Raw genomic sequence first — 71,474 nt, 5'->3', positions numbered from 1 at the left:
GAATGATCAGGATCAGACCATTTGTGGCAAGTCACAACACTTGTGACCATTCCACAAAGCGGGCCACATCCATAGTGTTACCAGGATAAGGTTTCCCTCCTTTATCCATTTACTACAGAGCATTTTGGTTATCACTCAAGACATGATCCACTTGTATGTCACCATATACATGCTTGAGTCACATACAGATAACCAGAGATTTTATGTTTATTGGTTTGTGGTAAAGCAAATAAAACAAATAACTGAGCAAAACAACAAGATGTGAAGTAAATATCATATATTAACAATCACAAGTGTTCGTATATACTGTTTAAAAACTATAGGACATGAGACTTTAGGGCATCAACCCCAACAGAACACTCCCTCTGTCCACCTTGATATTGACCTACGCAAACACCATCCGTTAGGGGGAAACACCAAAGGTGCCTCAAGGCCGAGGGTAGATCTCACGGTATGGACTATTTAGGAAAAACGTGAAAGGTTTAAGTGAAGCATCTTATGCCCCAAGTACCTCCCACTGAATGTTCTACCTAGTCATCTTTTTAAAACTCTGCTCATAAACAACGTTTGTCTATGAAAAAATGAACAAGTTCAAGTAGTCACATTTAAACACTTTAATGGATTGTCCTTAACTTGCATGCATGCATCAAATCTATTTAATTCACCTTTCCAGGTAAGTTTCCAGGTAGGGGTGTTACGGTACCGTCAAATTAAATACCCCAACCTAGATAGAACCCGCCTTAGACAAAAGGTCCTTTATAGATAGATTTGCTACACTTTAACCTTTTATTAGTCAATTTAATCCTATTAAACTGAGGAAAAAGATTAAAGCCTTAGGGTTTCTAATCATATTAGAACCGTGATCTTAGTTTTATGTGATCCAAGTTTTAAACATTTTAAAACTATGAATTAAACATAAATGAGCATGCATGTCTTTCTTATTTCTTTTAGTTCTAATTTCTCTTTAACTTCTAAAAAGAAACAACTAAAAAACCATTATGCACAACAAGGTGTTTATAACATTTATAAAGTAACTTATGTGTCATGCTTCATGCAATGTCCGATCATTACTATATATAACTTTTATATAACGCGTAATAACCAAGCAAACATGCTATCATTCACCCTTATACTATAACAATTATAATATAAAGATGATGCATGTTAATGCTTTTTATTCATGCATAAATATAACTCTTATATTATATGATGCATGAGCATGCTCTAACATAATTAAATCATGCTTCTCTAAATTATAACATTTACAATAAAGAGATGATGCATGACCAATGCATAACCTAAGGTGGGATTTGTTGTATGTGCATACCATATGAAATATAAAAACCATACATTGCATGTAATAAATTAAGGATTAATGTTACTAAGCGATCGTTTAGTCAGTTACTAAGCGATGAAGCTTGATTACCTAAATGATCGTCTAGTGCGCACTCGTGTTAAAGATACGTGAGCATCCCATTGTCTACACGACCTGATACTCAACGATCGTTTACCCATCATCTACACGACGTGATCAACCCTTGATCGTCTCCTTCCTCGAAGAACTGCAACCCTTACTCCGATCTTCTTCACGAACGACTCAAGACTCAAACAGACTTTGAATTACAGAATCGATAACAATTATTAATGCCCAAAAACACAGGGATCTTTACAAAAAACCGAAAATGTAAAGGAATTAAATCAAACCAAGGCTAACATCCACGAAAACATCCATTAATCCGCACATCCATAACAATTTAACGATGAAACAGAGCAGACATGCATCCACCAAGAATGTATATGTAATTCGTTGCAATAATGAAAATGGAATATCAGAACTTGGTTCTGATACCAATTGAAGGAACTCTTAACGAAGAGCATCCATGAGCGCGTTCGGATCTTTCCAATTTCATTGTGACCGAAAGACAACACATACATTCTAACAAATAGTTATACAAATTCACACTAATTAAAGGCATGCTTCGAACAATAAAATACAAAGGAAAGAGTTCTCATATCAATTGAAGACCTTCTTCAAACGTTGAACTCAGAAGTAGTGGAAGAACCTCTACTCGCACTCTATCGCCCAGCATACCACTCGGATGCAGCAGCACGATCATCGATACGAACGGCAGCAACACGAACAGTTACAAACAAGTGAGTAGCAGCGGGACGACACCACCAAATGAAGCCCTTGGTATTCTCAGAGTGAGAATCCAAAGTGTGGTCTTTGGTAAATTTGGTAGAGGTCGGAGAGAAGATAAATCGTGTAAACGATAAGCAAGTGGGAGAGAAAGAGCTATCGTATAGCTGTGTGCTTATCGTTTAGAAGAAGCGACACGATTGTGTAGGTTTTACTAAGCGATCGTTTAATAAATGGTAGACAATCTTTAGAAAACGTGACACACTATGCGATCGTTTAGGAAAGAAAAGCGATCGTTTAGACACTGGTGTTCGATCGTTAGGCGATGAGCAACTATCGTATAGGCTCTCAAGCTAGGCGATCGTTACGTTTTCACACCGGTTGCGAATTTTCAAGCTTTGTCCAAATTGAAACAAATTTTCATTTTATTCTTTGCTTACAATAACCGACTTCGGATTCTCCCACTAACGCACCGTCAAGGAGAGGTTTTCGGCCAATTATATAATATTAACTAATTTAATAATTAATGAATAAATCATATTATATTCTTACCCTATAGTTTGATATCACATATCTACTATAGTAATTTCTCTCCACTTGATATAAATCATATTTATATCTAATTTCCTCCAAAATAATGTGTCTCATAAATTTTAACCAATTATATCATATATAATTAACCAGTCCAATTATATCATATATATAATCAAACTCCCTCTTGTCAATTTGAACATTTCAAACTGACCCAAAACACTAATTCTCGAATTTATCCAAACTACTCAGGGGACCTAATAGACCTGTGGCTCGAAGCTCAAAATGGTACATGAATAGCTGACTAAACTCTTTAGCCACGAGGTCCACCATCCGTTACACTGTCAGACATTCCACTAAAGACCAACAGCTGAACCTCTTCTTACCACAGATATATTTTTATGTCCATCGGATATAACCAATCATGAGTACGTTGACCTTCACAGATGCTCGTAATTATAGTTGAGCCAATTTACCATTTTTCCCCTGTAGTTACATCTCACTCCTTAAGTACCACTGATTCCTCTAATGAATAATACAACATAGTCCAACTATGTGTGAACACTCTCGGGCCAAGAGAAGGTGTGTGGCGCCACATCGTTCAAGCCCTGGAATCAGCTTTTAAGGGAGCCATCTATCTACTTACTCCTGCATCGGGGAAGGAGTGAATTCTATCTTGTGTAGCTGAGTTCCCACTCCCAAATCAGAAGAATCTCCAAAATGGTAGGTTTGAATCGACGACTTGGCCACTCGCACCCATATAAATCAAAGGACCGCTCTCAATGGTAGGATTTCTCAACTCACTCAGGATTAAGGTCATGTTACTTACGGTCATCCTAGTAAAGTGAAGTCTCTGTCATGAACGGTATTATATAACGAGACGTTAACACTTCGTGGTCAGGTCTTATACAAACTCTTTATATAGGATGCCCCTGCTCACATGTCTCCTATAGGATAATATCATCTATAACAAATCACAATACTTGTGACCATTCCACAAAGCGAGCCGCATCCGTAGCGTTACCAGGATAAGGTTTCCTTCCTATATCCGTATACTATAGACCATTTTGGTTATCACTCAAGATATGATCCACTCTTATGTCACCACATACACGCTTAAGTTACATACAGATAATCAGGGATTTTATGTTTATTCGTTTGTGGTAAAGCAAATAAAACATACGACTGAGCAAAAAACAAGATGTGAAGTAAATATCATATATTATACAACACAAATGTTCGTACAAACTGTTTATAAACTATAGGACACGAGAGTTTAGGGCATCAATCCCAACAGAAGTACGTATCCCCGCATCCTTTTTAGAGAGGTTAGTAGCTCAAGTAGCCGAAAAATCAAAGAAGATGAAAGAAAGCTTCCAGGAACTAAAAAGGGAAGCATAAAGTGTCATCGCAACAGCAAAACTTGAAAGAGAAGTACGCGATGAACAATCAGAAGAAGCTGCTGATGCGGAAAAAGAAAGAGGAGAGGGAAGTAGGGTATATACTGGCCTTGACGAGAAAAGAAAGGATAAGGGCAAAAGCGCTCATTGAGGCGGTAGAGAGGAAGACACTGAAGAAACAATCCCTTCTATCATTGGATATGGGATTCTTCCCCGAGGATGCTCCACTGCTCGCCTTCATAATGAACGTAATAAGAAACATGAGGTGGCAGGAATTTTGTGAAGGACCATATAAGCTAAAAACACAAGTGGTCCACACATTCTTGAAGGGACCCTTATGACAATAAATATGTCTCCAAGACTTGAGATGCAAAGAATGCATTCAACGTCAGACGAATCAACACACTCTTCAACCTAACCACAGACCCCACAGTCGTAGGCAATTGAATCATTGAGGAACACACGGATTTTGATGAGTTGTACACACGGATGTCTAAAGCCGAACACAAACCACAGCTCAGAAAAGCGTTCCTTAAATGTCTGAAAGCGACTTTAAATGTCTGAAACCAAACATGCAGATTTTGATGAGTTGTACAAATTCATGAACGATGATGTCCAAGAATTCTTTCGGCAGAAAACTCAACCAGTTCACCGCCAACAAATTCTGATGAGGAACTTCATTCGACATCAGATGCAACGACGACATGAGCAATTCTACTTCACTTGCAAAAAATTCTAGAAGTGTTTGCTTAGCTAATCACTGGCCCCGTTATCGCGCTACATCTTCAACAACTGAAACACTTCTTCAAAGAAGAAGTCTTTCCTCCCCTGCATAGTGATAACAATAATGCGAGAGGAAGCTAAATTTGGGGGTCTTTTTATAGGCTTTGTCAATTTTCATTCAATGTTTTGTGTTCTTAAATCGCCTTATATATTAATCGAATTGAATGAATTGACAAGTTACTCATTGTCCGTGTGCCTTTTATCTGCGTTTATCCCTTGCTTATAATTACTATCTTGATATTTTCCCTTGCTTTGGTTCGCTTTACCAATAACCTCAATGATGATACTTGTGTTAGCCAATACTTGATTTAATATGATAAGTATTTAGTACTTAGCCATAGGATGTTACCTTAGGAAACACTTCTCGCAATTAGTATGCGTGCAAGCTTTATCTAAAACCTCTTTTGCAAAAAATTTCAAAGCAATCGCATAATTCGATTTTTAGCAATGAGGACCTTGCTGCCTTCTAAATTTGAGAGTTAGAGAAGTTTGATCTAAATATGTTTCATAAAAAATAAAAATAAAAATGGCATTGAGATTGGAACCTACTCGTAGTTGGATGTCCGCATGACACCTATGAGAGCAAACGAAAATGAAGGTGGGAATCATTTTTAATGCAACTCCACTGCCAAAATGATTCTGAGAAGGGTGTCTTGCTCGTAGTTAGATATCCCCATAACACCCGTGGGGGTAAACCAAAATGAAGGTGAGATGCTTGAACTAAACCGGAGGAAAGAAAAATCAAGGAAAAACTTTTTTGTTAACTTTGAACCACAAAACTCATTTTTGAAAAACAAAATATTAGATAGTCTTAGAAATGAGTAAGGGGTTTTTAAAGAATAAGCTTGTCGCATCTAAGATCTAGAAATATTTCCATATATAGGAAAATAAAGCTAAGAAGAAACACGAGTCTAATAAATCTTGAATTAGGAAACGCTTTGAGAGGTCTGGCCGATGCGTCAAAGTAGGTTAAGATATATTGAGACTTTAAGTATATGCTTGAGGACAAACATTGTTTTAAATTTGGGGTGTGAAAACTTGTAGAAATACAAGTTATACTACTCTTTTATTGAGAACAATTAAGACAAATCAAAGGACAATGTGTCAATTTGATAAAGAATCAATACGAAGAATTATAATTAACGACCATGAGATTACAAAACTAACAATCCTTGAAAAAGTATGAACTATGCACTTTTAAACGCAAGATGAATGAAAAAGAGCAAAACAAACGGCTATTGAAAATGAAAAAGAGCAAAACAACCAACTCTGCAACGCATAGCGCCACGCAATGACACAAAACATGACAAAAAGAAAACAATAAATGTGTGTGTGGTGGAAGTCAAGTCAAGAAAGCAAGTTGATTGTCGATGTGATAGGTTCATTACACCGCCAGTGGATCTTTGACACGTAACAACCGACGCAGCAGAGATGGAATTTAATGCGAGGCGTAAGATCATCATTAGAAAGTGGCCATGATCTTTACCTTTTGATGGCTATAAATAGCCCACCAATGAAGTTGAAGCAACATTCATTAAGAGAAGGGAAGTTCTGTAAACAAATCCGCCTTAAACTTCCCCAACCACCATTCCTCCAAGCTTCTCCGATGAGAGTTTTGAGTGAGAGCTCAATAATTGTCCAGGGAGGAAGAGAGAGTTCCTCCAGATCATTGTATTCAACATAAAGTAGTCATCACTAAGATCCTTAGGGAGCAAGAGATTGTCACCTACAACTTGATTTCTTCACTTCTCTTTTATTTCTTGCATCATTTGTTCCTTTATATTTGTATTAAGTGTAGTAATTGAAGAATACTATTCTCAATATGAATGCAATTCCTTCCATGTTTCATATGTTTGTCTTCGTCCACAAGCATTAGTAGCTAAATTATCCATGGGTTGAGGGAGAGTAGTTATCATTTTTCATTAGGTCATGCATAAGTAGATGTTCATCTTGTTCTAACATATGCTTATTGCGAGAGATTGATCTAAGTACAAAACAATTAACACTTTGAGAAAGGAAGCGAGTGTGGAACCTATTGGACAAGGAAAGAAGTAGCTTTAGAGATAAAGATAATCTTTCACAATCAAAATTCATTGCATGCATTTAGAATTAGAGTAGTGTGGCACCAAAACCGAGAGGCGAAGTTCATTAATTATGAGTTTCTAGCATGAATGCTTAATTTATACACTGCTTAGAAGGATGTTGATGAATCTTTCTCAACCCTATTCATTTATTTGTGTTTCATTCGTTTTCGTTGCACACTGCTTTATATTGAATTACAATTTTCATCGCATCTATTTCATCCATCCCATCGCTTAGATTAAATAGAATAGTTAGATAAACACACTTCCACCACTTACTTTATAATCAAAATACTGCATCAAGATCGAGTAAAACTTCACCACACATTTTAACACATGTCCCCAAGTTCGACACTCGGATCACACTAAGGCATCTCTAGCTAGATTCATACTTGGATTTACCTAGAGAAAACATTGCATCTAGATTGAGAGATTCATATGGAAGGAGTACGATATAAGGCATTTCATCGCAACAATCTATAATGGTAAATACTACTTTGGTACATATGTATTTTGAGGTTACATCAACTAACTCCATATCATATCAAATTTTCAACCTAAATCTAGTCATGATCATATCAAAATTTCACTTTAATTCGATATACATCTCAATATAAAAAACTATAATAACATTTTGATTCTTCTCATTTCATTTTTAGTTATTTACTTTCAAATAAATCTTAAGATTGGCTCCTACTATTAATTTATTGTTAACTTTTCTCCCAACAAAATGCATATGAAAATAAGATATAAACAATAAACAAGTTTACATAATTAAATGAGGTATTTCCCTTTAAAACGATCATAAGTTTGAATCCCTACTCCAAATCGAGATATAATTTCTTTAAGAATATACAAACGAAGAAAACGATAAACAATAAACAAAGCTATAAAGCTAGGAAGAGGCTAAATTACATTAATGTCTTCGGAATAAAATGGAAAAAAATCTAATATTATCTTTATCGTACAAGCAGAAACATGGACAAAGAAAAAAAAAATCAATTTTTTCTATAAAATAATTGATATAAAAAAGAAAAACAAAGAAAAATTTCCTTTTTTATATCAATTATAGAAATGAAGGTTTTAGAAAAAAGTTTAAAAGCTGCAAAGTAGCTCAAAACCAAAATAGTGAAGAAGGCAATAGGAAAGTGGGAGTAGAGACATGCATTGAAAGATGACTGCACTCACTGCTACCTCTTGGGAAAGAGAGACTGAAAAAGGGAAAAGAATGAAGCTTTACAGCTAGCTAATGGATATATATATAGCTTTGCATTCATAGACATCACAAGAAATCCCACAATATCAAAAGTCACTTCCTTTTTCCCATTCCAAATATCAAATTAAAACAGACACACACCCACAATATCACACAATGAAATTATCAAAAAAGGAAACAGAAAAATATAAATGGCAACTGGCAAGCAGAGGCATGTGAATAGAAGGTAAAAATAATGGCCCACACCCCACATCATATATTTTATTTGGACTAAATTACCAAAAAAATAAATAAAAAAAAAACCTAAGATATATGATTATCTCATATACTAATTTCATCGTTGTTTATACATTTTCAACTTTAGCTTATTTTCGTCGTTACACTTTTAAAATATTCATTTTAGTTCTTATACTTCCAAAAAGTAGTCATTTTGATTCCTTTATTTTTATTTTTAGTTCAATTTTAAGAGAGCAAATTGGTCACTTTTTGAAAGTTTAATGACCAAATAAACCAAGGTTGAAGGTAAAAGGACTAAAATGAACATTTAAAAATACACGGATCAAAATAAACTAAAAACTAAAAATATAAAGACCAAAATGAACCAAAGCCAAAAATATACGGACCGAAATAATATTTAAACCCTAAAAGTAACATTTTACCTTTGGCCTTTCATAAACATTAACTTAAACCTCAAATACACGATTTCGCCTAGGTTAGAGGTATCAGGATAACTTTTGAAAGAATAGGAGTAATTCTACCAAGTTTAAGGGTATTTTTTTTTTTTCTTTTTTGGTAATTTATTTATCTCTCAAAATACTTTGTGACAGGACAGTATTCGGCCTGTGCAAAGTTGAACACTTTCCTTTGGGACCCTCACCCTTTCCTGTTTTTTTCCCCTACATCTCCGCCGTGCTTACCTCTCCTTTGTTTTCTTCTTTTTCCAACTCTTAATCATAATTTCTCCCTTCGGAATCAGATTCACATGGATTTGCATTTCTCAATTCTCAAGCCTCAGCTTCTTCCCAACCCTAAAAACTTACATCTACATCTACCCCAATAATTGCCAACCACTCTCACATGGGATTGCCATCTCCTCAGTGAACCCCAAGCTTCCATATCACACTACAAGATTTCCTTGTAAGTGTTAAATAGAAACGAAAAAAAAAAAAAAAAAGATCCCTAGCTATAACTAACTAGTGGGGTAGATATTGTTTTCTGAAATTATCATTGTATCAATAAACAAGCAAGAGAAGAAACCACAAGGCCCCACTCATCCATACCTGATGGAAAATGCCCTTCCTTCCTCACTTCTCAATGCTTCATCCCTCCCTCCATTATTATTACCCACTACAAATCGGAAAAAATTTATAATCCGACAGTACATACTCCTTCCATTTAATCATTATGAGTTGGCCTAGTAGTATATAAAGGAACATCACTTGATAAAAGGCTAAAAGATCATAGGTTCAATCTATGGTAACTACCTATCTAGAATTTAATATTCGGTGAGTTGTCCTATCAGATTAGTCCAAATATACATCGACTGGCTCAAGACATTCACGAATATTAAAAAAAAAAAAATACACGCTCCTTACCTTAAATATTTGACATAAAATTTTAACTGATTACGCTCTGCATAGCCAGCCAACCAGAGGATAACCATAGGATAATTTGATGATGAAACAGAAACATACAGAATCAGACAGAAAAGAAGCCATTGAGGCAAACACAACCAAACAAAAGGATAGGGATTCACAGAGCATCATCATCATCACCATAATCCGACACATTTGTTGGTCAAAAAAGGTATACACAAAAAAACCACCTCCACTCTTTCAATAAACTTCTTCATTACATAATTTTCTTCCTTCTCTTTTTGAATAAATAATAAAAAAGAAGAAACTCACTTGAAATGTACACAATCAAACAAAATGACAATCATGGGCATAAGACACCACACTTACATCCTCATCAGTGAAATTAAATTAATATTATAAGGAAAAAGCATACCAGGATACTCCCTAAAACCCGCATCCATGCTTCTTTCTTCCATTTTTTTCCTTACTTTTTTCCCCCTAAACCTTACCAAAGAAAAAAGGTTTAAATATATTATATATATTAAAAAAAGATAATATACTACTAGGTGAAAATGGTTGTTGAGTATACGATTGGGTTGGTCATATGTTGTTGTTGTAACCTTTTTCTCTCTGTCTTCAGCAGTTAGAAAAATCCAAACGAACTGATCCCCTGAAAAATACAGTTTATAAATTAAATAAATACGATAATTAATTACTTTATTATTTATCCCCAAAAAATAAAAATAAAAATAGGACGGTCGATTTAAGTACTGTCATAATTCCTACGACTAAATTATGTGTCAGTGTAGAGGTCCAGTGGTCCCCACAGGTGTGATGGGAGATACTGATACGACGTCGTGTTTGTTTCCCTAACAGGTGACTGGCACTGGCCGGTCACATGAGGAGGGGTATCATTGACTTTCTACCGAATGGTACTCTCTGGTCAATCTCAGAGAAAGGTTTAAAGTGTAGGGTCAACACCTGATACTATAGCGAGTTTCCGTATTTACCCTTGGATGAATCTTACCTTTGACGGCGGGGGTTAGTTTCTTTTCCGTTTATTCCTTCCATGTCCTGTTGAAGATGCTTCTCAGCCGATTGCCGTTCAGCCGCTGTAGGGCCTTTTTAGCTCCGTCGACGTTCATATCGGCGAGATTCTGCAGGTGCTGGTAAGCTCCGGCGTCAATCAGTCTCTTCCGGCAACCGTTGCTTCCGCCGGCGAGAACAGCTGTGACGATGGCTAATGGGAAAGACTTGCCGACGACCTCGTTTTTTGGATCAAGCATTTGCATCAATCTCATTACGCTCTTCTCGTCCTTCATCAATTCTTTCCGATTTGATCGGACGGTCAATAGAGATGCTAGGGCACGCACTGCCACCTCCTGAACTCCGGCCGGCTTCGGCATTTCCATTAGCTTCACCAGGGAACTCATACAACTCCCAATGGCTCTCTTGTTCCCATCGCTAATTGATAAATTGGAAACCAGAGAGGCGGCAATTTGCTGCAGTACTAAGTTTCCGTGCTTCACTAATTCGCCGAGTTTCATTACAAATAATGTAGAAGATGATAGAATCCGAGCGACAGAATCGGAAACCGCGAGGGAACTTAGGGCTCGCAACGCGTTTTCGATCGTATCTGAACTCGGTGAATCGTGGATGAGGTGTAATAATCTTTGTAAACCTCGTTCTTGGATTATCAGTGATCGGTAATACTCACCGGAGGAGGCTAATACTGCTATTGACATTGCTGCCTTCTCCTGCGCGGCCGTTGTGCTCGAAACTAACAATTGTAACAAGACTGGAATCGCCCCTTCCTCGACGAGAGAGGATTTGATATCTTCCACCGCCGTGACGTTTCTAATCGCACCGACCGCCGAAGCTTGCAGCGAAGGGGTACCTGATCGGCAGGCATCGATTAAGACCGATACGCCTCCATAAGCGGAAACAGCCCAAGCGTTTTCGGAGTCGATGGTGATGGCTTCGACTGCGGCGGCGGCTTTTTCCTTCAGATGCATCCATCCTGTTTCAAGAATCCTCAACAATGGGCCTAATCCTCCTTCTTCGAACACTCTTTTCCTCGATTCATCGCCGGCCGTAGAGAGAACTGATACCGCAGAAGCAGCAAGCTCTCGCACAGACGGCTGAGCGTTGAAATCAAGCAAATGTACCAAATACCCAATGTTTCCCTCTTTAGCAACCAACCCAGCAGACTTCTCATCCTGGTTCAGAAGCTGAACCAGAGACTCCAGAGCCTTCTTCTTGAACTCCATCCCTCCGATTTGCAACCGCGTGAAGAGATCCCTAATGAAAAACTCAGTATCATCCTTATTCGAACCCGGAACTGGCTGAGAGAGCACTAACGCGTTGGATTGATAAAGAACCCCAGATCTAAGCAACAAATCGAGGTCGTTGAGTTGACTAGAGAGAGAAGCAGACGCCATATCTAAATCACTCTGCATATGAAGCTTCCCGCCAGAGAAGGCAGGGTCGGAGCATTGGTCTGACAAAGACTTAAGCCGCTGAAGGGTTGAAAGTAGTGACGGAAGAATGGTATGAACAAGGGGGTTTTCCGACCAGTGAGGGGAATCCAAGATTTCGATAAGAGCAGAGTGAAGAATGGAGAGCTTCGAATGGAGAACCTGCCACCGCCCAACGAAGGACCGGACATTGAGGGAGGAAAGTAGTAGAAACGAAACAATCTGAATGATGAGGTCGAGAAGGGCTTGGGAGGAAGAGGTGGACGAAGGCGGCGGAATGGGTGGTCCAGCGGTGGTCGGAGGCATTTACGGGTAAGATTCTGATCGGAATAGAACCCTTAGAAAGCTCTGAAACAGGTGTGAGAAACAGAGAACATGACAGAGAGAAGGATTGCTTGGTGGGAAAGGAAAAAAAAGGAAAAAAAAAAGATGAAAGGGAGGGAAAATGGAAGTGCTTCTGACACAAAAACGATACAGAAAAGTGATTGTTGGCGGAATCAAGAACACAATCAACGACGATGAGAGAGAGAGAAGGAGAAGAAAGCTTCGAAGTGGAGAAAGAAAAACCGTGGCGGTTGAAAAGAGAGAAGCTGCGGGTCACGCGGAGAAGATCGTGGGGCTCCAATTGGGCCTTTCTTATTTGGGCCTAATGGGCCGGATTATCCATTTCACATTTTCCTCTGCTTTGACTTCTCACTTTGCCATCGTCAAAATTATTTTTTTCTTCATTTTTAACAAATGCTGAAATTAATTTTAGAAAAATATAAAATTATTTAGAATAAGACTTTTCAATAATTAGTCAAAATGCGTTTTGGGCTGATTGCCTGAACAAATCACTCCACAAATTTTGTCCCAAATTACTTTTAAGACCCTACATCAATTTAAAATCAAAAGTTTGAAACCAAACGTTGATTTGATTATATAAAATTAAATGTACCTAAAAATTTATATTTTTTTGTGGCTTCTTCAACTTGTTGAAGAGGATTTTCTTGTGTTTGATTGCAAAATAGTGTTGCCCATGTTCCGTTTTGCAGGACAGTCAGTGCATCAGAGAGTATGTTATGGCCTTATTAGAATGTTTTTCCTTTATGGCTCACTCGACTTGTTGAAAGGAATTTTGATGTGTTGATTTTGTTTAAGACTATGTTGTTGTCTTAAAAGACATTATAACTTCCTTGATTACTGAATTTAGGTGTAACATCTTAGAGTATTTTTTTTGTTAGTACATACAATTGTGAGAATATGGGACTAAACTTTCAGCTTATGAAGAGGAATGTTTTGCCAATTACGAACGAGTAAGCTCATTTTGCAGATTTGACAGTAATTACAAAAATGAAAATTGAAAATTGCATTTTATTCTTATCGTTATTAGAAGTTGGGAACTTAATTGACAATATTTACTTTACCGTCTTCAAGTTGGATTTTTCATATTTATTTGAGATTTGATTATATAATTCAGATTTTTTTAGTATGATATTCAGATTAATGTTCTTGGGGGGTTTATTTTTTCAGTGAGTTGGTTGGCATTGGAACACACATATATTGATTCCTAGTGTGACGTTGGACTGGACCACCCTCTGCCTTACCTTACCCCATCTATAGAGACACCTTTTTACAAATATAATTGAAAACAAATATATCTGTAAGAAAGTGAGTGTTTAATTCCTACAAAATTTATGTTAAGTAGTCAATAAACAACAGTTTTTTTTTTAAACAAATAATTGGGATAGGGAAATCGAGCCCCTAATATTAAAGTCAATATTACAAATTTTTATATCAATTGGGCTATACTCATTATGGTGAATAAAATGCTACAATCATTTCTTCAAGAATATCATCATAGAAAAAATGATATACAAAGATTGCACGTTACAAGAGTGTTGATAGTAAACATTTCAGTTGGATATCCTTAGATCATGTTGGTTACTTTCTTCATCTATCTTGTTTGTGCTCCTCCCTCATATTCTCGTGCTCATGTCTCTCGAAGTTTTTCCTAAAGCACGAGCGTGAGTGATTGTTGAAGCGAACAATGGATGGTTAGACCATGGATTACAAATGAGCTTATATTATTCGACATCTATTGAAAAAATTCTTCAATTTGTTTATATTTTACCATCTAATATCTAAGTTGTCTCTTAAAAAAAATCAAATATCTAAATCGAGGGACTATTTAGAGACTCGTAATAGTATAAGTTTGTAAAGTAATATAATCCAAAAAATCATATTTGAATGGAGGGTTTTGGGTTCAAAAGGGGAAAAAGAAATAGAAAAAAACGTTTATCCTTTATCCTCTAAACCCTTGTTGTACCTCCATCAGTTTTTACTCAGCACACAGAAAATAGATTATCAAGAAGCCAACGATCTGAAGAAGGCTTCACCCACCAAAAATGGTGCAAAAACCATGGAGGATAATACCAAAGCCATTGCTCGAAACCGTCCTCAACAATCATTCACAGCACCACCGTGTCCCTCAGCCTTTGATCCTTCATGGCCCCAGAGGCGTCGGCAAAACCACTCTCATTCTCGAACGTAAACTCTTCTAATGTCTTTTCTTTTTCAGCTAATTTCCTATCGAATTCTTTATCTCATGATTACTGATGTTTCTCAGGCCTCCTCGCCGATTGGAACAAAGGCCCTCACTTATCTGGATATGTAGACTTTGCTGAAACTATCGAAGATCATCACCCAATTTACGGCCAGTCCTTTCCCTGGGCATCGTGGTCGAATTGTCCGCCACCATCTCTGTCTAATTGCAGAATTAAACTGGAAACTTGTCTCGAATCCATGGCTGAAAAGGGCGTCAAACTAGGCAGTATAACATCCCATCAAATATTCACCACCATGAACAAGTGGCACGGCCTGAATACGGCCCTTCGTCGCGTACTTCAGGGGGATAATGCTTCGAAAAGTGTGGCCTCGCGCAGATCGTCAAGCGCGGCTCTGTGGGATCAAGCCGTTTTTGCACTATCTGCTCGATGTAATGCCGCTGAGGTTGATGGGGTCTTAGGATTGGGTGAGGAAGGGAGGAGTTTATCAATCGAAGAAGCTTCTTATTTTAGAGACGCTATTGTGGCGCTGAGACTGGCTAAGGAGTTGATCAAAATTCAGCAAGGGTGGCGAGCTAATGCCATTGCTGATTTGAGTCGGACGCGTGGTTTCTCGCCGTCATTGGCACATTCCTGTACTGATTGGCCTTGTTTGTTGATAGAATTGCTGTCACAAGCTGCTGAAATCGATCATTTTCAGGTAAACATATTTAAAACAGTTCGAGTGTGATGTAGTTTAATCGATATTATTGACTTGATGAAGAGAAAGGATCCTTCCCCCCCTCCCCCATTTTAGGGAGGGGGGTGAATTATAGGCTATAATCCCAAGACGTTTTGTTGATTAAATAAAGAGGCATTTCTTTTTAAAACCCGAATCTTCAAGAGGAAATGAACCCCGACGGAACTTTGTCTTCAAGACTTAGAAACGGGGATTACTTGTACAATTTCATAATGGTGATTTTGTTAAGCACGATGAGATATGTATGGGAATTGGACTGTAACCCTTTTCTTTTGGTATGTTCTTGGCAGCCAAAATTAATTATTAACAATATAGACGTGTTACGAAATGCAAGTTTATCAGATGATGATACATCAGTATGTGGATCGATGTATCATGACAGCCTAGTCTGGAGAATAATTGCTCTTGGGGCAAATGAAAGGTGCCTTCCTGTTATACTTGTAACGTCTGATAGGTAAGGTTACTGGCATACCCTTGCATTCTCTTATATACACTGCTTCAATTGTCAGGACTTTAGAGCATGTAAATATTGGATACCCTATCATATGATAAATAATTATTTGTATCTAGGAGAAAGCTTATCAAATAACGTATATTTAAAATCTTTAATATGAGGTTGATTCTCCAGCCTAGTAATCTACATTGTGGTATTTGTTTCTGGTCAGCTGATTTGTTTTAATTGAATTCAGCTTTCATATTTAGCTATATATATATATATATTGATAAGAAAATGTTTCGTTGATGGTATGAAAATACTTGGCTATTTTTTTGGTTTATCTATGTTTGAATCACTCTTCATATTCATATGCCATATATAGAATATAATCTTTTCATTACTGCCTTCTTCTCCTTCTTGAACAGCTACTATTCATACCGCGCTTACATGGATTTTGGATTTCCAGATATATTTGTCTCACGTGAGGTACTGTGTGTATAGAGAAGGTTGAACTAATTTATCTTTGTTTCTATATCTATATCATTTTGCCCTTTTCCAAGACTCCCACTATGTTCATTATTCAATTATGGATGAAATACCATTTTGGTCCCTCTACTTTGACGAGACTTGCTCAATTTAGGCCCAAATTATAGATGCCCACTTCATCCAAGAGTTCCAGCCTTCGCCATCTTGTCCAGTATGCTATTTATTTGTTTATTTATGTTTTTAACAAATGAATAAGTTAACCCCAGCCTAATGGTTTAGGTTGCTGGTGTCAAAACAGTTCAATATGGTTGAGATAGGTAGTAATTTAATGTGATATTGAGATCCTAATATTAAAATTCGACGACTGCTTGTTCAGTTCAAGATTACCAAGGTCTTGTTTCTGAGGCTTGATAATCAAAACAAAATTTGATCACAGATGGAGATGGGAGTGTTAAGAATTTGTATAAAGAAATGGAGCAACCTCAATCTGACAACTTAAGCATTTGAGACTAAAATAGTACTTGCACGGAGCAAAGAAACTAATGAATGGATGCGGACGTACAGAAAAAGAAGGAACATCTTTGTCTTGTCTTATTACATCTTTGTCTTGTTTTATTAACTTCGTTGATTAAATAAGCATTGGAATGCTTAGAGATCTCTTGTTCTAGAATAATCATTCTAAATCTCATCCTTTCAAGTTCGTTTGAGCTGCAGACTTTTGGATGGACTCCTCAAGAGGCTAAACTGCATATGGTTCCTGATTATTTCAGCAATGCAGAGGTTAGTAACTGCTATGAATTGTAAAGAACTCTTTCCTTGAGGGAGCTGTAATTGAAATGCAAAGGTTTAAATTTAACAAACCAACGGAAGAAGATTGAATGTATGAAAAACAATGTTGTAAAGCTTATCTGCATTTTTTAAATCTGCTTTTCGTTTCTCGCAAGTTATTCACATTAAAATACATGTAATGTACTTCTGCTCTACCCTGAATTACAATCATTCCGAGACTATATTCATTCTCTCTAAATTGTAGTGGAAGCTGATTGCTGAGGTGCTTGGCCCAAACCCTCGACACTTATTTGAGCTTTATGCTCTGAAGCAAGGCAATTACTTTAACAAAACGTAAGAATGAGATGTTTTATTGTTATTCTCATTACTGCAATACCTCGAAACTGTGTCGGCTCTTGGGCTCATAGATGGTGTGGCTAGCTTTATCTGACTGGTACTGTAATATGAAATGTTTGGTGTAACTATTACTGTGCTTGTTGCATAGTTTGTTCTCCAATTAAGTTCGTTGACTACTAAATGAACAAGGTTTTCATTCGTGTGTTATGCATCCTTGTACCAGAAAGTTAACTGAAAATGTGCAGAAGGTCTTTCATTTGCTCTATGAAAGTTTAGTTTTTCATTTTTTTTTAAAATGTTACATTGTATATTCGGAAATTCCTTCTTTGAAGACATCCTAGTTACTGAACCACTGGAACTGTTTAAAAATGATTCAGTTCTCTGCTTATATGGTGTTTTTGATTCAGACAAAATGGAAAGTTGATTCTATATTGAATTTGATTGACTAAACTTTATGATTGACTATAGGGCAACGGATCATAATTTTGGCACAATCGAGGATATAGTAGATGCATACTTGGCATACTTGCAAGTAAGGACATGAAGACAGCGTGCCTATTCTTTAACTGTTTATCATACTTTCTCATTATCGTCTCCATTATTTGTATATTGTTAGATAATGAATAGATGTCTAATACTTTGTATGGCTAAAAGATATTTCGATTGAGTTAAATTTCTTCCAATAGCATGTTATTGTGCATATTTTCATCTTCTGGGAATTGGAAGTATTGGGGTTTGATGAAGTCAGACAAAGAAGGCACTAATGTCCCTGTTATAAGTATCCTGCACGAAAGTTTGGAGGTGTTTTCTGGTGTATTGGATGGACCTATTAACCAGCTTAAGTAGTCCATGCCTCTGTTTCATTTTCATATTCTTCTTCAGACAGTATTTCTATAATGATGTGTGCATGCTATTTTGTATTACCTATTTCTTTTAATTTTACAAAACTTAGTTTAGCGACCTTCTACCTAAGTTTCTTTATTTTAAGGTGACAGTGGTAAATCCTGCCATGGACAGAGCACTATCACTCCTGCAAGCGCATGTTGTCGATGTGCGGAATGGACTGGTTTCAAAAGATAAATTACGCTTTGGTGCACCTTGGAGGCATCCTCCTCAGAGTGATGATCCACGCTTGAGTTTGGACTGGGCAAAGATTCAGCTGATGGATTTTGTGCATTCTCTTGTGGATGCGGAATTTGGGGTAACTATCTGTGTTTTGGTGCAGAAATTGTTAGTTGTAAATGCTTCCTATTGTGTTGCATAGCCCTTGAATCATTTTGCATGTGTTGCATAGCCCTTGAATCATTTTGCATGTATGCATCAGGGGAGGTTTTTTGCGTCTTAGCAGGTGTAGAATTGCGTTATTCATTCTTCCTTGCCACCATCTTTTATCTAACCATTGTTAAAATGTAATATATAGTTTCTTACGTTTATATTGGAAATTTTTTAGATTAAAACAATCTCGATGTTAAAGTTGACTAAAAAAAAAGATTTAAATGTGATTTCAGATTTATTTATTCTAAAACATAAATTCTTAATTGAATGAAAAAAATGTTAAAAAAACACTTTTGGTCTTTGAATGCTCGTGAAAGTAACAATTTAGTTCCTGAACTCTAATAAGTAACAATTTAATCTCTGTACTTCAAATTTTTAACAATTTAATCCCTATACTTCAAATTTTTAACAATTTAGTCCCTTACATGAAGAATCTCATCAAATTAAGTGTCAATTTTTATTATGTAATAACTCATTATTTATAGTTTAGAAAAAAATTTGATCTTGGATTAGTTTATTGATCTACATGTATAATTTTTTTCATTAAATCTTACAAAAATTTTCACGCTAGGGATTAAATCGTTACAAATTATAAAGTATATGGACTCAATTTTTTTTTTTTTTTTAACGTCCTCAGTATATGGAATCAATTGTTACTTATTAAAGTTTAGGGACTAAATTTTTACAAATTTCAATGTAAAGGGATTACATTGTTTCGAACTAAAGCTTAGATACCAAAGGTTTCTTTTAACCTAAAAAAGAAAAGAAGGGGTGCAGAATAGGATAGAAGATAACAACGAGCTTATTTAATTAAAACTTTGATTGACTCAAGAAGTTAGTGGGATTTTAGTTAGTTAAGTTTGTTTGTTTGTTTTTTCTTTTTTTCTTTTTCCTTTTTTTTTTTTGGGGGGGGGGGGGGCCTGGGGGGGGGCCTTTTCAAATTTTAATTTGGGCCCTTTTTGGGTTTTTTTTTTTTTTTTTTTTTGGTCCTCTGTACTAAAACTATTATTTTAGTCTTTATTCCTCATTCAAATTTTTGCACTCTTGTTATTAGGTTAACTATCTTGCTGACTGTAGCCTTGAGATCTTTGATGATCCTTCTGCCGTTGCATTGGCTGAGGTTAGCCTTCTTCCATTAATGATTTTTTCTTATTCGCGAGTCGATTGATATGGTTCACATACTATTTGGTTTCATAGAAGTTCTTAACTGTCAACTTTTTCAACAAAGCAGTCAAGTCCTACTTCTCGCAATGTACAGTATTTTTTTTCTTTAGTTTGGCAAATGTTTGTTACTTTTACTTTTTAAAATTGAAAACCTAATTTAGGTTAGTTCACTCCATCTACTTCGGCTATCTTTGAAATATTAACCTTGATCTAGTAAATTTTTTCTTCTATTTGTGTGAGTTTTCCAACATCTTAATTCAATGGGGATGTTTGCACTAACAATGGTTCTTAAAAAATTAGCGAGTAAACTGACGTTGCTCCGTGAGTAGGTTTTACCATGGTGAAAACCAAACTGCATAGGATAGAATTTTGTTATTTTCCCAAGAAAAGGATAGGATTTAGTTAATTTATTCATGTTATTCTACAGTTGATATCTAGATCTAACCGCGTTGAATCAACTCACCTATTTTCTCCCATGTAATCTTTCTCACCTCCTGAAGGTCGGTTTGCTTTATGCACAACGGGATCCATCCTTCATGCGGCCTATATCTAGAGGGATTCAAAGATGTCTAGTGCGATGGTAAGGGAACCTTCTTGTCTATCATACAAGGGAGAAACAATGATATGAATTCAAATGGAAATTTTCTATTATTCTTCAGGCTTGTCCAACAGCAACTTCAACTTAGTTCCAGACGTCGTCTTCAGTATCTCTGGCAGAGAATTATACGTGGACGTAGCTATCGCCATCTCATGCTAGAAGTGGGATATAAATAGACCCTGGTATAAGGTGAGCACTCACCGCACAGTTAGCAAAATAATGATTTGAGTCAAACTCTTATCCTTGCCCCAGTATCCTCTTTCTTGAGCTTCATTTTTTTGACACCCTCAATAAGAAAATTTGTCTCAACTATAAGTAGGAAAATGGACTCGAAAGAAAGAAAGAAAAAAAAAAAGAGAATATTATTTTAAGTAGGAATTAACTCTTTTATATATATATATATAAATGGTACTCAATGAAAAGAGATTATTGCTCAAAGTATAAAGCTCAGGATACAAAGATACAAGATAATAATCATAATAATCTAGAGCTCTATAAATTAGCAGGTGCACCAGGACATCTCAACTAGGTTGACACCCCCATAGCATCTTCATCATATTCATTTACAAGATGAAACTATCAAACAAGAATCAGAGACTACTAGTTAGTTACAAAGAAGTTATAAAAGCATTTCAATTGAGGTAAATGCCAACATTCAAGAAAGTTGATGAACATGTAACTTAAATTGTCATTTAAACCTTCCCATAACCTGTCCTGGGTCCCATTGTGGGGTATCCGTAAGAGTGAGTCCTTTTGGAATCCTATGTTGGAAAATGTTTAAAAGCAGCTGTTTTTCCGGAGGCCTTTCTTCTCTGCGAGAGGAAGGTTTAGTCTTATCCAATAGTGTTAAGTGGGATCCCTTCATATTTCCTTTTCATGTTTAGAATTCTAGTAGCAGTGAACAAAAGCAATGAAAAAATTATGAAGAATTTCTTATATGAAAGGGAGGTCGAGGGGGGAGGTTTGCATATGGTTAGTTGGGAGGTGGTTGTGAAACCCATGGAAGCTTGGAGACCTCCCTTGATAAGGAGATTTTCCAGGCCTGGAGAAACTTGCAAGTGAGGTTTGCAATATTATGTGTTTTAGTACCTACTTGTGGGCGATAGTTTCTCCTCCATTCTGTAATCTAATTATCAGTCTTCTTCTTTTGGATTGGAATCTATTTCATGGTTAGCTTTTGATTTTTTTTTTTTTTTTTTTTAGGTTAGGCATGTGCACATTCTTTCATTTCTCTCCATCAAACTAGATTTCTTATTATATATATATATATATATAGATGTATATTTCTTATTTGTGAGTGACCGGGTCAAAGTGCACGCACTTCGACTAATGTCACGGGACAGCCCGTCTTACCTTACAATATTTGGATGCCAAGAAAACTTGTAGGATATAAAATTCTAGATTAGTGACCACCAGGAATTGAATAAATAATTGAACCACTGCTATCTCGCATTAGAATGGAAATAGAAAACCAAAGGAAAACCAAGAATGATATAATGTATTCCTAAATTGCAAGAATTCACCAGTTTTTGAATTTCTCAAAGAAAAAGTGCAAGAAAAAACTTGAATTTTAGGTCAGTCTTATCACATAATGTCATAACCCATCCTAAAGGCAAGCTATAAAGGAAACTATGAGCATAGCTCTATTGTTTTAAGACGTGTCCTAAACAAGAGGTTAGAGGTTCAAATCTTCCCACCCCACTTTTAATGTTGTCCTAAAAAAAGAGTTGATAAAGGAGCATGAGAAAGACAGTTGAAATAGTTTACACACAACCTCGACTTAGTATCAATAGACCAAACTGTCCTACCATCACAACACTTGTGCCCCAGACCATTAACGACTTTTCTGAGGTATTAGAATTCACTTCTCATTCCATATCATTCGTTTCTTCAAAAGTGTTGGTTCCACCTTGCCAAGGGAAGAGATATTGAAGAAGCAATAAGCATTGCATTGATTGGAAGAAGGAAAAAAAACGACGAAATAAGAATCGAGAAGAGCTCTCAATTTAAACTTTTTCCACGAACTGAATTGAGTCTGTTAACCACGGCAAACTTGCATGGAATTGTCTTCAAGTTTTTTCCCTTTCTTTCCTTTCCTCATTTCTTTCTTTCTTCCATAACTGGGAATGTTTGGACTAACTTACTAAGGTAACAACATGCTCCTAAATATCGATCATTGTGAAACTTGTAAGATAATTTAATAACTTCCTTAAATGTCCCCAAGGTTTCAACCTAACCACAAACATTTCTGTCTGGATTACAACTTGGCTCTAGATCAAGTTCAAGGGAAACAACTAGTGTACTCCTTCTTTGGTATATCTGAGTATTACAGTATATGTGTTTACTGTTATTCCATTTTATTATTTGTTGTTTCCATTTATTGTAACATTGCATGTGTGTACGTGTGACTTCAGTATGTATTTAAGAGAGATTCATTCTCATTAATTGGAATTAGACGAAATTCCTTTTTCCTCTCAATTGTTGTGAAACTGATTTGTTTGTACATTTGAAATATGTTGTGCCTTTGATCAATAATTTTATTTTCAAAATGGCGGTCATTTTCTTTCAGGTTTTCTTTGACAATGGCATATTCAGAAGAGGGCAGGATGTTACACTTGGGGTTTCAAATACAGAAATGTAAGTTGCTCATTCCATGAAGAAATTACTGTTGTGCTTCGCGTTTTTAGTGTAGTTTCTTACAACTATTTTGTTTTCTTTTTTGGGTTTGGAGATTGTCCACTGTCATATATAGCTGATATATATATATATATATATATATATGAACACATTGGTTATGGTGGAGTTTCGCCTACCTATGATCATACATTCAGTTTGAACAATTCCTCTTCCTTGATCGTTTCTTGTGCATAATGGTGGAATTTGAATTATATGTATATGGGAAAGCTCGGTTTCTTACTAAAAGAATTCTATGCATATGGAACAGAGTCTCGAGTATTTGTAGAAGTCACTTTGGTTTTCACTTGTTCTCTTGCGTGAAAATGGGGCTTCCAATAATGCGGAGCATTATTTACTACACCGTATAAGGATATTACTCAAAACTTTACTATCTGAGCACGCTGTTTTTTTGTTAATTCGGAGTTTCTTGTTGGCATACAGGTACGGGTAGATTTAGGGACTGACTCGATAATTTCAATATAAGGTTAGAGCCTCCTTCCTTGATTTCTCATATGGCACGTGATCACTCTCTAATTAGATCGTCTTCCCTCTTTTCAAAACCAAAATTAGTTCTACATTAGTAAATATTATCCACGATTAATTTGGGATATATATGGATCACGGAGCTTAGTGACCAATGTTCCTTCATTGGTGCCAATTGTATCAGTATAACCTCAGTGTCATCAGTTTCACTTGTGACGAGTCTAATTACTGTTGAAAAACTGGTTTAATTGCAGGAACTGAGCTTCCAGGCGCAGCTGTTATACTAACATGTGGAGTATTTATTCAATTTTTGAAGAAGGAAGGTTTTCATTGAAATTTCTGTGTATTCAAGAATTTCTTAGAATCGTAGATTGATATATTTGTAGACTGATTGATAATGGGGGCATAATAAGAGTGTAAAGTAACAACCTTTTCTTGGGAAGGTGGGTAAAAGATCAATATGGGATTTTTTGAATATTCATTTACATTTCCATAGAAATCAAATTACTTGAAATGAGTGTAAAGAAACAGCTTTTTTGGAGTCACTGTTCATCTTTATTTCATTATGCCCGATTTCAACTTTTTGGACAAAAGGTGGGCCGGAAACCAACCCCCTCAAATTAAGTAGGAAGGAGAAGAAACGTGCCGGATTTATTGGCTTTTTTCTTCTTTTATTTGAATTAACTCTCGCCGCAAAGGAGCAGAAAATTGCCATGATTATAGTTATAGTAACTAGCTTGCACACTGGCCCCAATTAAAAATGAAGTGGTCTAACCCTTCCAAGTTTACCTGGCCTTTATTAATCTATCCCGAGATAGGAAGAGCTCCTTAAAGTAGAAAAAGTAGCACAACCGTAGTTTTCAAGGATTTCATTTTGACCATTCCAAGTTCATATGAACTATCATGTTCGTCTGAGAACATCACTTCTTTATATGAGTACATGATTTTGATGTTCAAATAAGACCCCTTGTAATATCTAGAAGGTGTCACTTCAAGATTCTTTTTTTTTTTCCTCCCAGAAGTAGATTTGTGTTTGAAAGGGTTTAAGCTTTAAATGAGAGAGATGATGATCACCACCCAACACTATCATCTGTTCATGTGTCAACTACCCCAAAAATTATTCTGTATTAACAATCATTTATCGCAGGATTTAGATACTTGAGATTATGCGGTTTGGGATGGTGGGCTTTCCTTTTTTAGTTCAACAAAAATAAGGTAAAGGATTCAAATCTCTAACATTTTGGTCGAAGACACAAGGATTGGTTTGGAATGATGAGTATGTGCATTAAAACCATACATATACACTATTTCTATCTATTACAGGCTTAGAAGAGTAAATGGTGTGTTCTCACCAGAAATGGGTAGCTTGAATGGCGCATAGGTCTACGGTTTCCCGCTCATATAGAGGCACTAATTTGAATTAGGTACTTTCCAACCCACCTGAAGTCTTTGTTAGTGGTAGAGATAAGAGTTAGAGTTAGAGAGAGAAATGTCAATTGTCAACAGAGAAATCAAACATGGCGGGTCCCCTTTTCCATATAGATCGAGATCGATGCCTGCACGTTTATTGCTTTACTCTCTCTTCATTGCCTGCTGCGGCGCTCCCCCCTCCACTCCAATGCCAACCACAAAGTCTTTGATCAATCAGCTTATTCAATTCAACTACACAAACTTTCCTTAGACCCAACTTCTTCTTCAGTTCAGATATGGAAATGGAATGAATGGCGGACATGGCATGGCCCTTCATTCGACTTCCCAGTTTCTCCCTTCTTCACCACCACTCAGCCATGGCGGACTTCTTTCAGCTTAGTTAATGAAGTCCTATCCCTGAAGATTTACAGAACCCAAAACTGGTTAGTAAGATAACTCTCTCTTTCATTACAAACCCACTTTTCCTTTACTGATTTTCCTTGTTCTTTGATCTCAAACGGCATTATTTGAGGCATTCTTCTTTCTGGGTATCTCTGATTTGCTACCTTCTCTGTTTCATTTCTCACCAGAATTCCTTTCTGGTTTTTTTTTTTTTTTTTTTTTTTTGAGTCAGACCGGTTGATAGGCGAAATTTGAGGAGAAAATGGAGCGGCCAAATCGAGGGCGGAGATGGGCTAATTTGAAGCAACGGCTAGGATTGAAGGGGATGGGGTGCTGTGGAGGTTCATGGAGTCCAACGTCGTCAACTTTGACAATGATTGAAGGGTTTAGCTTAAGCCGCCATGGAAGTAGCCGCAGCCATAGAGAAGATGGGGCTCGGAGCTCTGCAGCTTCCGGTATGAACTTGGCGATGGCTCTGGCAGCGGAGAGAAATTTGAGGACTGATGAAGGAGGCCCCACAGGCGCCGGTGATGTGAAATCACTGATGAGATTGTTTGAAGAAATGGACGGTGGGGATTGGAAAACAAAAAGAAAGGAGATTGAGAATAACAGTGATTGGATGTGCTGCGTGTGCATGGAAAGGAGTAAAGGCGCGGCTTTTATTCCCTGTGGACACACCTTCTGTAGGGTATGTTCTAGAGAATTATGGCTCAACAGAGGCACGTGTCCTATTTGCAACCGTTCGATCATTGAGATTCTTGACATTTTTTAAATTTTAAACAACGTTTTCGTTTTCGTTTTCGTTTTCGTGAATTCTCTCGATGGTTTGGATTTTTTTCCCCTTTCGATATGATAGAAGGATAAGGCTATATGGATTCATGCATTTCTTTTTCTTCTTTAAAAGAATATAATTAGTTGAATTGAATCTGATGTAAACAAAGAGAATATTATGCTATTAAAATTCTTGTAAAGATTGGATCTTGTCAGGATTAGGATATGTTGATGTTAGAATTTTGGTTTGCACAACTTCTCAATCACACTTGATTTCCTTAGCGTCATTTCAAACTAAAGACGATGAGTAAGAGTTGAAACACTTGCACAATAACCGTGCTGCTAAGATTCTAAGATGTTCGAGAGCTATCTGTTTAGAGCTTAGCTAGAATTAGAGAATGTATATTTTGGGTAAAAGAGAAGACGATTAATTTTGCAGGGAAAGTTTCAAGATCCTCGAAAAAAAAAAAAAATTCAACACTTTTAGCATCTATTGTTGTATTTGTATTTTGTATCTATTTGAGATAAGTACAAATATAACTTTGTAGATAACATAACTTTCTTAGATAGCAATAATAATATATTAAATAGGACACGGCGGGGTTGGAGACAGAGTATAATCCTTGTCCCCATACTTGTTTAATCAACGGGGAGAAAACTCTTCTTGCTTTCTCCCTCATTCTCCGTTTAATAGGAGAATTCTCACTCTATTTAGAGCGGGTCTGCAAAGTAGATATAGTCAAGCAAAAATAAATGAGGCATGAGAATTTGAACTTTCGACTTAAAAAAAAAAAGGTACATGTAATTATCAGGAAGTTATGCTTACTTTTGACAAATGGTGCTTAGTTTATAACCCTCCATTGATTTAGATACTGAAGTGTGTTGGACAAATCCTAAACCTAAAAGTCTACCTCAATAGGTTATAGGGCTAATTGCATAAATATAATTCAAGTCTAAAATAATAGAATATGTACTACAAGGATAAAATAATTGCATATATAGATCAAAAAATGGTAAAAGACTAAAAAATCCATGTCTAGCCACCATTTTGCTCGCATCTTCCCAGTTTTCTCAAATTAAAAGTTATCACTAATAGCAACTATCAGTGATAGCCATTGATAGCTGCTATCAGCTCCTATCACTGATAGCTTCTATCAATTGCTATCGATGATAGTTGCTATCAGCGATAACTTTCAGTTTGAGAAAAAATAATACAATCTTGAAATATTAGCTTTTAATTTGCTATCAATTATCAGTAGCTATCATTGATTTACTTTCATCAATTGGAATCAACCTTGAAATATTAATACTTAAGACTATCAATGGCTATCAATGATAGATTTATAAATAGTGATCAACTTTGATTACCACAGTAGCTAATCACTAATGGCAGCTATCAATTGCTATCACTGATAGGCTTTCATCAATTAGAATCAACCTTAAAATATTAACACTTATGGCTATCAATGATAGACTTCTATAACTGGTTATCACCTTTGAAAGAAACTCGATATATAGATATCACCTAAGTTTTATCACCGATATCACTAACATCACTCATATTATGGTTATCAGTGATAGCTTCTTTCACTGATAATATCACTAATAAGATGTTATCAATGATCTCACTGATATCATGCTATCAGTGATAGTTCTCTATCACCGATAACGTGCTATCAGTAGTAGCTTCTATTACCGATAATGTACTATCGGATAGCTTCTATCACCGATAACGTACTATTGGATAGCTTCTATCACCGATAACATGTTATCGTATAGCTTTTATCATCGATAACATGCTATTAGAATTAGCTTCTATCACTAGTAACATGCTATCAGTAGTAGCTTCTATCAATCATAGTCACTGAACACGTTTTTGCTCTTTCTTGTCCTTCCCAAATATTTATAAGCCCCTCTTCTTTTCGATGATAGCTTCTATCACTGATAAACATGCTATTAGCAATAACTTCTAGGCATTCCACTTACATTTTAGTTTGAGATCCAACTTTATTAATTAAATTCACTAAGTTGGCTATCAATGATAGCTATTAGTGATAACTTCTAGGCATTCCACTTACATTTTAGTTTGAGATCCAACTTTATTAATTAAATTCACTAAGTTGGCTATCAATGATAGATTTCTATAAGTGGCTATTAACTATAAAAATATAATCAAAGATTAAGCTATCAATGATAGAAAATATTAGTGACTATCACTTATAGACTTTCATTTGCTATTTATATTTATTATTTGTTATAATAATCAAACTTGATGATTAGCTTGTTGGTGTTAAGTCTAATTGAGTAGTTTCAAGTCTTTGGTACAAAACTCAGCTTCATAATTCTTGTGAAAAAAAATGGAAGCAAAAAATTCAAATAAAGGAAAGAAAAATTTTAAAAATAAGAGAAAGAGAATAAGCAAAAACTGAAGAAAGAAAATAAAATTAAATAGAAAAAATGGAGTAAAAACCAGAAAAATAAAAGAAAAATTTTAAAAAGAAAAAGAAATGGAAGAAGCAAAAAATCGAAGAAAGAAACTAAAATAAGATAATAAAAAAAGAAAAAGGAAGAAGCAAAAATCGGAGAAAGGAAAGAAAATAAAAAATAAAATAAAAAAAAAGAATAAGCAAGAACCAAAGAAAGAAAATTTTAAAAATAAATAAATAAATAAAAACCGAAGAAAGAAAATAAAATAAAATTAAAAAAGAAAAAGAAAAAGAAAGAAAAAGAGAAGGATGTGAAAGAAATTAAAAAAGAAAGGAAAGAAAAAGAAAGGAAAAAAGAAGGAAAAGAAAGAAAAGAAAAAATAAAAGGTGCACATCAAAATAAGACCATGGAGGACGAAATTGAAAATTAAAAAGAAATTAAAAAATTGATTAGTCAACTCATCCATATTTGCATTTTTAGATTTTTTTTTCTCTTATTCTACTATGTATTACAAATATCCTAGGTTATATATTTGAAGGCCTTGCTTTAAAATTGTATAAAATTTAGGCTTTTTACTCTTGATATGAATTAAAATCTTAGATTAAGGTCCTTCAACTTTGAAAGTAACATTTTTTTTCAGTTAAACCAATTTAGAGTGGGTGATTAAATTTCAACACTGTCTAAACTACATTTAGATTGACTTTCTAAGTTGGCCATTTAATTTTTGTACTTCAAAATAATTCTAATAGGTCTCTAAATGTTAAATTATATAATTCATAGTTGACACATGTTAATAGCTAAACATGTATGACATGAAATTAAGAAATCAAGTCTCTAGTAATTTTTTTGGTATAGAATTGACAATTCCATGCTTTATTATAATATGAATTTCAACTTATGAAATCGATCGATATTTAAGACTATATAAACATCGCATAACCTTGAATTTCTTATACTTACTAAGTATGAGTAAACAATATTTCTCCTAATCTCTAGAAGGATTATGGTTAGTAGAAGGCTCTTTAGCCAAAAAAAAAAAAAAAAAAAATTCATTGAGAAAAATAAAAGAACTTAGAAAGGCATAAAAAAAACAAGCTTGCAAAAAGAGTCATCGACTAGCTATAAGAATGGACTCGAAATTCAAACGAATTACATAATAAACTAATAATTACACAATAAACTTGATAATAACCTCCTTCAGACCTCTCCGAACATCTAATAGTTCTACAACTCAACAAATCACACCCTCACAAAATAGTAAAAGAATAACCCGTACTCGAAGAGTTTTTAGAGGGAGAGTTCATCAAAATCTCTTTCAATCATAGAGCAACGGTTCCTATTATGCACTATAACAACCCCAAAATATGATCAAGACTCACCTCTTATCGATAACAAAGGACACATCATTACGGATGTACGTAAAACTAAGAAAAAAATGTAGTTTTATATGATCATGGGTGTTCACTTATATATTATAGGATTTCGGCAAGTTATAAAGAACAACATAACAACTCCAATCTCCACATATTTCAATTTTCTACTACATAACCATTGTAGGAATATGTAAATTTGAACTTCAGACTTCGAGAAAACGAATATACGTATGAATTATCATATGATTATAATAATCTTAATTAAAAGTTTTGTAAATGTAATCCATTTAAGATAGAATAATTATACATATTAATTAAAGAAGTAAAAAAGAATAATAGTTATTAAGATTTAAAATGGTGTATTCTTAAAGTGGAGGATGAGATAGAGATATAAACATATTTTGGTGGACAATCTAAATATATGATTTGCCTTGTTATGGGACATTTCAAATATTGCAACTTTTTATAACTTCTCAAAAGATAAAAGCTCTGTATTTAGACATATTCAAACGTTTTAATCAAAAGTTGTTCGATCATTATCAGAACTCATTCCTTTTTCGTGTTTTTTTTTTTAAATTAATTTTTTAAAAAAAACTCACTCTATATGCATCTAGTCCTAAACTTTTTTTGATGTTTTGGTGAAATTTCCCACTATTAGCCATGGCTCAGTCAAAAAAATGCCAAAAAAAATTTAATCTCATATTTATTATACGTTGAAAATTTTCAAACTCCTTAATCAATCTCTTAATATAAAAATCTACTCTCTTTTAAGTCAATAATAATTATAGCGAATAGAAATTATAGTATAATATAGGTTTGACATCGTTTATTTACTCAAAAACATTAATTTCATACAAATTACTTGAATATATGTTGAAAAAATTACACACAAAGACTTTTCTTCTTTATAATCAATCTAAATCAACGTCCACATTTTTTCTTTTATTAAAGACTTTGTAATTTATGTATTGATCTAAGCCAATTAGTAATTTCTCTCGTTCTAGAAGATTCATATAATTAATATTTCCAAATATCCTTGAGAGCTTGGAAGAAAAAAGAGTTAAAACCTAAAACTTCCTCTTGTGTCAAAAATGAGATTTGATTTCTATTTCATATGAGTAGACATTACCTCCAACTTGTGGCCTTTAAGTGGTTGATAGGTTCAAAGTAACAAGAGATATCCCATCCCACCATACTATACCAAAGGGCTTCACCTAAAGGTGATAAATGTTGACAACCCCTTTTTCTTCTTCATTCATCACTTTTTTTTTTCCCAATCTATATTTGTCTCTATATATTTTGTCCGACATAAAATATATTTTTTGTCCTTAAGATTTCAACTAAATTTCTATCTGGTTCATAAGTTCTGAATATAACCTTTTTAATCTTTGAGATTTAATTTTAGTTTTGTTGGAATGTCTTGAATTTGTTTGTTGGTGCTTCAAACAATCAAATACGGGAGTCTCGCTGCCCGATCAGCAAATCGAGGTCCAAGGACAGCATGTCCTGGTGGAGTTCGAGGACATCGCCCCCGAAACCTATTCATAATTCGTATTTAGCATATTTATTTATTTGTAGTTATTTACGATTATGACCTTAGAGGCGCTGATTTTTTTTTTTTTTTGTTATTCAGAAAATATTTTCTCTAATAATATCGTTCTTCCTTTGCTTCGTGAATGTAACTAATACACTATTACTGAACCATGTATATCTGTGTGTTGATACTTTTTTACGTTTTTATATTCTTTAATTGTCGATTACGTAACAAGATTCAATTTAGTCTTTGGAGTTTCAAAAGTGATATGTAAGATCTCAAAAATTAAATTCAACTTAATCCTTAATTGGTCCTTGAGATTTTGAAATTGGTTTCTAAATAAATCCTTTGAGTACTAGAGAGTGAATATTCATAAAATCAAACAAAATGATGAAGTTAACATATGCTAATCAATCTTGTTTATATTTACTTTTTAAACGGGTGTTTCTTAAACTAAATTGAGGACAAAACATTTTATTTTTTGAGACCTCAAGTACCCAAATAGAAATTAAATTCACATTTCAATGATAAAAAAAAATGTTAGTTTTGAATACTTAAGATCGAGTTTGAATATTACCTAAGGATTAAAAACATAGTTTTTTTTTTTCTTTTTTTTGTTACATAAAGATAATAAGGTAGCTACCCATAGCATACAAACATATTTGATGATGAACATTATGAACATTAGGTTAAAATATATAATAAGGTTGTAGCTTAAATTAATATATACTCGCCATGATTTTGTATATATCCGAACAGCCATCCTTGTTGCAGCCATATGTAGCCAAGAAATTTTGGTAAAAGATTGGATTTTGGGTATCAGCAGCCATTAAAATTCAAACAAACTTTTTAATATATTCAATTTGATTAAAACCCAATTTTAAATCATCGAATCTCTGAGAAAAAACCAAATTATTCTTCATATATATTATATATGTGTGTTGAATGTCAACCGTGAGATCAATATGGATAATATTTATGAAAATGAATTAAAAAAAAATTGGTACATTTCATCCTTCCAAACCATATATTATATACTAAAAAAATCACATTTATGACATGCTAATCAACCTACTGCTTTTTTGTAAAATGAAATTTGAGAAATTATCAATACAATTGGTATTTGTCCTTATCAATATCAAAGCTAATTTGTTTTTAGTTGATTGGAATGAACCCAAAAAAAAAGAAAAAATGCAAGTAAATGATAATTTATAATTTAAGATAAAGAGTGGAGAAAAAAAAAATTCAATTCAACTAACATAAATTCATACAACAGATTTCAAGATTAGAGGCTCAATTTCCCTACCCCACATCTCGTTAGGCAATAAAAACATTCAAGCTCCCTTTAGACAAACAAATTGATCTCCAAAGTTAAGTTCGAGTATATTTTGTTTGCGAAGTCATTTTCGATATGTTATTTAATTTATCCTTTTCCATCGTCAGTTACTAAACTTTTAAATTTATATCTAGTCTATGAATTTTAAAAATATCTCAAATCTGTGTTTAATAGGTTATTATTCTCTTAAGATATTTAAATAAACATTAACGGATATGTATCGTTTAAAAAAAAAGTTAAATTTAATTCCATGTCTAATAATAGAGGATGTTAAATTTTCAATTGTGTCTAGAGTAGGTATATAGATTTAATTAGGTAAATGATGGATTAGAAACAAAGAAAAAAAAGAAATTGAAAACTCAAATCTATTTTGTGACACATGATTTAAAGTTAAAAAAACTTGTTAAAATGCAGTGAGCAAAGTTTGTGATTAAAAAAGGAAAAAAGAAAAAAGAAAAAGAAAAAGAAAAAAAGGTGAGTGGGTTAAAAGACAAGTGGCACAAAATCTCGAAAGAAGAGGAAAAGTAATATTAATAAAGAATTTTGAAACAAAAAGTTGAGAGAGAATGTTTTTGTATGTAAAAGAGTAAATGGTGTGAAGAAGGGGTTAATGTGTTAGGGACTTAGCATATAAATGAGTGACATGGCATGTTTGATGACAACAACCGCACTAACACTCCTTATGGGAATGGCCTAAGCTGTCCACACCATACAAAACACTTCTGCATGCCAAACCCATTTATATCAAACTTCTAATCATTATCACTCTATAGTTTATCCCTACAAAATTCACTCAATTTCTTGTTACTGAATCCAACCTACATTCGTCTATGTGTGAGAGTACTTACACCGATGTGGTACCAAGTTGAAGACATTCATGCCTAACTTAGTATCAAGGAGTATTTAATTCAACTAGATATGTAAACTTTGGATTACTTACTCACCTCCCCTTGGTGTCGTCAAAACGAAGTTGTTCCTTTAACTTCTACTTGAGGTTACATGAAACACCGACATGTCAGGATGAGTATGGCCGTTGGTTATTTTCCCTTTTGGTGAAATTCTATAGCTCGATTAGTCGATCCAAAACTCAAGTCTCTAGCGTTTTCTTTTTTAAAACGTGTCATCTCTTGAGTTTGAAGCAACCCTTAATAAACCACGTGTGAGATGAGGATGAAGTGTACCAAAATGAGATTTGATTGGAAGTCCAAGGTGGTGATAATATTGGATTGTATAATATACTCTATTTGGATGTGGAATGAGCTAGAGATTGAATCACATGTTTAGAAAGAAAGTTCTCCTATTTTAGTTTTTCTTTTTAAGTGAGAAGAAATAATGTATGGTGTTGTTAGGTGGTATAAGATGGATCATGGTATTAAATTTTCGTCAACATTTTCACATTTAGATATTCGACATCAGTATGAAGAGTGAAGCAAAATTTCTATTATATCTTAAAAAGAACCATGAAACATAAACAATGAACAACAAAGTGTCGCTAATGTAAATATATTGTAACTAATAAATATTATTTTTGTTTTTATAATTTTTTTAGAAATATTCATCAACATCGATATATTTTATCGATATTTTCATCGACATTTCTGTAAAATTGAAGCTTCGACATTTCTGCCGACATAGACAATTTAAATTTTGTATGAGATAAGAGCATAAACGTTTCGTTTCGTGGTCAAATAGGAATGGTTAGGTTTAAGACTTCTAAATGATCGCGAGAGAAAAGTTTTTACTTGAGAGAGAAGGAATTATAGAATGTATTTGATATGATGTTTGTTCATCTTTAGCATTAGTACACAAATGAAAATTGGTGTGAGACCCACACAAAAAAAAAATAGAAGAAATTAAAGGGAAATTTTAAGAGGTGGGATCGGATTGATGAGAGAATACAAGGTTGGTAAAATTCCTAGAGAGAATTGATATAGGAGAATAATTTCTAATTATATTATTTTCAGTTTTTTTTTTTTTTAATAAAGGTAGTGTAGAGGATAGAACCGAAAACAAATTAGAATATGAATTATCCATTCACTCATGCTTATCAAACTTTAAAATTGAGATTGAGTTAAAATTCACATAGATAAAATATAAAGAAATAAATAAGCACGGGATGAAACGTCCCACCAAAATGATCGAAATAATGATCACGATGGATGATGACATATTTCATCATTTTTTAGGAGTGTTTGGTGCAAGGATTAGAATAGTGAGCTCTAAAGAGTTATGAAGTTTAAGAAGTTGTGAACTCCTAAAATTCACGGTGTAAGGAGTTGATAAGGTATAAAATTAATGTGTTTTTTAGTAGTGAGATCCACAAATTCTTTAAGCCAAACAAGGAGTGAAATTTACAATTCCAACTACCATCTAGATTTCCAAATCTTGAGCTCAAGGCATTACAATCTAAGTGAACAAATCATCTAAGTCTCGGTTCGTTTATTTGACACGCAATGTTTTCAAAGGTAAAAGAAAATAGAAGAAAAATTAGAAGTAGGTGAGTTTAAAGAAAACATACCAAATGCATGTAAGAATTATATGTGAGATTCAAAAAATAAAGAAAAATGTGGAAGTCATGTAAGTACAAAATAGGTACTGTTTTTTTTTTTTTGTTTTTTCTACTGAATCACAATATGGGAAGACACCAAGGAATTAGGGTGTATGGCATTGGCAGCCAAAAAATAGCTCCAAATTTTGTTCCAACATTAAAGATCATAAAGCTAATCAAAGTGGGTCCAATCCTCACCAAAGAGGAAATTCAGTCTTCAACAAGCCAAAGCCACCCCCTCTTCCCACATACATGCATGAAAATTTATGGGCCCATTATTTTATCATCACATTTTTAATAATTTCTTCTTCTTCTTCTTCTTTTTTTCATCAATTTCTTCCCACTTTCCAATCCAAAACAATTTCTCTATAAATACCCTTCATTATAACTTGTTCCAACACACACCACCAACCAAAAACAATACTCAAAACCAAAGAGTTTTTTTTTTTTTTTTCCCTTTACACAAACCAATTTTTTTTTATCTGCAAAAAATGGCTGTCTTTCCTATCATCAACTTGGAAAACATCAATGGTGATGGTAGAGCTAAGATCTTGGAGCAAATTGAAGATGCCTGCCAAAATTGGGGTTTCTTTGAGGTGATTTCATATATTCTCATTCCTTTTTTTTTTTTTCTCCCTCAAGAATTTGAACCTATGAACTTTGGTGGAAGTAGAGACATCTCGACTTAACTGCGGGAATAATCTTGAAGGAAGTAGAGATGTCTCGAGCTTGTGGCGAGATCACAAATTTGTATTTCTTCTTAATTTTCTTTGTAATTTTGGTCCTTTGTGTTTGTATGTGTTTGACTTGAATTTAATTTGTAGTTGGTGAACCATGGGATCCCACATAAGTTTTTGGACACAGTGGAGAAGATGACAAGAGATCATTACAAGAAGTCTATGGAAGAGAGGTTTAAAGAGACTGTGCTTAGCAAGGGCTTAGAGGCTGCACAAGCTGAAGTTAATGATATGGATTGGGAAAGCACCTTTTTCTTACGACATCTCCCGGAATCAAACATTTCTGAGATGTCTGATCTCGACGAGGAGTATAAGTATGATATTGTTCACTTTAAATTTAAATCTTTCGATAGTTATACATTATTTTCTTTTCGTTTGAGTCTTTAACAATATAATTTCTAACGTGAAGTGTGCCGTGTGAATGATTGGCAGGAAAATTATGAAGGAATTTGCAAAGAAGTTGGAGAATCTTGCTGAGGAGCTATTGGACCTACTATGTGAGAATCTTGGGTTGGAAAAGGGTTATCTCAAGAAGGCTTTCTATGGTTCAAAAGGTCCAACATTTGGGACAAAGGTGAGCAATTACCCGCCGTGTCCCAAGCCAGATCTGATCAAGGGTCTCCGAGCCCACACCGATGCCGGTGGCATCATCCTCCTCTTCCAAGATGACAAGGTTAGTGGCCTGCAACTTCTCAAAGATGGCAACTGGATCGACGTGCCCCCAATGCGCCACGCCATTGTTGTCAACCTTGGAGACCAGCTTGAGGTATTTCATATATTAATAGCCTAAGCTGCATTTATCCACACATCCCTCTTTTTGTTATACAGTAAAAAAAATCATTTTTTTAAATTGACATATGACAAATTTTTATGTGATAAATGTCTGAGTTATACAAAGATAGGCACAACTCAAACAACATTCACATTTTTTTTTAAAAAAAAAAATACAATAGTAGTTTTAGATCTTAAACTTTCTAGAATTAAATAGATTACTTATATAAAGAGTTGTAATGTAAAACTTCGCAGGTGATCACAAACGGAAGATACAAAAGTGTGATGCATAGAGTGATAACTCAGACGAGTGGAACTGGTCGAATGTCGATAGCTTCATTCTACAATCCAGGTAGCGATGCCGTGATCTTCCCGGCACCGATGCTAGTGGAGAAAGATCAGGCTGAGGAGAAGGAAGTGTACCCCAAGTTTGTGTTTGAAGATTACATGAAGCTCTACATAGGAGTCAAGTTTCAGGCCAAGGAGCCAAGATTTGAAGCCATGAAAGCCAATGCTAATTTGGGTCCAATGGCAACAGCATAAAAGCAAAAATTAAAGGGGAGAAAAAAGTAAAGGCCCACTTTTATAACAGTAATAAATATTTAAAGGGCTTGTCTTTGTGTTTGCCTCGTTTAAGTGGGTTATTGTTATTAATCTGGTGAAAAGTTAAAAGCAAATATTGGAGTAGAAGAATATATTTATGTTTGTAGCAACTAGCTAGCAAAAGTGTTGTTCCCAATCCCATTTTCTTTATAATTAAATTCACTTTCATCTTAACAGTCCAATAGGGTTTCAGAGCCACATCTCTATAGTTTCCCAGAAAAAGTAATCTTTTTTAATAGAAAGTATGCTGAAAGATCCAAAGTTGGATTGCTTTTACATTGTTCTTTTCCTTATAAATGGAAATGGAGTAAATTCTAATAAAGGGCAACAAATATTCATCTTATAGTAAATTCAAATCTTGGTTTTCATTTTTTTTTCCTTAAAAGAGGGGTACATCCACTTGAGATCACGTCTTGTTAGGACTATTTGTATGTACTATTCAATTTCAATAGCAATACTCCATTTCATTTGGCACAATTTTCTAAAAACATTTGATCCTAAAGTGAACTTTATCATAAACGAATAATATTTTTTTTCCATCCTTAGTGATAAATGAAACTTAATTCGACGAAAATTGATATTGAGAATGTTATCTTTATGGTAAGTCGAGACTATATGATCCAACTACTTGCTATAACAATTTATTAGCTTATGTACTTGTGCATCGCGAAGCAATCTAATCACATTTCAATTAGGTGTGTGTATATTTTTAGACTTTTTCTAAGTTTTTCGTATATGTTCCGGGTGACCCAAAAGCTTAAGCTGACTAGTAATGATTCACATGCTATATGTCATAATCGCGCCTTCTTAAGGGTCTCGAGACGATTGTGCGGCACTTGTTCTCGCCCTCGAACAAGTCAGCCAATCCAAATCCGAATAGCCGATGGCACAATGGGCGTTTCAAATAACCTCCAACCCTGTTCTTCAGAAAAGGTTTTAGAAAAACGAGTTTAGAGGAAAATATTTTCGCAAACGTTTGAAAGCATATGTAAACAATGAACATTAGTCATACAGCTAGAAAGCAATAAGCAACAACACAGCTTTATAGCATACAACTCACTGGTATGAGGATATGATAATTAGTCTTACTCTCATATAGTGCATTCCGAACAAAAGTACATCTTTCACCCTTGCATATGGAAATGGGCGATCGGTCACACACTAAGAAAAGTACATAGAAAGTAAACTACCTAGTAAAAGGAAATACATAAGATGAAAGCATAGTAAAAAAGGGTGGAAGCGGACATGCGGCCATGGGCAACACGCTTTGGACAAGCATGACCGTGACATTCTCCCCCACTCAATTGGTTGACGTCCCCATTAACCAACTCTACTCGAACTCAACAAATTGTTAAGTAGTTGCCTTGAGGTCTTCTGCGCGCTCTCAACGAACTTCTCTGTCTTTGAGGCTTTTCCACCTCTCCAAGAACTCTTCTCAGCTTGGTCTTGGTCTTCCAACTCTGTCGCTTCTCTCAACAAGTCTCTCATTGACTTCTTCTCATTTTCTTTGTTGTGCTAGTCGGACGGGTTACCACCCTACATGGCTCTTCAGCATGGTTAGGATGACAGGGTTTCAGTCTACTTATGTAGATGACAGGATGAATCTCCATCAACGATGGTAACTGTACCCGATAAAAGGCTTTTCCAACCCTTTCGATGACTTCCCCCGGTCCTTTAAAGCTGCTCATGAGGCAACGTTCTCTTTGTCTTCGACTTCAAAACTGTCCTAGGCACAAGTTTACCTGAACCCTGGCCACTGTTAGGAACTCTCAGTGTCTAGGCTTCCTTCTTCTTCTTCTCCTTCTATTTGGAGGCAGGGATTGGGTGAACTGTCCGGCTAAAAAACACAACACTTTTCTAAGACACACAGAATGTCTTGAGGTGTCTTTTTTCCGTGGTTTTGACTGACTCGTGGGTAAGGTCCTTCTCCAACTGGAGGGCCGAGATCATCTTTATCCCTTTCGGCTGTTTAATCCTTGCATACACAATGGTGGGCGTGGACCCTGTGATCACTAAACATTTGGCGAGAGNTAGAGGGCCGAGATCATCTTTATCCCTTTCGGTTGTTTAATCCCGACATGCACAACGATGAGCATGGACCCTGTGATCACTAAACATTTGGCGAGAGGTATCGGTATTACCTTATGTTCAAGCAAGAACTTCATCCCCAACACCACGTCAAAATCATCCATTTTAATGATCACGAAATCATCAGGGCCACTCCAATCCCCCAACTTCACGACTGTTCTCTTCGTCATTCCTGTAATTGACAAGGCCATAGAGTTCAGGCCTTTTATTTTTCCTGCGCCTCCTTCCCAATAGAGATTCAACCGTCTGGCTTCTGTTTCAGACATAAAATTATGGGTGGCTCCTAAGTCAACCATGGTATTTTTGGTCGATCTATGGTTGACCCAAGCATCTACATATATCAGTCTTCCCCTTTGGGGCTTATTTATTTCTCTCGTATTCTTCTAGAGGGCAATTAAAAATCTTCGAGTCCCGACTCGAGGGGTCTCATCTTCCTCGGCTTGTACATTCTCGTCCTCTACCTGAACAACTTTGCCTTTCCAATCTGAGGCTAATGAGGCTTGAAAAGTGTTAAAGGCTACTCGTTTCGGACATTTGCTCGCCTTATGTTATCCATTGCATATATAACAGGAAAGAGGCTGATAGAAATTCTACCGATTCTGCCCCCGTCATGTATTTCTAGTTGCCTGTTGAAGTGGTTTTCCATCCCCATTAGTGTATCTCTTTCCCCTACTGTTCCTCGATGGGCTCGAACCATTACCTTTCCACCTCTATTAAGGGATCTCGAGTGTTGCCTCATCTCTTGAGATTCATCCATCAAGTCGAACAACCATTCGGCCACCACATATGCGGCTGGGAGATCCTATATTCTCTATTCATGCGGTTTTGTCTTTGCCCATAGTTTTAGACCTTCGACAAAACAGAAAACTTTGTCATTTTCCGACATATCTCTTATGTCCAACATCAACCCGACAAATTGTTTCACATAGTCCTTAATGGTGCCAATATGTTTCAATTCCTGTAATTTACGTCTTGCCAAAATCTCAACATTCTCGGGGAAAAACTGAGAACACAACTCTTATTTCAGTCTTTCCCACGTGTCGATGGTGCACCGACCCTCTTGGACGTCTAAGAAACGAGACCTCCACCATAATTTGGCATCCTCTGCTAAATGTATCGTCGCTAAGGTGATCTTTGACTCTTCAGTTGTTGTGTTCTTAGCTCTGAAATACTGCTCCATGTCAAAGATAAAATTTTCTGGTGCTTTCGCATCGCGAGCCCCACAAAAGGGCTTAGGCTTGGGTACTTTTACCCTGTTGAATTGGGTTGCACCCCCGACTGGGGATTTATTTCCCATCGCTCTCATGGTGATGTTAACTCTTGTACTAATGTCCGCAATCTCTGCCCGGATGACATCAATGGTGGCTCGAAAGTTCTCGGACAATTCAGTCACCATCTGAATTATTACTCTCTGCAAACTGTCTAGTTTTTTGACACGCTCTTCTACATGGGAAATAGAGTCCGACGAACCATCCCTATGCTCAAGAGGCCCATTTCTCGTAGCTTGTGACTCTAGGGTCTCAACCCTTGTCAACATTTCCCTGACGGGCATTCCGTCTAAGTGGCCAGACACTACGTCAATTTCATCGGCCTTGTCAACAACTTCTTGTAACCGAGTTTCTAGGAACCGAACCGGATCAGGGACTTCTATTAGATAGAGCATTTGCTCTTCTATCTCAACCAACCGGTCAACATGGGACTTGCCCAACTGCTTTGTAGCAGACATGACCACAGCTTTTTAACTCCGCAAGCCGACTTGGCTCTGATACCAACTATCATAATCGCACATTCGTAAGGGTCTCAAGGCAATTATGCAGCACTTGTTCTCGCCCTGAAAGAAGTTAGCCAATCCAAATCCAAATAGTCGATGGCACAATGGGCGTTTCAAACAACCTCCACCCCTGTTCTTCAAAAAAGGTTTTAGAAAACGAGTTTAGAGGAAAAGGTTTTCACAAACGTTTGTAAGCATGTGTAAACAATGAACATTAGTCGTACAGCTAGAAAGCAATAAGCAATAACATGGCTTTGTAGCATACAACTCACTGGTATGAGGATATGATGATTAGTCTTACTCCCATATAGTGCATTCTGAACAAAAGTACATCTGTCACCCTTGCATATGGAAATGGGCGAGCGGTCACACACTAAGAAAAGTACATAGAAAGCAAACTACCTAGCAAAGAGAAATATATAAGATGAAAGCATAGTAAAAAAAGGTGGAGGCGGATATGCGGCCATGGTAACACGCCCTGGACAAGCATGACTGTGACACCATGCACATGTTTCACATGTTTATGAAATGTATTATTTATTATTTTATTTTTTATGTTTTAAAGGATTAATTTTAAAGTTGAAAATTCATTTATATTTTTGTTAATTGTAAATCATGCTAATGAAGTATATTGAAATAGCTTCTGCTATTCTATACTTTATAAATATGAAATCTCTTTCTAAGAAAGAAATTGTAAAATTAGTAACAGATGCAAAGATTCGAAATGTAAGACTAGCTACACCCGAAATAGTGGTGTTCTATTGACATAAAATGTACTTATTCGATTTCAAAGTTAACTTTCACATATAATAAATCTATTTTGTAAAGTGAAAATATGAAGGATAACCTTTATTGTTCTAACATCTCTCAGCGAACACATAAACTCAATAAGTCGTTTTTTATATGGATCACATTCATACATGAATGGATAAATTCATTCGATGTGTAACTACCTACAAATATAATTAATAGAAACCTAAACTCGAAGAGTCGTGTCTCAAAGATTTACGGACATCCACAGATATCGAAACTCAAATAGTCACATTTTTATACATGGATCACATCATACAGGAATGGATACACTGATTGAATATGTGTAACCACTTGGACCCGATGAGTTATGTTTGGTCGACATAAGGTTACATTTCTTTTGTTTTAACATCGCTCAACAGACAACAAATGAAAAATCATGCCCTGAAGATGGAAGGGTAAAGTAGTCATTTACTAAATATGTAGGGAAAAAAAAAGAATGTACAAATTTTCCTACTTCCCCCTTTTAATATAGTATAGATAAGTGTAGAATCAGTATGGCAACCTAGTGGGGTGAATAGGGTTTAATAAAACTAATTAAAAAAATCTCTAATGTGGACCCAATTAAGCAAATCAATATACTTTTGGCTATCAAATAATTTAAACAAGAATTTCTGCAAAGTAATTCGATCCAAAAAAAAAAACAAGAAATTAAAATTAACACTTTAAGTACCCTATTTAATTTTAATAATAAGATTGATAAAATAGATATGCAAAGATGAATTCAACCAACCTAAATAGACAAATGTGAGCAATTAATTTCAAGGATAAATTATAACAATTAATTTCATGCAAATAAAAAATAATTAATAAATTAAATAGAAGAGGGATAAAGAAATTGACACCGTGATTTTATAGTGGTTTGGCACAATCGGTGTACATCTACTTGCCAAACTCCTCTTGGTATGTCACTATGAATTTGACTCTTTCCATAGCTTAGAGTTACCGCTACAACGTTTTTTTTTGGGAGCAAGAACAAACTCGATCCTTTCCACGGTTAAGGATCAAACCATTACAACGACTCTTTTTTCGAGATCAAGAGCAACTCTTACCATAGTATGAGTTATTCATATTGCACTAGAATCATTGTTACAAGTTCTATACAATGGACAATTCAAAACATCCAAATTATTTTTATAAAAAAAAAATCAGGTTTGTTATCATCAAAAATATTAATTAATTAATTAATTAGAATTAATTAATTTGAGATTAAAGCCGAAAAGCCAACAATCTCCCTTTTTTATGATGACAAACAACTCAAGAAAAATAAAATCCAAAGAGATGTGTGATAGAAAATATGAACTTAAATCACAATCAACACATATTTCAATTCACTTGAACATAAAGAATATATTCAATAATAACATGTTTTCATTTTTCTTATTACCTCTCCCTCTTTTGGAATCAATCAAAAAAGAGAATTAAGAAAAATAACATAAAGATGTGAAGATCCTTAAAAATATGAACATATAATTTTGCATATTTCTTCTCCTATCAACATGCCTTCTAAGAATAAGCAATGTTGTAAATTCAAGAGGCATTACAAGAAATTTTAAAATCAATTTCACAAATTTCTCCCCCTTTTGAAATCAACTTAGTCCATAGAATGTGGTCGAAAGCCAATTACTCCCTCTTAATAAAGAACAAAAAGACATTTGGCATATATCAATTTATTCACCCTAGATGGGGTGAGTAAGGTTTAATAGAAATAATTAAAACTTTTTTTTCTAGTGTGGGCCCAATTAAACAAATCAATATACTTTTGGCTATCAAATAATTTAAACAATAATTTTATGAAAAATAATTCAACCAAAGAAGCTAAGAAATTAAAATTAACACTTAAAATACCCTATTTAATTTTAATAATAAGATTGGTAAAATAAATATGCAAAGATAAATTCAACCAACCTAAATAGACAAATGTGACCCATTAATTTCAAGGATGAATTATAACAATTAATTTCATGCAAATAAAAATAATTAATAAATTAATTACAAAATTAAATAGAAGATGGATAGAGAAATTGACACCGTGATTTTACAATGGTTCGGCACAACCAGCCTACATCCACTTCCCAAGCTACTCTTGGGTATGTCACTACGAATTTGACTCTTTCCACGGCTTAGAGTCGAACTGCTACAACGTTCTTTTTCCAGGAGCAAAAACAAAGTCGATCATTTTCACGATTGAAGATCAAACCGTTACAATGGCTCTTTTTTTGGGATTGAGAGCAACCCTTACAATAGTTTAGAAAAATAAATAGCACACTCGACAAACTCTCTAGAATAGTGGATTAATAAATTTAGCATTCAATGAATCAATTCTCACAACATAAAATATCTCTCTCAAGAAGAAGATGAAAAGAAGAAAATTAAAGCATAGAGAGAAAACAACAATGGTGACTTAATGAGTTATGGATGATTGAACGAGAAGAAAAGTTTAAATAGAGAAGAAAAATTGTTGACATTTAATTTGAGCCATTGGATCTTGGAAAAGAAAAATCAATGATAGATATTTTAAACTTCTAATCGTTAGATACAAACAAAAAAAATAATATAATAACATATATCTTTTTAAATCATTTCTTTTAAAACCCAATAAAAAGCAATGTCAACTATGTGTCCAAAACTAACTGTTAGACACAAACATAAGATAACATGAAATCTTTTTTTTAAATTAATTTTCTTTTTATAAAATCAATCCAAAACTCAAAAGTAACTTATCTCATGCTTATGTAAGTGAAGATTTGGTGTGAAGCCTTGGAGCTTACGTTAGAAGAGCAAAAGGCGAATGTGTGTAACACCTTTCAATTAGTTCACTTTAAAGAGAAAAATTCTACATGTCATCGGCTCAGGATTTGTCCATTAAGCTTGTTTTGGCTTTCGGTCATATCTTATTCATTTGAACTCTGATTCAAGTGTTTCAGTTTGCATTGGAACCGTTGTTCCACGCTCACAATGGACACTCCAAAACACTCAAATTGTTAAAAATAAATAAATAATATTAAGTTTGTTATCATCAAAACATTAATTAATTAATTTGAGATTAAAGACCAAAAAGCCAATAATAAGTGAGAGTAAATTTAATATAATATCAACACTTTAACACTCCCTCACTTATGAGCTTGAAAATTTTTAAAATATGCCCAACAAGTGAGAAAAATCAATTTAATTGAGGAGGAAACAACATTACCAGAGTTTGAACACAAAACCCCCATATTCTAACACCAAGTTAAATTAGTGATTGACCAAAAAACCTAAATTATAAGTGAAAGTAAATTTACTATTATATCAACAATTTAGCAGTATATTGATAATAATGGTAGCATGAGTGGTACACATAATGGAATGCTTTTTTTTCTCTTTAGAAAAATGCTAAAAATGGAACTCAAGAGATCGAAATGTATAATTGCATATAAAACTTCTTTTTTTGACCAAGAAAGGGATCCAAAAATATAAAGCTAAAAAAGATACCAAATCTTCTTTTCGATTTTGACTATAACTTTCATGTTCTTGGAATTCTAGTACATATGATTGGGGTTAATCCTAATGAACCCCCTGATGGATTTATAACCATAAGTATAGTTTGGGAATAGTAAATATACAATACAAAGGGGAGTTAATCACTTGAACTGAAATGTGTGAGGCTTAAAGAATGACAAGTAATTAGGCCAATGAAAAGTGAAAAACTTCAGAATGGCTCGTCATTTATTGGGTGTCTTCTTCTTTTACTAATGAACATCCTCACAGGCATAGAGGACAATTACCTTTCTGAACAAGAAAGTGATGATGGCAAATGCTTCAAGCCAGAAATGTCGAATAGTTCAATAAACCTCTGATCTGAAACTCTTGCCTTGGCAGCGGCAAACCGTTGATATTCATCAAAGACTGACGATAGGCACCATTTCTGCAACTTTCTAAAGCATCCCACGACACAACCAGTTCGGTGCTGATGAGTGAGAAACAAGTTAAACTATTTAGAAACTCCATGAAAGCAATAGTCATATTAGAAGATACCACTATTTTTAAAATCACCATTTAACCAAAAAGTTTAAATTGATCGATAATGCTAAAATACATTATGTAAGTTTAAATAAAGGACTTTCTATTATGGTACCATGTTAAATCATTACTCGATCCAAAAGAATAAATCGATGGTCGGTTTTAATACTTTTAATAGTACATACCTTTACTAACTACTTTTAAAATCACCACTTAATCCAAAAGTTCAAACTGATGGATAAATACTAAAATACATTTTGAAAGTTCAAACACAATACTTCCTATTTTGATACCATGTTAAATCACGACGTAATCCAAAAGCATGGACTAATGGGTACTGTAAATTTACTTCTATATTTTGTATATTTATGCTTTTAGCGGAACATACCTTCCCCCGTTTGCAATGGATTAAAACCGGGCGATTCCTCACATCTACATGGTGAAAAAATAATGCCCGAGTGAACACAAACCCAAACTATATAACATTATTTGAAAATCTACTGATTCAGCATTCATTGAAGATTTAAAATGTGAAGTATTGGTAATGGTATAGGTACCAAGAATAACTTTAAGTACTTCACGAATCGTAAAGTCTGGAATGTTCACAAAAGGCTCCTGCATTTAATTGCAACAAAAACCAAAGTGATCAGCGTTCTTTTAGAATACTATATGTCATCAATGGAATTCCAGTGTTTTGACTTTCAGCTGGCTATAATTGCCATCCGGGCAGTTGATTCTTATGTTAAACAAACTTTAGTTAAAGAAAATTACTTCCAAGTTCCAACTTAAAAACTAGCATTGGCATGACACTAAAACAAAAGCAAGGAATGGATGATGCAACCTCTTAACCTCTTGAGTTCTCCAAAAGGTTGAGTTTTCTATTGGTTTTTGTCAACAATAACCATTCAATTGACAATCGATATATGTCAGAAAAACAAAATGCAATTTCATCTTACTTCTCAATCAAAGGAACATGGGAGCTTTAGAAGCAATGAAACAGTGCAAAAGGAAGTCTAAACACCCCTTCCTCTCACAAAACCGCCACAAAATATGTGCTTGTAATTACCGCAAGACTAATATATATCGTAGCACAAGGCAATGATAAATGATGAAAATCGTACAGCCAGTCTAGCCTCACTCCTCTCTTTCCTTGTTTTTATTTTCTCCTTTGGGTATATGTAAACTTAATTATTGAAAAAATGAATTCAATACGTTGATGCATTTCAGAAATAACTGGGATAATAACATTAATTAGATCAAATTTCATACCAAATAGTACATTTGATCGCCGCTCATATCCAAATTCCTCATACACTCGAGAATCAAGTTTACATATGCATCAACCTTGTCTGAACCCGCCTAGACAATTTACACAAGCTAAATTTTGTTAGCTAAATCCCCAAAACAATTTTCATAAACGTATAGAAACAGTCAAAAGCAGTGTATTGGCTGATCACCATCAAATACTTGTATCTGAATTGTTTTCCTTACGTAACAAATTCACCAAAACCAAGCCCATATGTTATTATTGGAAACAACTTCAAACCAAGAGTAGTTCTAATCTCTCTAGTTAAGTTCATATGCATACAGAGCATTACCACAAAAATCACTTCAAAAGAAGCTTCCCTGAGAATTGAGAATTGACATTTAACATAAAAGGTCAAAAATCAAATTCACTGAAGGCTGAAGCATAAGAAAACAACAAATTCAAACAGAAATTTACTTTTGCACGTTAGCATTAGCCGTCATTAAGATATCAAAGTCATACACATATTCACAGAAACTATATCTCTCAATAATGATATTTCGATGAAGTAAGAACAAACCTTAGAACCTTCAATCCCAAATTGAAACAATCGGATCCCATTGGACTTGAGAAAATCCATATTGGCCTCAGGATATGGCTCGGGACAAAGACATCTACCACATCCGTTCAAAAGAACAATCAGTTCATACTCAATCATCGATTATCACGAAGCGAACAAAATCGAGAACAGACGAACCGAACAAGGAAAGCAAACAAACAAAGAATCAGTAGTAAAAGTCTTACATAATCGAACGAAGGCCTAATGTCTGCAAGAAAGAGAAGTTGGAAGAGTCGGGGAAGCCGGAGCGGAAAATGCCGCTGTCAACGACGGCGAAGTTCAGAGGAGGAACGAAGAGGTTATCTCCTTCATTCTCGCAGTCGGCGCCATTGGAAACAAGTGGCACGGGAAGAGTAGGATGGAGATGGTCGGAATCATCATGGGTCGTTTGATCGGAGTGTTGCGAGTGGTGGTCGATTGTCATGACGGAGTGTAAGAAGAAGAAGAAGGAATTGAGAAGGATGAAATGAAGTGGAAAAATGGAGATCGGGATCGGAGGAGATATTCAGGCGGCGGTGGTGGAATGTTCCAGTTCCGGTTCCGATTCTGATTCCGATTCCGACGAAAACTTTTCTTCTATCTTTATTGGGAAAATATTTGGACAGTTAAAAAAAAAGAAAAAGAGGGAATGGGTGGACCAAGCAAGTTGGTTATATTGGGAATTGTCACTTCTTAACCCCTCTTTTTATACTACATAAAACCCCTCTTTTTTATTTCTTTTTTATTTCTTTTTTCTTTTCTTTTTTTAAAAAATATATTATTTCTTTTTCTTTTAAAAAAAACAGCATTCACTTTTTTAATATTAATAATAAAAAAAAAAAAACAATGGTATCATTATAATTTAATATCGATCGACTCGTAAGAAGAGTCATCGATGCCATAGAATAACTTAACTAGTTAAGCTGTTCATAATTTTGTTTGATTAGATTATAAACTTAGTTTTTCTAAAACTTCAATTTTGTAAATCATAGATCATTAGCATATTTGAGTATTTTAAAAAAAATTAACGAAGAGAAAGTTAACTTTTTAATCCCCGAGTTTAAATAATATCTCTATTTGGTCCATTAATTTTCAAAATATACATTTTTAGACATTGAGTTCTTAGAATAAATTTACAAGTTACTGAAATAATATTATTATTTTTATATAATTATATGATATTTTAAATTAGAAAAATAATAATTTTACGGAGAAGAAATATTTTTCTAAGTTTAAAAGGTTGTGTAATTATTTAAAATAATTTTTTAAAAAAACACTTCATGGAATCTTTAAATTTATTCTTAAAAACTTAAAGACTAAACACATAGATTTTGAAAACTAATGGATCAAATGCATTCACTGTTAAAAATTCAAAGACTAAAAAATGTACAATTTGAAAACTCAGAAACCAAATAAGCATATTCTTCATAAAACGTAAAGGACCCAAATTTGAATATGTTACAGATCCATTACACAATTTTTAAGATTCTTTGATATATTAGACATAAAGTTGAAATTTTAGAGACTTATTGAATATAAAACATAACATCTAAAGATCCAATTTGTAATCTAACTAACTTTTATATTAAAAAAAACATGATAAGTCTAAATAACATAATGAAATATTTTTAAGAAAACATGATAAATTTAAATAAAATGATATTAACGTGTTAGTTTATTTAACTTCATTTAATTAATACATAGATTAGAAACAAATGGTATTTAACGTTTGACGGAAATTAAGTGTCGTATATCAATTTTTCAATGCAACCTATCAATATTTGACTTAAAGATAATAATACAAGTGTATGGGTATCAATTATTGTTTCGATTAAAAATATCTCGTCCAATATCTACCAAACATCATCATATTGAGTTTACGTTTCTTCAAGTGTCAAAGACTTTAAGTGGGCTAACAATTTATGAAGATTGAAATATTTCAACGACTCTTTTAAATCATCAATAGAAAGAAGATAATTGAAATTTGATCATCGATCGTGAAAAGGATGAACAGGTAGCAATGAATTTAAAAAAGGTTAGGGTTTGAGAATTGAAGGTTTGGGGGAAATAGAACATTCTTGGGAATATGCTGAGGGAAAAAAGTGGGTGTACGTTATTTAATAATGAGAGAGTGCAAGGGCTTTGCGCCTCGTCCTTTGTTTTCGGTTAAATTATTTTCTTTTTCTTTTTTAAGTGTCTTTTTCTTCAACATTTTTTGTGCAAAAACGATTGGGTTTTTTAGAATATAATTAAAATTCTCTGATTCTTATTTGTCAGTTGGGGATGTACTTTATATTCAAAGGAGATAGGTTTATTTTATATTATAATATAATTATTGCATGCACCCACTTTATTTATTTATTTGGGGGAAAAAACTAATTTAAAAAGAATCCAATGTTTTGATTTGTGGAAAAAAAGAATATGTTTGGTCTGAATTTTTATCACTTGGTGGGGTGTTTGGGCCAATTTAGGTATATTTTTAGTAAATTGAAAGGTTCAAACTCTATTTTAAGATGGGTTGCTTTGTGAGCTTTTAAAAAATAACCTATAAATTGTTTGCAAATCAAATTTTAGAAGTGTATTAAAATAAATAAACAAAAAGTTAGATCCTAAATCTTTAAAAGGGGGGAAATCATGTTCCCACTTCTTAGAATATATATCATTTTAGGAGTCATAGTCGGTTCGGTTTTATCGATTTTGAGGTCAATTATGTTACAAAGAAGAGATCCAAATCAATGTTCAATTAAAAAACAAAACCATTATACTGGTTTTATTTGGATCGGTTTATTATCGGTTTGGTTCTCGATTTTTCGCATTTTTCTTTTCTCTTCCAATTTTTATTTTTATCACCACTTAGTTTTGAATTGGTTTTTTTTTTTTTTTTGTTAATTTAAAATTAAAATTGGGTCTATTTCTTTTATCATAAATTTAAATTTGAAATTTTTTTCTTGGCACTTTCTAATTAAAAAAACATATAAGCTCCATAATAATTATTTTTTTTTCTAGACAACAAATATACATACAGATAATTAAAATACTAAAAGGTAGTTTATTTTTAAGGGTATATATATTTATTGGATCGATTTTGTTTTGATTGGTTTTTCTAATAAAAAATCGATCCAAACCAATACTTTTTTATATTCTCCAAATACAAACCAAGATATCAAATTTTATATTAGAAAACCAAACCAAACCATTGAATAGGTTTGGTTTGTTTTGGTTATTCAATTTTTCGGTTTTTTGATTTTTTGTGACACTCTTATATCATTTCATGCATAATATTGACAATGCAAAATTAATGTTTAATTACTAATAAGTAAACTGTTTTTTAAATAATACCAAAAAGAAAAGGAGAGAGAGAAATCAACGGTGAAGGGCAAAATAAATATTATATTAAAAAATGAGGGATAAAATAAATAAGTAAAAAAGTTCTCTTCTCATAGTCCTCAATATAACATATAAAATTTAATTAAATAGATCTCATATTAAAAAATTAAAATATTAAGAAAAATTGAATAAAATTTAGAAATTTCAAAATAGTGATGAAATAATTGTGAAATTTTAATTAATTATAATTCTTTTAATTCTTTTTAATTAATTAATAATAAAAGTAATAATAGATTATCCAATTTGGGTCCCTTACTACTGGATACACTTTTAGTCAAAGGTTTCAAAAAAATTACAAGTTTACTCTGGTTCAGATTTGAGTTTTGTTTCAATTTCTTCTAAGATTTCAATATTTAAATTTTTTTAGTCTTGATTTTTCATTCAATGTCTACTTTCAGTCTTTAGTATTAATTCTATTAATTATTTTAAAAGAAATAAAATAATTAGATTTCTAGTAGGTTAATAGATTATCCAATTTCGATAAAAATTGTTTGGACTCTAGATTTAAAAATGTGTTTCACTTCTAGTCCAATGTTTCAAAAAGTTACAAGTTTATTCTTGAGGTATGAGTTTTGTTTCAATTTGTCCCCAAGATTTAGGGTCTGTTTGGATCGATTAAAAGAAAATGTCTTTAAAATAAGTCATTTTTATTTAAACTCTTTTGATAAAAATTGTTTAAAATACATTTTGAGAGTGTTTCAAAAGCTATTTTGAGTGGCTATTGGCTACCAAACCCTTCAAAAAAATTTCAAAATAACTTATTTTACAAATTAAACGTTGGAAAAGTTAAACCAAATACACCCTTAAACTTGTAACTTGATTTTTCATTTAACACTCACTTTCGGTCTTCAATGTTAATTTTGTTAGTTAATTCAAAATAATTATATTAATTAAAATTTCATTATTTTTTCATCACTATTTTAAAATTTCACTTCATAGTTATTTTAAATTAGTCAATGACATTAATTTTAAAAGTGAATATTTAGTTAAAAATTTAAGGTTAGAAGTGTGAATCTCGAAATCTAATAACCAAATTGAAACAAAAATCAAGTAAATCTATAACATTTTAAAATCTAGAAATTAAATTGAAATCAAATTCAAAATTTAACGATTGAAAATGTAACATTTTAAAAGCTATAGACAAAATGAAAACTAGACCTAAAACTTAATAACGAAAAGTTTTTTAAGCAAATGTATATTACAAATTACTAACTAAACAAAGTATTCAATGTGTGAATATTATATAACAACGTACTAAAAACACTAAATAACGGAAATAATAGCAATGACCAAAATATTCAAACAAAAAAAAAGACTAAACGATAATTTTCTTAAATCTCAAAAACTTACCATTTAAAACTACACTAACTCGTGTGGCCGTTTGAATTGACTTGAGAAAAAAAAATATTTTTCAAAAAATTCATTTTTATTTAAACAATTTTAACAAAAATTATTGAAAATACACTTCAAAAACTATTTTGAGTGATTGTCAAATACTTCGATTTTTTTTCAAAATGATTTGTTTTTTTAAATTAAGCATTTGAAAATGCATTCCAAACACACTTTTAATATCTTTACAATAGGTAGATGATATTATGAATTTATAGACCTAAATTTACACGGTTTTACTTTTTCAACATGTAAAACTTAGGGCATGTGTAGGACGCAGGTCCCTAGCTAGGGACTTATGACCTATAGTTATAGAAGAAGTTTCGATTTTGTGAATGATAGGGCTTGTAGGCCGACATGTCGCCTTTATAAAGTTTATTGTGTTGTAACTAAATGTGGTAGCACAAAGTACTTTGTCTGGTTTAATTCAAGCATATATGAAAAATATAACATGTTCTTAATTATCTTAAATTATTCATGTACATGTAGGTACGGAAATTGATGTTAATGTTTGAATAAGTTATGAGATGCTATATAATTATTCGACTTCAAAGATTTATAAGGCTCCATTTTATTTAGATCTTATTTGATCATCTTTTGATTTTTTTTTTTTCGATAATTATGCTTTTAAAAAAAACTTCTTTTTAGGGTTTTCACCTTTTTTTAATTAAATTATTTAAAAAAATAATACTTGATTTTAATAATACTCCCGATAAATATAAAATGAAATAAAGAAATCAATAGATAAAAATAATGTTTATCAATTTAATTTGTAAAAACCAAATAGTTATCAAATTTGAAAGGAAAACAATGATGAATGTTAGTTGGAAATGAAAAGTGATGGTCAAAATGGTTTGGTTGGAAATGTAAAGGCCAACAACTATTGACTATATAACAAACTTGTAAATTATAGAAATAAAAAAAAGAAAAGGCAGCTAACTTTTAAGTAATTGTAAAATATTTTGTTTTGTTTGATTTAAATGTAGATAAATTTTTGTTATCGTGTCTAAATATCAAGATAGGGTATATATTATTAGGAATAAAACCAAAATCCTACATTTGTTAAATAGGGAGATGATTATGAGTATATATGTAAGAACAACCATCTCTTCGATATGAGACCTTTTGGAGTGAAACCAAAAACAAAACTATGAGAATGTATGTCGAAAATGGACAATATCATACGGTTGTAGATATAGTTGAATGGCCATTGTCCTTAACAAGTGGTATCAAAGTCATGTCCCTAACTTAATCATGTCGGTAGAATTCAATTGTGGTGAGATATGTGGTTGAATCCTATTGATAGACGGGATGCTTTATGAAGAATTTGACGGAAAGATTGTTGAGAATGTGACCAAAATCTCACCGTACATTAAATTATTTACAAATTACTTTGAAAAAAGAAATTAGATTCAATTATGACCTGTGAGTTTAATGAATCTCTTAAACTTTTTAAGATAATGTCTATTATTTTGTACTTTATTAAGTTTTTAATATATTTTTGATATTTCAAGATTTGTCTGTTCGTTTGTGCATGTCTTTTTTTTTTTTTTTTAAGAATATTGTATTTATTTAATCTCTCGACTATAAACTTTATATATTTCTTACCTTAACTACTGCATCAGTTAATTAACAAATATGCCATCACTTGAAATTAAATTGAGATCATTCTGCTACTGAATCCATAAATAATTAGTCAAAGTGACATGTAAATGTTGAACTACCAAACTTCGCACTAACACATAAATATTAGATACAAAATTAAAAGTTCATAAATATATTATGAATATTGATATATTCCAGCCTTTAAAAGTGAAAAGACCTACCAAAAACGTGTAAATCCATATGGACAAAATTGATAATTAAAAGTTTGCAGTCCTAATGCCACCTAAATGTTAAACTAAGACTTTAACAATAAAATCTAGACAAATACTTAAAGTGTTGATTGGGTTGCACATATCTTTGTACCGTCCACCTTGTTGTTTAATTAAAATTTATTGTGCGACAACATTTAAAAAAAAAATGAATTTGTTTTTCTTTATTATGTAATAAAAGTGAGTTGAATGGAGATAGGTTGCAAACTAATCATTGTTCTAAAAGTTAAGGTTAAATATTATTTTGTCCACGTAAGACTTTGTTACATTTTAGTTATTCAACTTTCAAAATAGTTTAGCTAATACACTTATTTATCATGCAAAACCATACAAGTGAAATGATCTTTTGCAAATGAGAAAGTAACATTTTTTTTTAAGTATTCAAGTTAAGAGAAATAATACATTACTTAAGTCCATAGCAACAAAAAAAAAATCAAATATATTGAAAGTATTGATATTGGAGGTGTTTTTGAAAATGGGGTAAGATCTTTTTTTTTCTGTGTGGCGAATTGTAAAAACCACTCTTGAAGTAGGAGAGTAGTTGCAATTACACCCTCAAAAAACTAAGCTTTTAAACTTATACAAATGTTAAAATTAGACCCTCAAATTTACATAATTGTATAAATTGATTCAATTTTTATCATTTGGAGGTCCAATTTCTACAACTATAGTAAGTTTGAGGGTCCAATTTTTAAACTTGCATAAGTTTGAGGACATTAAGAATTTAAGAGTATAATTGTAACTATCACCATATTTCAAGAGTAGTACCTGCAATTTGCCATTTTTTTTTTTTTTTTTTATGAAAGTGCGTAAGGTCAAAGTTTTTAGTTAAATGATTGTTATTATAATTTGTGATTGTATTAGGATACCTTGTGAAATAGAGATTCTCATGTCAAATGAAATTCTTGCAAGTATTGTACAGAGATTAGAGAGTTCTATACGTTTTCGTTTTGGCAAAAAAAAAAAAAAAGGTTTTTAACCAAATAAGTTCAAGCAAGCCGGTAAGTTTGAATTTAGAATTGGATTGTCATATAAATAATTAGGTTTTTCTCTTTTAAATCTCACAATGTCAATTGGGGTTGTGATTAAACAAATGGATAAGGTTTTTTCAGAATTGAAAAATCAAATGGGCATTGTTTAAACCAAGAAAATTTGACTTCCTATTCCCTTTTCAAATTGCAATTGGTCAGCAATTTAGAATTCTGTGAAGCTCACCCCAAGCAAATAAAAAAAGGTTATTGTTGTACACAAAGCTGGAAAAATAGTGCAATTGAGGCAACTATAATGCATTTGTTTGAGAACTTGATATTTTTGTTGAAGAAAGTTCAAATCAGCTCTTATTTTTCAATTTAATTATTATCGTTGTGAGTCATTAGAATCAAAAGTCAAGATATGATCAAAATTACTTCTCATGGTATTTTGATGTTTGTGATATTTCATCGTGAACATTCAAAATGTCTTTAAACCTTTAATTTTGTGTCTAACAAATTAACAAAATAAAATTTAAATTAATTGATCTTTTAGATATAAATTTAAATTTGCTCCCTCATTTCTCCTTTTAATCCCGCAGGGATTCACCAGTCAATTTCCATAGAGATTCCGTTGTTAATTTCCACAAAGATTCTACTGTTAATTCCTAATACGGGCTAAATTAGGGACAAATTTGAGCTTTGACACTTTAGAATGGACTAAATATAAAAATTAAATACCTAATATATATATATATATATACATATATAATTTAAGTCGGATTGAGGTGAAGGAAGGATACCCTCCCCATCCCCGATAAACCATGAATTCTCCATTTCAATTGGTACAAGGCCTTACAGAGCTACGAAGAATTTTGCCAACCCCAAATAGACACAAGCTTCTCGATTAGACTAAAATTGTTTTGCCTAAAAAAGACTGTCATTAATGAAAGGTTGGAAGCAAAGATGTAAACTGCCTACTTCAAGAAAGATTAATATCCTATAATCTCTAGAATTTATTGTTAAAATTTTCAAATTTGTTAGACTTGTTGATATAATACACATAATCAAAAGGACTGTTTTCAACTAAAAGAAAACGAACTTATTTATAAATATAATAAAATATCATTGTTTTTCAGTAATAAACGACGATAAATATATATCATGGTCTATCAATATCTATCAATGTCAATAATAGATGTCTACTTTTTGCTATATTTAAAAATATTTTCAATAATTTCATCCATTAAAATAATTATCCAATCAAAAAACACAAGAATTAAATCCAAGAAATAAATAAAAGTTTTAAAGTTTAACAAGTAAATTTATAATTTAACCATACATTTAATGAAAAGTTAGATGAATGAGGATAAAAACCAACCACATATTAATAGAAAATTATTATCCCAGAAATACCTTTTTCCATAAAGTTGACTTTGAGGTTTTCGGTCCCCTACCTTCCACAAGCCGACGGCCCAAAGCTATAAACTCTTTAAAAGTGGAAAATTTCAATCCCTATGTAAGATGGAGAGTAAAGGCCAATCTAAAAATAGACCATTTATAGAGCATTTTTCACAATTTCACCACAAAACCCGAATTTAACATACATTATTATTATTATTATTATTATTATTATTATTATTAAGGGCTTCTAACCAACCCTTTTCCCTTATTAAGTACAAAGTTAAATATATGTTCAGCCCATTTAGTAATTATTTTATTTTTTCTTTTTTGTTTTTGAAAATTAAGTCCATTATTATATTTAGGGGTATTTAAAAATTCAAAAACCTAAAAAAATCGATCCCAATCCGTACGATTTTGGTTGGATTATGAACTCATTTGGGTTAGATTGAATTCAAATAAATAAAAATTTTATAAGTTAAATTGGTTCATGAGATCACCTAATATAACCCAAACTAACCCGAATTTATTATTTACTTTAAAATATATTCTTTTTATTTTTTACAACACAATTATTTATACATATATTAATCTTAATTTTATTTAATTCCAATATCTTTTAATAATTTATTCTTCAACAACTTTTAAATTTTTTTTTTTTTTTTTTTTGCACTTTATAAAGTAAATTTTACCTATATAAATTGAAATTGAATTATTAATCTTAATTCAATATATGAAAATAATTAAATTAAATTTTTACATATTTATATTTTACTTCTTTCTATAACAAAATTTTAAATAAATGACTTTATTAACCCCCAAATATTTCATGGTACGGTTTGATTCATTTTTTTAATATGGATTATTTGGATTAAAGAAATTTACAATCCAAATAATTAGATTTGGTCTAAAAAATCTTTCAACCCAACCTAACCCATGAACAACCTTAGTTATACTTCTATCTCCAAATTTATTCAATTGGCATCTTCCTTTTACCAATAGATTAAAAAGCCAAGCTAAACTAAAATTTGGAAACTAAAAAAAGTAGCTTTTAAAAATTTGTTTTTGTTTTTTAAATTTGACTAAAAAATCAACTATAATATTTAAGAAAGATGCAAATCATTATAAAAAACTAGAAGAAAATAAACTTAATTTTCAAAAACAAAAAACAAAATCAAAACATAAATACATGTTTTCTTAATTGTTTCGGTTTTTTTATTAAAAAAAGGAAGAAAAAAAAAAACACCTTGGGTTTAGTGTTTAAAACGTTTTCAGTTGGCCACTTCCAACTTGAAGTCATTAATATACTCTATGTTAGAGAAGCTTAAAAATTCTCCCAACTAAAAAAATTAAAGACTCTGAAATTCTCATGCAATAAGTTCTTTTCTAAATCTAAAATTCAATAAGGTATTATACCATTATTTAAAAAAATAAAAGAAAATAACCTGCATGAATGACATTTAAAATCACTATTTTTTATATGAATACAAAAAGTATAATTTAAAAAAAAAAATTATTTCAAATGAAAAAACGGTTAGAAAATATTTATAAAATATAACAAAATTTTAGAGCTATCAAAGATAAATACTAATAGACACGGATAGATATTGATAGACACGGATAAAAATCTGCCAACATCTATCATTAATAGTTCTAAAATTTAAAACTATCTTGTAAATATTTTGATTCATTTTTCTATATTTAAAAACTCATAAAAAAACTAAAGTTAAATCAGAAGAATGATGATAATGATAAACCATGACTATAAAAACATTTAGCTTTTATGTAAGGATGTTCAAATAACCCAACAATCCAAATAATTCAGACTATCCAACCCAAAATATAAGGATTGTATTAGGTTAGTTTTGTCCTTAGATTGGGTTGAATTTTTCTATTTTTATTAAATTGAATTGGGTTGTGAGTTAGCTAAAAAGGAAATTTGAGTTAACCCAACCCAACCCTTTGTTTGAAATTTGATTACTTTAATTAATTTGTGAATTTTTAATATTTTTCTTTTAAAATTATTATGATATTTATTTTTATTTAAAGTTTACAATAAATATCACGTATATTTGGTATTTAACATTTTAATTTTATGAGATTTTAATTATTAGTCAAGTATTGTATATAAATTTACATATTTTTCATTGAAAATAAAAAATAAGTTATAACTTGACAACCCAACCTAAATTTTAAGGATTGGGTTGAAAACTTTATTTGAATCATTTGGATTGTCAATCAAACCAACCCGATTTTTTGGGTTGATTCAAAAAATACTCTCGACCCAACTCAACCTATATATACCCCTACTTGTATGTAAAACATTAAAAGAAAATTTTTGTAAATAGTAAATAACTCAAATAAATGTTAATTTGAACATAACTCAACTAGTTAAAGCATTATATCATCCATGATCGCCATCAACCTTCTGCATAAGGTTACATACAAGAAACCAACTTATATAGATGGATGCATTAATGATAGAGGATTGTGTCGGTGGAAAATGCTAGTCAAGAAACTAACAAGTCACACTAATCAGGACTCATTTGTTTCATTTATATGTTATACACACATCTAATGGGCTGTGAAAGGATCAATTGATGGATGATGCTAGCAAAAAATTGCTTAAAAAGAGATGATGACATTTGTAAAATAATCATTTTCAGTAGAACACTGGGTCCAATTCAAAATGAGCCTCCCGGAAATAACAGTTAAAACATAAATTTTAATCAAAACAATGATAATCTTGGCTCTATTTCAAGTTTGGAAGGTTGATGCTATGTACTTTTCTCTACCGACCTATCTCTTATCTCATTGTCCTACCACCTTCTAAGTTGGTTTGGTATATATATTTTGCTCCTATATTCCCGCTGTATCTACACAAAATATCCTAAGCTATTCAAAGTTAAGCCATATATACCTGAGGTAAGAATAAACACTGCCTCAGCAGAAAAACATAGAACCATCAACATCTTGGTGCAACCGTGGAAGTTCTGGAATCGAAAGACTTCCCGATGAAGTAATGGTTCCCCGTTCAGAGGAGGTTTCAGACAGTTCCTCGAACTTAATAAACTGACTCATCTGTGATGCAGCAAGATGTGCATAACATATTGGTGCGGCTGAAATGTGAACGAGACTGAATTAATAGTTGGATCAGAAAAATGGATTATAGGTTAGATTGTGTTGAGAATTTTCCAAAGAATAAATCAGGCACAATTAGATTACCAATTGAAAGTGCAGTTGTGCTCCTTTGATACCTGAACAACATATCAAGATCCGTAAAATGCATTAATAACGATTGGGGTGGCCAATGGGAAATCTTATAAAGAGCTGGTAAATTTAAGGAATTGTATACTTACACATATGATAGCGAATGAATAAGGTTCTGAAGATCATCAGGAGAAAAACCTATTTCATCGAGCAGGACATGGTAGTGTGCCGGCCTTGACGTGCCCTGTTATTAATACAGGAATCAAAATCAGACATAAAATAGAATAGCAAAACTAAGCTTAGCTACTTGCTGAATGATTTCACTCACAAATAAACCACAAAATGAGTAGAGGTCATCGTAATATTTTTTAATGCCAACATATTAGAATCTTCCCTTTTTAAAAGAAATAGAATTACATATTACTAAAAGAACTTACAATCATTCCCGCATGAGCACACATGTAGAAGTCATAATTTTTTGGATGTACAACTTTTGTGTCAACAACCGTTCCTACAAAGAGAGAGTATCAACACAACTGGAATAAGGGGAATCTTAATGAACAAATTTAAAACCAATCTTAGAAACAGACCAGGTGGAACATTTTCAGGGGCACCAGGTTGAAAAAATTTTGTATGGTGATTTTTTTGTGCTACAATAACTGTGAACTTTGGAACGTTAACCTCTCCAAGATGTTGGTAAGCCTGCAGTAAAATGAACATCTCAGTATCTGGTATTACATTGACGACTGATCCAAAGACAAACAAATTCATCGAATGCCCATGGTTAAAATTAAAGTTTATCAATGCCAATTGCCGAATAGTGACTAAAATTTCATCGACTTTCTTAGGAGCCTTTAACGCACTTTGTAAAAAATATAATATCACCAAATGAAACGCTGATCATTTCAAAAAACTACAGCCAATTTTTTAACCAGCTCAGAGGGGGATTAGATAACAAAATTGTAGGCATAAAGTACCTTGACTATTTGATCCAACTCAACGTTCAACACTTGATTAAATTGAGATTCACTAACTCCGTCTCTGAGAGAAAAAATAAAATCTCAAGTAAGGGAAGGGAGTCAAAGAAACAAAGTGCAAAGACATGATTATAAACGAACTATTTAAACACCATGGTCCTACCTAAAGACAAGGATCTGAGTTGGTTTGCGGCCCTTGCTAGTGCTATAGAAATCTAAAAGCAATTCCCTGCATCACAAGAGACGAGCATTTAATTAGTAAAATATTTACCACTATTCCTCAAAATTAAATGATGGATATTACACAAACTAATGACTTGAGTGTACAAAATTTTTAACAAACAAATTCAGGAGATCGTTCTGAGATTTATGAGTGAGAATTATATTATATGATCTAGTTTTGTAAATGCGGTATGATGCAAATGCAACAACTAATTTAGGGGGGCAGGATCTTCCAGGTGAAAAATAGTTGTCAATGAAAAGTACCTAATGATACCATCATCCTTGCCATCCTCCAGAGGCTTAAATAGAGCATCAATCATTTCCACCTTAGGCGACTGGGTCCGTACAGCTGCTCTATACCTTGATATCAAAGGCCAGGATCTGGATCCAACAACCTAAGATCCAAAAGTAATAACTGTCAACTGGCTGGCCAAATAAGTTAATATCAGATAACAAGAAACAAAAAATATAGTTACTGCAGCAATGGATGGAACGTCTGATCGTCCAGGAGACCCATGAGACACATCCATTCCCAAGATCAACGTTGGAGTATCTTTTATCATCGGAACACAAGATGCATGCTCGATAGCCAACAATGAGTTTATACCTCCCAGCTAAAAGGAAAGAATAATGAATTAGCAAAAGGAAACTAACATAAAAATGATGTACTAAATAGAAACTGCTCAAAGTTTGTTAAATTTTACCTTGGAGTTAATCTTAAGAAGTACATTAGTAATGTACTGATCATTAATTTTAGTGGGGGAAATGCACTGTGTAACAATCCCAAAGTCGCATAAACATTTTTTCTTCCAAGGTCCTTTCACAATGTAAACGGAAAGAAAGAATGAATTGCTTAAGAAAGAACAACCCAATTAAAAGAATGAAATGAGGGCAAAGATGCAGAGTTAACGGCGCAAAGTCAAGACGCTTGTTCTAGGTTCCTTTTCCATGGAAAAGCCTAACAGACAACATAATGCATGAATGACCAGAATCTAAAGAAAAGAATGCATAAGAGGACAGAAAATTCAGACCATATATATTCGAATTTTTCTTTTCTGGGAGGACACAAAGAATAAAAGTCGGTGCATCTGACATCTTTGCCATCATCTGTTCGAACATATTTTCAACCCTGTCAACAGGGCTGGCTCTTCTAGAATGCTGGTCTTCCTCAATCAAGGTAATTGGTCTTTCAATATGCTGCAAATATATGTATGTACAAGAGTCCAATAAGACAGAAATTACAATAGAAAGAATTATTTCGTCAAACTACACAGCATATGCATGTACAAGAGCAATAGAAAAAAATGATGTGACCTAATGCACGGTCTATTAAACTTACAATCCCTTTATTTCTTCCACAATTTATAAGTTCGCGTGATATGTAGCTAGTATCACAGCGTGCTGAGAAATTGACAACAATCCAACGGTCAATGCGAGTGGGATTCAGAAGTGTCTACAAATTAAATATGATACATCAAATACAAATAAAAATAAACAAGTAAATAAAACAACCATGGATTAGAAAAAGCCATGCATAAATTCTAATAATATCACATTTCCCTCCTTAGAACTGCAAATAGTTTCAGGCTTACCTTGTTATTAAAGTTCCACCGTCCATTCCGTGGAATACAATCATCACTTTTACCAACCTTCAACTGAAAATCAAAATTGTAATTATTAGGGGCAGAATAAAAGATTCTTGTAACAAGGATGGCACTGAAAATCTCTCTCATCCACTAAAGCATAGGAAAATCTACCTTTGGAGATTCAAGTACACGACCCTCAACCTGTGTCAGTTGTCTATCTATTTTCACTCCACACTGTGCTAGCACCGGATCCTCATCATATCCATAATTTTTCAAAGCCTGCCAGATGAATCCTTGTAAATCAACGCTTATGGACAACAAAAATTTATATGATTTCAGATTTTGAGAAAAACTTACATCGGTGATAATTTTTATTTTTTCTTGAGGCTTCTGCCTTGATTTTTCTACCAAAGATGCTCTTTGCATAGAAGACAGAGCTTTTGTGTAGCGTTGAAGTGAAACAAGTGAGCACAACTAAAAAACCCCCCCAAAAGAAGAAAGAATGTTAAACACTTCTAAAGTAGTATCATCATGAAATATCAGTTATTGCTTTTAAGCACAACAATTTGTTCATACCTCTAAAGGCATATAAGTTGGCCGTTTAGGTTTCCCAACATCTAGACATGGCAAATAAGCAGAATAAGTCAATTCAATGCCACAATGTCTGACAAAATATTCATAAACAGTAATATCAACCATCTGCCCATCAGTGCTCCCATTATTCTTCAGTTTCATGGAAAAACTAGGATAAAAACAAAGATGTAAAGTCAGAATCTTTCGAGAACAAAAGGTAGCAGAAATTTTCCTTCCAAAATGTTTAGTGCAACAATGACCTACAATTGTTGGTTGCAAGGCTTTTCACTTAAACCAATGATTTTAAATTCCATGTTCCGATGTCTTGCCTTGACCCTCAAATTCTTTAACATTTTCTTTGCCTGCACATTAGAAAAAACAAGAATGAAAGAGATGTTACAGAGAAAAAAAAATGCAGCACCAAAATTGGAAACTGAATAATGTACTGGTCAGTTCTCTACCTTAGTCCAATCAATATAACGTGGTTCCCGTACATTCTGATTGGCTATTAGGAAATCAATCACTGGTCCAGGCTTCAGGATCATTGTGGTAGAAACATCTGCAAAATGATGCAAAGGATTCCATATTGATGATGAATGGCATACGACATACAAAATCTTATCTCAATTGCAAGACTTACAAAAAAAAATAGTAAATAAAAGTGTTACCCATATTCAATGATAATCCATCCTGTGCCAACCGGAAGCTAGAATGGAATCCCCGTACTCCTGTTACCCCTCCGCCAACATCAGCAAAGTTCCTCGAGTCATCATGAAAGAACGACTGCCGTACCAGAAGACATCCCCTACATTATCAACAGGACTTTGTGAAGATATTAGTTAACAAACAGCAAATATACATACATACATACATACATACATGTGTGTGTGTGTGTGTGAGAGAGAGAGAGAGAGTTAGCATAGGACACAATAGGACCCAATTACCGCTTTGCTGCTTGCTGCCTCAGGATAATGTCAAACACTCTCAATGCATCCTGAGTGCTGCCATTATCTACTTCTGATCCCTTGAGAGCAGTAAAAATGGATTTAATTGGAATTTTTGTTGCAAAACTTAGCTCAACCTTAAAAGTCTTCGACTGAAAACTACGCTTTAATCTCTTTCCAGTCCCATTTGGGCTCCCACTGCCCCCAGAGGTACCTGTTTCTCTGTAACAGAAGTAACTGTAAGTTATAAATGAGAGAAGTATAAGTATTTAGGTGGAATATGAAATGATATAAGGACGTACAGTTTTGCACATGATCCCTCTAGCACCACAGTGAACACAAGCTTGTTTTGTGGCAAGGGACCAATGGTGTAAAGACATTTTTCTCCATCGTATGCAAACCTTTTATTAGCAAGTTCAGCAGAATAAGTTTGATACACTTTATCCATCAGTTTCCGCCCAATTTCCTTCCCTTCAACAGGCCTGCTATCTTCATAGCATATTGAAACCTGCAATCCAAAAGCAATAATAAATATAAACATTAAGCACAAGGGAGGAATGGTGTAAATAAATAAAAGGAAGCTGAGAAGAATAATAAAAAGAAAAAATGCATACAGTGTATTGATAGAAGATCAAATCTGGAGCACTGACAGATACTGTGAAGTGGTTAGTGAGCAAAGGAATTTGTCTCCCTTTGCTTCCTACACCGCATCTACTCATGATCGTATATGTAGGAGACATCGCTTTTTCTGGCTTCATATCAGGAGGTATAGATGGCACCAGGGGCAAAGGGGAGGCTTCATTTGTTTTCCCTTCGGTATTAGTAATGTTAACCATCTTTTAAACCAAAAGGAAAACCTGGAGCAGTGAACGCACATGGATTAACAACTTATAGAGAACATAATATCCTTCACTAAACATACAAGTTGAGAACATCTTAAGAACTTGACAATGCTATAACACCTCGATGTGTCTAAAACAAGTCAATAGAAAATAAACAGAAGCTAGAAAAAAAAGACACTCTAAAGCATCCCAACTCGAACAAACTTTAGGGTGTTCCAACGAAATAGAACTTGCCATTGCAGATAATCAAGCTTCATCAGTTGATACAAATGCAAAAGAACCATATTATAAGCCAAAGCATCCAACCAGGAAGTGGTATAATGCAGATGATCCAACGGCTCAGGAGTCCGGTAGACAAGCAACAGAACTTAGGCTGCTAAACATCATAGACAAGAAGAATCTAGAAACGCAAAACAATGTACGGTAACTCAACAAGCCAAAGAGTAAAGAAACCAAAGATGAAGAAAACAAAAATCGCAGTCCTGTATTGCATGAAAAGGAAGAAAAGCTCCATCGCATTCGGGAACAATGCAGCAAAAAACACAGAGAAACAACCGCTAAAAAATCCAAATTCGATCGGTACCGCTAAAAACGAAGACGAGCGACAAAAGAAAAGGCGTCAAACAAAGTCAAACAAAAAACGGAAAGAGAAGAATGCCATACCAGTAACAGAGAAGGGAGAGCAAGCGAAGATTAGAGAAAATAGATGAAGAAGAGGAACCTGAAGAAATCGGAGCTCCGTTTAGGGTTTTGAGAGGAAAAATTTGGGGAAGAGACAGAGCAGAATGGTTTGGGTATTCTGTAGTGCCTATAGTGGCTTCAGAGGAAGACGAAGCGCGCGAGAGGGAAAAGAAAATAGTCTGCGTTCATTTTGGAAGCAAATTTTTGGAGCCTTTTATTTTATTTTATTTTATTTTTGCAATTGCTGTAAGCTAGGGAGGGGGAATATGGTACGGTCACGAAGATCGTGTCTATCCGTACGCAGCGTTTTTTATCCTCATCAACGCCGTATATCCGAAGGGCTTACGATGCTTGATACCTTTTCAACGGCTGGATTTGCTCTTTGGGATTCAACGGTGGTGATTTGCTGCCTTTGCGTAGTCCTGATGTACGATTCTTATAGCCGTATTGTAAAAAAATTGTAATTATATTTGAGAGAATTTTCAAAAGTTATTCCATCACAATCGCGAAATTTTCAAATTTTGAGAAAAAAAATCTTTAGAAGCAATCCGAGGTGAAAAGAAAAATAAAAAGAAGTTAAATGGATGTACACATTATTCCTACTTTTAACTAAACAAATTGAGCAATAGAAAATTTGCAATGAGAATAAGTAGAGGCACAACGACCATTAACGCATAGTAATGTTTATTATCTTAAATCGCCCGAGTAATCCCAGCTCATTGCACTAATGCGTTGCACACCTCCTGTCTCTTATACACATCTAGATGTGTATAAGAGACAGATCTTAAATCGCCCGAGTAATCCCAGCTCATTGCACTAATGCGTTGCACACCTCTCGGTGGTCAGCCGCATGACTATATCTCTATAGTGCATGGTTGCGTCGAGCATAAGATTGTGCCTATCTCTAGGAACGATGCGAACTTTACTTTAGTGCGTTCCATCTCTTACCTTTTCAGGCAGTTAGACGCGACTATTTAACTTATTGACAAGCAATGCAACATCCCATAGACAGGTGTTGCTACAGCCTTTCACCAAGCAAAGAGGATTAACTCACTATACTCGCACAACGTACACCTCTCGGTGGGTTGCTTCATGTGTCCTATCTCTAGGCTACACGATTAAGCATGCAATTATCTTTGATAAATAAACGTTGAAGATAAACTATGATAGAGATGAAGATGATGAAGAAGACGACAATGAATGAGTTAAGATTTGCATTGATCGCAAAATATCTTAATAACTTAAGCTAAAATGTAATACAACACAGAGATTAGAAAAGAAAGGAAGAACTCTGCGTCAAGGCTGCCGGTGGTGCCATGGTTGAATGGTGGAGATGTCTCTCTTGAGCTCTATCTCAATCAAATGCTCCGATCGTCACTCGGCCTGGGTGGTGGAGATGAAGAATTCTCACTGAAAATCTCTTTCAAGCTCTCATCTGTGATCACAAACTTCTGCCTTGAGGCAGAAATTCGGATGTCTTAAAATGAAGGTCCCAAGGACTATTTACAGAGTTTGGATGCCGATAGCTATAATGATGAAGGTATGGCTCACTGCTAATTTTGTCGTGGTATGGGCATTATCACATCACCTTATCTTGTTGATACTCCCAAGGTATGCGTCCGAGCTTAATTTAGCTAAAGTTATCAACACGTTCTACCCATCTTGTGATCTTTTATTATGGCTATCACTCCGTGGCCGCAATCTCCATTTGGTCACCGCAATTCCCATGCGTTGGACGCATGTGATTACCGCAACTTCCATGCATTGGATGCATGTGATTATCGTCTGCGATTGCTTAGCTCATGCGTTTGTCTGCGATAGCTTATTTCAAACGCAAGCGTTTGATTCCTACGATAGCTACAAAAATAGACACTTTAGCATGGAGTAACGCATAATATTGGGGTCAGTGAGGATTTAGGTGCTAATTGATGCAAAACTCAATTTTTCGCAAATTTTAAGTATTATCACCGTGTTTTCTACTTATTAGCCCTCATGATTCTAAATAAAAAGCTTGTAATAACTGGCATTTCTACCAGTTATCATGGACACATAAATATATTTGTGGTAAGAAGAGTTCAGCTGTTGGTCTTTAGTAGAATCATTGACAGTTAACAGATGGTGAATCTCGTGGCTAAAGAGTTTAGTCAACCATTCACGTACCATATGGAGCTTCGAGCCACAGGTCCATTAGGTCACCTGGGTGGCTTGGATAAAGTCGAGAACCAGTGTTTGGGTTAATTTGAAATGTTCAAATTAACAAGAGGAAGTTAATTGGACTGGTTAATTATATATGATATAATTGGCTAGATGTATGAGATACATTATTTTGGAGGGAATTAGATATAAATACGATTTATATCAAGTAGAGGAAAAATACTATAGTAGATATATGATATCAAACTATAGGATATAAATATAATATGATTATATTTATTAAATAAATGAATTGATTAATTATTTAATAATTAACCAAAATTTTCATATATGAACGTGGGAACGTGGGCAAGGTTAAGGTAACCGCGGGTGAAATTGAAAATCGTTTTCATTTTTTAGAATCATTTCATTTGTGCAATTTGAAATCTCGCGCCCCAAAAGAAACCGTGAGTGATCGATCGCTGAGAGCCTATACGATAGATTCTTTTTCGTCTAAACGATCGTCTGGTTCACGCGTTCCCTAAACGATCATATACCACTTTCCTAAACGATCATCCAGTTTTTCCTAAACGATCGTGTAGTTTTACTATACAATAAGCGTCCCCACTATACGATAGCAGAGATCTTCTTGTATGCGCTTGCGTCTACACAATACCCTTTCCTCTGTCCTCTACCAAACTCACCAGAGCCCACACTTTGAGTTTTTTATGTCGAGGATTTTCCCTGGTGGTAGGGTTGTTCCCGAATCCTTGTTCGTGTACGTTTGGATCATTTAGTAACAGTCGAGAGACTCGTTGGGTGCTGGTAGATCAGTGGAGTTTTCCTCTGCTGTGGGTTTACATAAACGAAGATCGTTTTCCTCTGGTATGAACTTCTTTCTCTACGTTTTATCGTATTATGAGCATGTTATCATTGAGTTTAATATACATAACTGTTAGTATATAATGTATATCGTTTATATTCCGGTCATTGTGAAATCGGAGCGATCTAAACCCGCTCATGGAACTCTAGTTTTTAGATCCTTCAAGAAGGAAATATTACTACTGCCGAAAAGTGACGAATGTCCTCCAAGTATGAAGTTGCTTCCTCTTCAAAGAGTAAGAGTATTATTGTGAAGAAAGGCAAAGGGAAGGGAAGAAGAAGTCTAATGGATTGTAAGGCAAGGATAGCGCTGCAAAGGGGAATGTTTCCACTGCAACGAAAAATGGCACTAAATGAGACACTGCCCTCAAATATCTTGTCGAGAAGAGAGCAGAGAAAAGGTAACCAGGCTAACTTGACCCTGGGACCATTTTCTTAGCTCGTCCAGTGGGAGAAGTTGCTACTTGTTTTTAATTGTTAAAACTTGTATAGAACAAATCATATATATTTTTGTGATAAATGAAATGTTCATTTTCAAAATATTATGTTTGTTCTAGCAATCTCTGTTAATAATCAAATTATTAAAAGCCATTTGTAGATATTCAGATATCTAAATAGCTAGATTAAAGTATAGAAAGTTTACAGATCTCTAGATCTGACTGTTAACAAAGAGTTGTTGAGATAGGTCAGATGCATGCTCAAAGTGTTGAGAATACCTTGAGTAGTAGGAGGAAAATGTGCTTCCTAGCCATTATTGAGATTAAGATGCAATCCCCTTATAGTTTTATCTAAAGCCTATTGTATATTAACATGTTTACAATGATTATCTTGGCTAAAGTGTTTGAGAATTATCTAGTAGGACTAGGAATACTAGATAACCTAGGGCAAGTGTGAGAAATATTGGGTATAGAAATACCGAATGGTAAAAGATGGGTATGGGATGCCCTAGTTTATTGTATTTCTCTATAAAATTCAGAAACTCAGTCTTATATATCGGATGTATAAGTTATCACTAGAGTGTTAGTCCAAATGGGAGTTTGTTGGGTTTTATGTCCTAAAACTCATGGTATGTACACAATGGAGCTTATTCTAATAATTCAATAAAGGTGTTATTGAATAGATCTATTGTTTATATAGAAATCCAATAAACCTAAAGGCCCCTTGACTATTTGATGAGTATTTGAACTTTATGTGGAGATATAAAGGTGGATCGGGTTCGAGTAAATAGTCAAAATGATCTATAGTACATGGATAAGATTGGGTACCTTATTCTAGTAACATTATTGGATGCGGTCTGCTCTGTAGTTGTTACAAGGAGTTGTAAAGTATTACAAACGAAGTGATCCTAATTCGTTCATGTTGGACATGAGGAGTGAAGGTGTCCTTGTGCAAAAGAGTTTGTACAAGATCGAACCACGAAATAAGTCACTCTTACTTTATACATTGTTTACTTTTAGGACTAACTATTTCAAAGGGATGACATTGGTAACTTGACCTTAATCCTGAGCTAACTATGAACTCTTGTTTATTTGGGATTGCCCTTAGATTTGCATAGGTGAGGGTTAACTCAACAGCGCCGGCTTAATAAGACTGCCATTTTAGGGGTAAGATTGGATAGATAGCTGGGGACATAGGGTGCAAGAGGGAATTCACTCCTACCTGCTTTAGGGATAGTAGAGAGGTTGTTCCCTTAAGTGTGGATTCCGGCTTGAACAAGGGATTCCGCCCTCTCATTTGGCATGAGAGGGACTTAGTTTTGTGATTGGATCACAAAATAATTGTTCATCAGAGGATCAGTGAGGACTTAAGGAACAAGAGGTAATTTCAGGGATAAAACAGAGATTTGACCCAGTCGTTATTACGAACAACCTGTGAAGGGTTAACTTACTAATAATGGTTATATTGAGTGGACATAATATATCTACAGTGAGAGGAGTTCAACTATGGACTTTAGTGGAGTGACCCACTAGTTAATGAATGAGAGTTAGATCGGTCTAATGAGTTTAGCCGATTAAGCTTGAATCGTTGGAGCCCATGATCTGTAGGTCCATGAGGTCTTCCTACTAGCTCGGAAATGGATTAACTCTAAAGTAGCGTGATAAGTTAATTTGAAACGTTCAAATTAGAATCAAACGGAATTGGAAAAAAATATATTTAAATATATGAAGATGAATTTGTGTAAAAATTAATTTAATATTGCATATTAAATTAATTAGAATTATTTAAATTGTTCAAATAATTATTT

General features: G+C 33.7%; 6 protein-coding genes across 11 annotated transcripts; 3 read left to right on the top strand and 3 right to left on the bottom strand.

Annotated features, from left to right (window-relative positions):
• Positions 1-9,944: 9,944 nt before the first annotated feature.
• Positions 9,945-13,077, bottom strand: LOC120078290 (armadillo repeat-containing protein 3). 2 transcript variants are annotated; one of them, XR_005481978.1, is made up of 3 exons: positions 10,756-13,077; positions 10,318-10,398; positions 9,945-10,232 (listed from the first exon to the last, which is right to left on the bottom strand). XR_005481978.1 is itself a non-coding variant. In XM_039032523.1 (2 exons), the coding sequence occupies exon 1, from the start codon at positions 12,509-12,511 to the stop codon at positions 10,787-10,789; it is 1,725 nt and encodes a 574-aa protein (XP_038888451.1). In that variant the 5' UTR covers positions 12,512-13,076; the 3' UTR covers positions 9,945-10,398; positions 10,756-10,786. The 2 variants fall into 2 exon arrangements, 1 of the variants encoding a protein (XP_038888451.1); XM_039032523.1 differs by having other exon boundaries at positions 9,945-10,398; positions 10,756-13,076.
• Positions 13,078-14,460: 1,383 nt separating this feature from the next.
• LOC120077765 lies at positions 14,461-25,245 on the top strand. 2 transcript variants are annotated; one of them, XM_039031773.1, is made up of 15 exons: positions 14,462-14,734; positions 14,814-15,451; positions 15,781-15,944; positions 16,352-16,412; positions 17,127-17,192; positions 17,446-17,534; positions 18,006-18,069; positions 18,526-18,738; positions 19,867-19,932; positions 20,477-20,556; positions 20,636-20,763; positions 23,144-23,211; positions 23,692-23,734; positions 23,988-24,948; positions 25,057-25,245. In XM_039031773.1, the coding sequence occupies exons 1-11, from the start codon at positions 14,593-14,595 to the stop codon at positions 20,748-20,750; spliced, it is 1,698 nt and encodes a 565-aa protein (XP_038887701.1). In that variant the 5' UTR covers positions 14,462-14,592; the 3' UTR covers positions 20,751-20,763; positions 23,144-23,211; positions 23,692-23,734; positions 23,988-24,948; positions 25,057-25,245. The 2 variants fall into 2 exon arrangements, with proteins under 2 accessions (XP_038887702.1, XP_038887701.1); XM_039031774.1 differs by lacking the exon at positions 23,692-23,734 and having other exon boundaries at positions 14,461-14,734.
• Positions 25,246-25,807: 562 nt separating this feature from the next.
• On the top strand, positions 25,808-26,627 carry LOC120077437. The gene is made up of 2 exons (XM_039031317.1): positions 25,808-26,156; positions 26,533-26,627. Exons 1-2 carry the CDS (start codon positions 25,808-25,810, stop codon positions 26,625-26,627), a joined length of 444 nt encoding a protein of 147 aa, XP_038887245.1.
• Positions 26,628-35,922: 9,295 nt separating this feature from the next.
• Positions 35,923-37,919, top strand: LOC120077485 (1-aminocyclopropane-1-carboxylate oxidase 1). The gene is made up of 4 exons (XM_039031378.1): positions 35,923-36,130; positions 36,359-36,585; positions 36,704-37,037; positions 37,298-37,919. Exons 1-4 carry the CDS (start codon positions 36,026-36,028, stop codon positions 37,583-37,585), a joined length of 954 nt encoding a protein of 317 aa, XP_038887306.1. The 5' UTR covers positions 35,923-36,025; the 3' UTR covers positions 37,586-37,919.
• Positions 37,920-45,770: 7,851 nt separating this feature from the next.
• LOC120078115 (tyrosine-protein phosphatase DSP1-like) lies at positions 45,771-48,832 on the bottom strand. Of its 2 annotated transcripts, XM_039032335.1 has the most exons (6): positions 48,367-48,832; positions 48,143-48,236; positions 47,586-47,675; positions 46,874-46,931; positions 46,705-46,748; positions 45,771-46,263 (listed from the first exon to the last, which is right to left on the bottom strand). In XM_039032335.1, exons 1-6 carry the CDS (start codon positions 48,603-48,605, stop codon positions 46,078-46,080), a joined length of 711 nt encoding a protein of 236 aa, XP_038888263.1. In that variant the 5' UTR covers positions 48,606-48,832; the 3' UTR covers positions 45,771-46,077. The 2 variants fall into 2 exon arrangements, with proteins under 2 accessions (XP_038888263.1, XP_038888264.1); XM_039032336.1 differs by lacking the exon at positions 47,586-47,675.
• Positions 48,833-59,884: 11,052 nt separating this feature from the next.
• On the bottom strand, positions 59,885-66,417 carry LOC120077571 (protein argonaute 16-like). 3 transcript variants are annotated; one of them, XM_039031507.1, is made up of 23 exons: positions 66,197-66,417; positions 65,306-65,548; positions 64,994-65,199; positions 64,692-64,913; positions 64,416-64,552; positions 64,209-64,306; positions 64,012-64,109; positions 63,751-63,916; positions 63,532-63,648; positions 63,346-63,453; positions 63,181-63,243; positions 62,928-63,041; positions 62,620-62,785; positions 62,293-62,405; positions 62,065-62,202; positions 61,853-61,983; positions 61,530-61,595; positions 61,367-61,430; positions 60,980-61,091; positions 60,827-60,900; positions 60,539-60,633; positions 60,405-60,436; positions 60,123-60,298 (listed from the first exon to the last, which is right to left on the bottom strand). In XM_039031507.1, the coding sequence occupies exons 2-23, from the start codon at positions 65,525-65,527 to the stop codon at positions 60,123-60,125; spliced, it is 2,718 nt and encodes a 905-aa protein (XP_038887435.1). In that variant the 5' UTR covers positions 65,528-65,548; positions 66,197-66,417. The 3 variants fall into 3 exon arrangements, with proteins under 3 accessions (XP_038887437.1, XP_038887435.1, XP_038887436.1); XM_039031508.1 differs by having other exon boundaries at positions 66,255-66,409; XM_039031509.1 differs by lacking the exon at positions 66,197-66,417 and having other exon boundaries at positions 59,885-60,298; positions 65,306-65,527.
• Between the last annotated feature and the right edge of the window lie 5,057 nt (positions 66,418-71,474).

Source organism: Benincasa hispida, chromosome 5, assembly GCF_009727055.1.
Source record: "Benincasa hispida cultivar B227 chromosome 5, ASM972705v1, whole genome shotgun sequence".
NCBI classification, from domain to species: Eukaryota; Viridiplantae; Streptophyta; class Magnoliopsida; order Cucurbitales; family Cucurbitaceae; genus Benincasa; species Benincasa hispida.
The sequence above is the reverse complement of the archived record's forward strand: the minus strand, read 5'-3'. Positions and strand labels throughout refer to the sequence as shown.

Coding starts and splice junctions, on each gene's coding strand:
- LOC120077765 (XM_039031774.1), top strand. CDS start 14,593: ATGGTGCAAAAACCATGGAGGATAATACCAAAGCCATTGCTCGAAACC. Junction 17,535..18,005: donor GGCAATTACTTTAACAAAAC/GTAAGAATGAGA, acceptor GATTGACTATAG/GGCAACGGATCATAATTTTG. Junction 18,739..19,866: donor TTGTGGATGCGGAATTTGGG/GTAACTATCTGT, acceptor TCTTGTTATTAG/GTTAACTATCTTGCTGACTG.
- LOC120077437 (XM_039031317.1), top strand. CDS start 25,808: ATGGAGCGGCCAAATCGAGGGCGGAGATGGGCTAATTTGAAGCAACGG. Junction 26,157..26,532: donor AAAGGAGATTGAGAATAACA/GTGATTGGATGT, acceptor GGATCTTGTCAG/GATTAGGATATGTTGATGTT.
- LOC120077571 (XM_039031507.1), bottom strand. CDS start 65,527: ATGGTTAACATTACTAATACCGAAGGGAAAACAAATGAAGCCTCCCCT. Junction 62,203..62,292: donor TTCTTAAGATTAACTCCAAG/GTAAAATTTAAC, acceptor CTTTCCTTTTAG/CTGGGAGGTATAAACTCATT. Junction 61,431..61,529: donor ACTCAGATCCTTGTCTTTAG/GTAGGACCATGG, acceptor TTTTTCTCTCAG/AGACGGAGTTAGTGAATCTC.
- LOC120077485 (XM_039031378.1), top strand. CDS start 36,026: ATGGCTGTCTTTCCTATCATCAACTTGGAAAACATCAATGGTGATGGT. Junction 36,131..36,358: donor AAAATTGGGGTTTCTTTGAG/GTGATTTCATAT, acceptor TTTAATTTGTAG/TTGGTGAACCATGGGATCCC. Junction 37,038..37,297: donor ACCTTGGAGACCAGCTTGAG/GTATTTCATATA, acceptor AAAACTTCGCAG/GTGATCACAAACGGAAGATA.
- LOC120078290 (XM_039032523.1), bottom strand. CDS start 12,511: ATGCCTCCGACCACCGCTGGACCACCCATTCCGCCGCCTTCGTCCACC.
- LOC120078115 (XM_039032335.1), bottom strand. CDS start 48,605: ATGACAATCGACCACCACTCGCAACACTCCGATCAAACGACCCATGAT. Junction 46,749..46,873: donor AGTACTTAAAGTTATTCTTG/GTACCTATACCA, acceptor TTCACCATGTAG/ATGTGAGGAATCGCCCGGTT. Junction 46,264..46,704: donor TCCATTGCAAACGGGGGAAG/GTATGTTCCGCT, acceptor CTCACTCATCAG/CACCGAACTGGTTGTGTCGT.